Genomic DNA, 72,089 nt, shown 5'->3' on the forward strand with positions numbered 1-72,089 from the left:
ACAATGATGTTTTATTGACAAACAATTTTTGCTGTGAAAATGAGTTAATTGAGTTTATGACTTACACAAATGACAATTTTAATATTGACACAAGTGATGATTTATTGTGTTTAACTAGTGTAACTGTTTTGAGCAATTTAATGACCCAGTTGTGATACTGAACCGACATGGTGACTATAAAGTGTATAACTATTCAAAGAAAGTTTTTGGTGTGGAACATGCTGATTTATTGTCTAAAGGGTTTACCTTTATACCTAGGAGGGGGGGGGGTTTGTTGACAGAAACGTTAATAGATTTGAAATTGTTGGCCCGAAAACTGCATCTTCGAATGTGGTTCACTGATAATAGTTCTACCCATGCGACTAGTGGTTTGACTAAGCCTAGCAGATTTAACCCACATGCTAACAGTATGGTGTCTGTATTTGAAAGGCTATGTGAAATTGATATTAGAGCATTAATGAAAAATAGAAACAGAAATAATTGTAGTAATATGACAAAGGATGAGACGAGGACACTAAATGAATTAGTGCATGATAAAGAGATGCCTGATGAAACCAAATAAGGGTAATGGTGTTGTAGTCATGTATTTAAACAATTACATTAGTCACATGCTGAATATGTTAGCAGGGGATGGATATGAAGAAAGTAGCCTAAATAAAATACATATTGTATATGCTAAAATAGATTTGATTATTGATGATTTATTATATCAGGAGCAAATCAATGAGATTGATTACAAGTACATCAAAAATGAATATCCTAGGGTTAGTTGTATTTTCGGTATTCCCAAAATACATAAAGGTCTAAAACAATATTCAGTTTAGGCCAATTGCAGATGGGAAGCTTAGCAAAACATGTTTTAGAAGTAAATATTTAAATCAGCACTTACAGAAAGAACTTAGTTTGAGTACATCACCAAAGATTCTTGGCATTTCTTGCACAAGCTAAATGATTAGCATTACTACAGATATTATTTTGTTAAATATAGATGTATGTAAATTGTTTTCTGTTATCCCTAATAAGATTGGCCTGGAATGGTTAGAACATCAATTACTGAAAACTGGCTTGTACGATCAGGATGACATTAACGTCTATATTACCTTAATGGAGGTGGTTCTATGTAACAATTTTATTTATTTTGAGGGACAATTTTATAAACAGGTGACAGGAGTGGCTATGGGGGCAGCTTGTGCCCCCATTTATGCCAACTACGTTATGTCATTAATACATTTTTTAGAGTGAATATCAAGTCCATATTACGCATTATACACATTTTTTGGACGACATATTCATTGTTTGGGAAGGTAGCATGGATAGGATGAATGCCTTTATTGAATATATAAATCATACAGTAGATTTTCTTAAATTTACATATCAGTTTAGTAAAATGGAACTTTCCTATTTAGATGTAAGTTTGAAAATAGATCAAAATGGGGGTTGCTTAAAATCAGGTATTTATAGGAAAGCTACCTTCTCTAATTCGTATCTTGACTATCAGAGCTGGCATCCCTACCATCAGAAAAAAATCTATTGTTAAGGGTCAAATGGATAGGGCTGCCAGAATGGTCAATGATTATCAGGAGTTTCTTAACGAATTAGAATTTATAATGGATATGTTTAAAAGAAGGGGTTACTCAGCCACCTTATGTATTGCTATTAGGGATGAAATCATTTTAAAGCAAAATGGTGGTATTATTGAAGCCATCTTAAGATGGGGTCTCACCACAACACCAGAAGATGGATTGTGTTTGGGTGAGCAAGAGAAGTCCAGTGAAGGGTGTTGTCAACAAATATATTTTATAACTACATACAACCACAATGTGGATGGTGTTATTAAAATTATTCGTAAAAATTGGGGTTTATTAAGGTTGGACCATAATGTTGATGCCAAAATGGGGGATGTCTCCAAATGTATATTTAGGAAAGATAGGTCCTTTAAAGATATATTGGAAAAAGCAGGTGGTGTAAAAAGTATTAGTACAACTAGACAGGTAATTTTAAATGTGGTAGATTCGGGATATGTAAGTATATACTAAATACAGGGCCAGGAATTTATATTGCTGGAAACCATATAGTGATTAGAGGGCATTTCAACTGCTACAGTAAGAATGTGGTTTATATGGTGAAATGTGATCTATGTCTGGCCTTTTATATTGGGAAAACTTGTAGAACCTTTAAAGAAAGGGTTAGAGAGCATAACCTGGACATCAAGCATATTAGAACAACCAACGCCCTTTTTAGGCATACTAAGGAATTTAGGGGGCACAAATTCAAGTTTTGTGTACTGCAACAAATTCACAAGGATCTGTAAGGTAGCATATTGGATGTGCACTTGGATCTTTGTGAAATGAAATGGCAGTTAAGTTTAGATGCAACCAACTTCCCAGGGATTAATGAAAATTAGTATAGCACCATTGTTGAAGTTTAAACACATTGCAGGTTAATAGTAATGAAATGTTAAGTGTGTGTTTATAAAGTTTTGTTTATTAAGAATTTTAAATTGTTGGATTTGTTAGGTATAATTCTTTTTGAATTTTTTAATGAAAATTTTTTTTAATGAATTTTAATAATGGTTGTCTTATAGCCTCTGCTTTAACATTATTCATTAATTGTTTATTGTTAATTGTTTAACAGAGTGTGGGTTGTAATAAAAGGGAGTGGGTTATGTGTGTAAGTGTTCTGATGAAGTATTTTATTTTGGAGATGAAACCTAGGTAATTTATTGTTCTAATAAACTATTCACTTTCTGGCAAGCAACTCCAGTTTGTTTTGGTTGCTCATTTTTCTCCTGGTCATTGGATTTAGTGGACACTCAAACATCTACATTTATGGTAAGTGTACATAACTGTACTATGTTCTTTGTGTTTTACTGTTGCAGTCATCACATTTGGGTTGATTCCTAAAGCTAAGGAAAAGGGTGGAGGCAAAGAAACTAGGGTCTGACTAGGATGCCCTGCAAGACTGCAGAGGCAAAATCTGCCCTGGATCCGGGGAAGACAGGTAGGTAGTAATGTTTGGTGAAGGTGTGAACAGATGTCCAGGTGGCAGCCTCCAGGATGCCCCTAGTGGGGACTCCTCTGAGGAAAGCTGCAGAGGTGGAGGCTGCTCTGGTGGAGAAAGTCCTGACCCCCTTGGGGGGAGGCTTTCCGTGTTGTTTGTAGCAGAAATTGATGCAGTGTACTATCCATTTGGAGATGGTTTGTTTGGAGATGGCTTTGCTCTCTGTCCCTGCAGTAAAGCTAACCAGAAATTTATCAGACTTTCTGAAGAATTTAGTCCTGTCTAGATAGAATCTGCGCTGTCTGTGCACATCTAGAGAGTGCAGGATCCTTTCCCCCTTTTTCTGTGGGTTAGGAAAAAAGGGTGGGCAAATGAATGGATTGGTTGAGAGTCACACTGGACACCACCTTGGGCATGAAGGATGGGTTAATCCTGAGGAATACCATGTCAGCATGGAAGTTGATGAAGAGTTCCACAGCCATAATTGCTTGCAGCTCGGAGACACTTCTGGCTGAAGTGATGGCCAGAAGGAAAGCTGTCTTCCAGGAGAGAAATTTTAGCTCTGCTGAAGAGGCAGGTTCAGGGGGAGGGGTGAGCTTTTCCAACACAATGTTAAGGTCCCAAGCTGGCGTTGGTGCTCCTCTGGGTTGCCTCAAGTTGCTAGCCCCTCTTAGGAACTGTTTGATCAGAGGGTGTGAGAAAAGGGGATGCTCAGTGGGAAAATGAGCAGAGATAGCAGAGACATAAATTTTAATAGAGGAAAAAGAGAGTCCACTGTGTAGCAGGTCAGCTAAGTAATCCAGGATGAGAGAAATGGAGGGCTGTGCCATATTGGCTACCTTAGTCTGAATCCAGGTGCAGACCCTTTTCCATTTGTCAGCATAAGACTTCCAAGTGCTAGGGCATCTGACCTCATGTTTAACATCTAGAACCTGTTTGCTGAGGTTGGCAGATTGATCGGGGGTTAGGGAATAAGCCAAGTTGCCAAACTGTCTGCAACTGGGGATGCATGAATTCCCCTTCCCTCTGGGTCAGGAGGTTTGGAATCTGAGGGAGATGCCAAGGTGGCAGAGAAGACAGGCTGCACAGCAAGGGGTACCAGTGCTGGTGAGGCCAGTCTGGAGCTATAAGAATTGTCCTTGTTTTTTCTGCCTTTATTTTGAGCAGTACTCTGGCGATGAAAGGTAGTGGAGGAAATGCATAGACCGATAGATTGACCCAGGGGAAGGACAGGGCATCCACTTTCCAACCCATGCAGTGATGCTCCCTGGTGCAGAACTTGCTGAGCTGATGGTTAGTGTGGGAGGCAAAGATGTCGACCTTCGGGGTGCCCCATTTCTGAGTTATTAGGGCGAAGGTTCTTCTGTTGAGCTGCCACTTATGTGGGTCCAGAGGATTTCTGCTAAAGTGGTCTGCCAGAGAGTCGAGAGAACCCAGTAGGAATTGTGCTAACAAGTGGAGTTGCATGGCAGAGGCTGTATGCCAAAGGGTCATGGCCATCCTGCATAGAGGGTAGGACTGAGGTCCACCCTGCTTGTTGATATATCACACACAGTTGTGTTGTCTGTTTTGATCAGGAAAGCCCCTGGGGAGAGAAGGGGCTTGAATGCTATCAAGGCATGCTGGACAGCTATCATCTCTTTTTGGTTGATGTGCAGATGGATTTGCTGTGGGCTTCATTGACCCTGTATGCACTGCCAATCCAGGTGTGCACCCCAGGCATAATCTGTGTCTGTGGTGAGTGTCTGGGTGGCGTGGGGTGGTGAGAAAGGTAGTCCTTTGTTGAGGGAGCATGCTGCTGCCCACCAAAGAAAATCTTTTCTGAGGCAAGGTATTATAAGTATAAGAGTCTCCAGGTCTTGAGAGTGTTGAAACCAAAGACTTTTTAGGTACCATTGAGGTTTCCTCATATGCAGTCTGGCATATGGAATGAGTAGAATGCAAGATGCCATGAACTCCAGAGTTTGCAGGATTTTCCTTGCAGATAGTTGGGGTCTGGTGGCTAGCTGACAAAAGTATACTGTCAGGAAGGTTTGCTTGTCTGGTGTAAGGAATGTCATCTGGGATGCTGTGCCCAGGCTTGCTCCCAGGAATATAATCCTTTGGGTGGGTACCTGTTTGGATTTCTTTTTGTTGATTGTAAAGTCCCTACTAACCTCCCTAGGGTACACAAAGGCCAGGTGCTTGAGCAACTTTTCCTGGCTGTCTGCCTGAATTAGGCAGTCTAAGTATGGGTAAATCTGGATATTCCTTTATCTGCAAAAGGCAATGACCGGAGCCAGACATTTTGTGAAAACTCTGGGAACAGTAGATAAGCCAAAGGGAAGTGCAGAGAACTGAAAGTGCTGAAATCCTGCCCTGAAATGGAGATATTTCCTGCATGATTCCCTGATAGGAATGTGGAGGTAGGCTTCCTTTAGGTCTAGGTTGGCTAGCCAAGCAACCTTGGAAAGCATGGGTAGCAGCTGCTGGAGGGTGAGCATTTTGAATTTTGGGATCACCAGGAAGGTGTTTGGAATAGATAGATCGAGGATGGGGTGGGCAGGTGCCCTCTTTCCAGGGTACCAGAAAAAATCTGTAGTAGAAACCTTGGCCTTTCTGGTCTGCAGGAACATGCTCTACTGCCCTCATGGAGAGCAGGGAAAGGACTTGCTTTTGCACCTCTGCCCACTGGTTTGGAAGTAACTCTGGGAACCCTTTTGGAGTTGGAAGGGTGTGGAAAGAAAATTTGTATCCCTGGGACACTATGTTGAGAACCCAGTGGTCGTTGGTAATGGTGGCCCAGGTGTTTGCATGAAAGGAGAGTTTTCCTCCTAGTGGTAAGTGGAGGTGGGTTAGAGGGAGGGGGTGGAGGAGGGGAGTCATTGTGAGTTCTTACCATAAGGGGTTGGCTTAGATCTTCCTGGTTTTGAAGTGGAGGTAGTCCACTGCTTAGATCTCTGCATTCCCTGTGGCTGCTGTCTGTGGGGTCTGGGTTGAACTGACCTGGTGGGAGCAGAAAAGGACCAGTGTTTGGAGGGACAATGCCTGCTGAACCTGGGTGGCTGGACCTGTAAGAAATCCTTAACTGTCTGCATAGATTTTGTTTTTTCTTACATCTTTTTTAAGACCACTTCTGCCTTAGTGCCAAATAAGTTGTTTTTCTGCAATGGGGCATTCAACAATTTAGATTTAGGATGATCTGGCAAGGGCTGTTCCTTAAGCCAGGCATGCCTTCTAAGGACAGAACTGGTGAATGTTGCCCTGCAAGAAGCTTCTAGGGCATCAAACCCACAGTGCAAGGTGTGTTTAGTTACTTGACTTGCAGAATGCATTAACTCTTGTAACTCTTTAGATTCTGCACAAGCAGGAAAGGAAGACATTTTTTGTTTGAGGAGTTCCAGGGTATGTTGTTGAATTTATAGCATATGGAACTGACAATTTAGTGCTCTGATAGCAAGAGTAGCTGAGGTGTGTACTTTTTTTACCCCATCTATCTAGTGCTCGGGAATCCCTATCTGAGGGGGTGGGATTCTTAGCACAGGTTGCTTTAATTCCTTTAGGCCCTTGAGAAATTACCTCAGGGTCAGCAGTAGGATTTTTAAAAAGAAATTTGTGAGAGTCAGGGACTCTGCAATGCCTGTTTGGTTTTCTGAGTGCAGGAGGGAGGGTGTCAGGATTCAAGTTGGATTCCAGGAAAACATCCTCCACAACATCCAGGACTGGGGAGATGGCCAGGGGTCTGTGCTGTGGATGATCTAAGAATTCCATGAGTCTCCTTTTAGACTGAGGGTAGTCCTGACTTTCCCATTTGAAATGTTCCCTTAAAGTGTGAAGGGCTTCCCCAAATGAAAAATCTTCTGGTGGAGAGGCTGAAGGAATGGAATCCTCATAAGCAGAGAGGGGTTGCATGTCTTCATACTCAGATGCATCGGAGTCATCGGACTCCTGTTCAAACAAAATTACAGGGGACAGATCTTGTTTTCTTTTGGAAGGGGTAGCTTGGCTTCCCCTGATCAGCATGATAAGGTCTTCTGCCATTTTAAGCATTTGAGACTGAGGCAAGGAAGCAGGTGCCTGAGAATGGGTCATCGGTTTCTTGGGTGTGGTTTGTAACCTGGGCCTAAGAAACTTGGTAGTTTTCAAAAGAATGATAGTTGCAAAAGTCGGTTTGTGTCGAGAATTCGTAGTGCGAAGGACTTCCTCAGAAGCTGGTGCCTGCTAAGCAGCTCCGGACCCATCCAAGGTAGAGATGACCGCAGGATCCTTAGACGAAGAAGAGTTTTGCGGCATACCGGACTCCGAAAGGGTCTCAGTAGCGGCCTGCGAATCCACAGAAGTGGGCATCAAGGGCTGCAAAAGTGCCTCACTGAGGACTGAAGAACTGATGACTTAGCTTAACGGGAGCGTCGTCGGTAGGGTGGACCTGTGCGTTCTGTCTGTCTTTATCTTTACGCTTTTTCAAAAGATCTGCTGTCGGATGGCTTACCAAAGCCATATCGGAATTCAAGGACTGTAAGTGAAAATATCTAGCTACAATAAGGGCCTAAAGACATATAGTTCTGGCATTGAACAAAGCACAGAAGCGACAGTGGGGGACGTCGTGGTCTGGGCCTAAATAAGTGACACAGTAAGAATGAAAGTCTCGGTGTGGTATTTCCTTTCCACAGGCGAGACAATTGTTAACTTTTTCTGACATCAGTTAGTGCAAGAAAAAAGGATCCCCAGTGTTAAATAAATTTGTTAAAGTCAGACTGTAAAAATCATCTGGCATTAAAAATAATGACAGTCAATAACAACAATAATGCAGGAGAACTCAAGTATCTAATTTACTCTAATGTACATTAGGAGGCAAAAAACCATACACAAACTTGTACAGAATTTTGACTAGTTTATTGGTGTCACACATGGTTTTTTTATACACTTCACTATCAGTTTTTGCCCACCTCACTGACGTGGTCAGTGACAGGGTCTTTACATCATAGTAACTTATGAAAAAGTGCTGAGATAGTGCTTTTCAAAAATCTTTTTCCCATGAGAATATTACAGCCTTGCAAAGCACCTGGTCGGTCACAATGTCCTTCCGAGGATGTAGCCAATTCAAGGCTCTTAGATTAGTTTGAATACAATGGATGCATGTCTTCTTTAATGCCTCTCTTTGTCTTTCTTGTTTACCAGCTGGGCACTATCTCTGATAGTGCTGACAAGGCTATTCTCCTGGTGGAAGCAGGAAAAGATACACATGCAGACAGATTTATTATTTTCTAACTTTGCAAAATAATCTTTACTGACAGACATGAGCCAGGCTGTGCTTGAACACTGCCAAGGCCAAATTTCTAATTACACTGCAGCTTATGCTTCAAGCAATAATATAGTTTATTTCTACTATTGTTCTAGTAAAACAGAATTAAATGCATTACATTTCATACTATTTTCAACCTTTGCTCTCCATATAGATTTGAGCACATTTATACCTGTCTAAAGCACACATTTCTCTATATATCTGACCACACAACTTATATATGTTTGAATGTTTGAATACACATTTTCCTAAGCAGCATATATGTAAACATATTTTTCTAGGCAGCATGTATGTAAATATATATTTTCTAGGCAGCACATATGTGAATATATATATTTTTCTAACATTCTCCCTCCTGTTAATGCATTTCATTCTATTTGAAACATGAACAATATTATTTCATTTCTTAGCTTTTTCCCTTTGAGGACTTTTAGCTAAGCTAGTCATTGGTTTTATATTTCAGAAAAAGCATCATCTGAAATTAATCTTTCAATTTTAACACTTTGGTAAAAAGTTTCAGTAACAGATATATTAACAAATTTTTGATTAATCTTTTTATGCAGGGAATTTCACAGTAAACACATGCTCCTATTAGGAGTATACCCACACAAATAGCAATTAAATCTTTAATAGGATGGACCCCCCCCCCCCAGACAGATTCTGGAAAAAGTTCGTCAGTGGGTTTGGGTCTGGTTTAGTCATTGCTGATACTTGCTGAATTACCTCTAGGTGGTCATTGATTTCATGTTGGTTGTCTGGAATGTACGCACAGCATTTTTCTTCGTGGACCACCTCTTGCCGCTAGGGTGAAGTAAAGAGCCATTCGATTTTGTAGCACAACAGTTTTTATTGCATTCAGTTCATTAGTCACCAATTCTAGGGTGGAAAAAGTTGCATTGCTCATGACTTTTTGACAGCTTCCTCAGCTCCCAGATCGATTTGACTGCTCCATAGGCTGGTGGTATTCCTGCCCTGGATATAACACTGTTGCCCAAGTTCATATGAGTCAATTTACTTTTGTCTTTCACTGAATTATGGCCTTTCAACCAGCTTCGATTTTACCAACTGGATTCACAGGTTTTTTTTTTACTGGACCTTCAGATTCTCGAGCTGTTTCTTCTTCGTTTATTATCTTACCCAAAGGTAATTCTGCAGTATGTCTTATTGCTGAAACCAGATAACCCAAAACAACTGCCGGACCAATTCTCAGGTAACCATTTATATGCCTTTTCCCACAAATAAAATCATTACTTTGGTACTAATACGTGTTATCCCTGCATGAAACATTTTTCTATTCTTAATAGACAATTGCTTAGTTAAGACTGGATTGTCACATACTGCATTTAATGTAGTTTTCATTGAACTCAGATATGAATCATGGTTAGTATCACAAACAGTACCCCCACTTTTGACTTTAATGTAACATTTATAAGACATTGTTATATTACCATTACTCCAGCCCACCTGGAGGGTATTACTTTCGTAGAAACATACAACTCCTTTTTGTGTGACAGGTAAAAATAAAGCAATTTTGTCCTGTGATCTCACAGTTTCTGTATAAAAAAACTTTCAAAGTCTCATTTTATCCCCAGAGGGACAGTGGACATTACAGTCTTTTATATGCTGTTGGTATAGCTGTACAAACCCAGCAATTTGAAATGTGCATAGTTTTTGTATGCACAAGCTTCATGGTCAGGTATGTGTTAAAGTTTGGATGCCAGTCTATAAACAGTTCATCACGTCTTCTCACTTTCACTTGTGTGGTTGAGTGCAGGGAAAAACCACAATAAGAGAAAAATTGTCACACTTATAGTCAACAAATGCACAGTTAACAAAATAATTATGCAATAGTTCTTGGGTTGCTCTGCTTTTTGTTTGCTTTACTTTTGGCCATTTTGCCCTTGTGTATCAGTCACAAAGTTCTCATTCAGCTGAAAGTTCTTTTGTCTGAAAAAGAGTTAAACTGCAAAACAGATTTATTTATTAACAGTTTCTTTATATAATTAGCTAGTGAACTGTTAGCCTCCAGCTCTGCAGGCATGAGAGCTTTTTACTGAGGCACATAATATGCCCTTCCAAATACTACTTTAAAGGGGATCAAACCCTTTACATTTGTTACTGTTTTCATGCTTGGCAATGCTAGAGGTAAACAGCAAATCCAATTCTTCTGAGTCTCACTCATTAACTTTTTTAACTTGTTTTTTTTAAAATCCCATTGTACCTCTCCACCAGTCCTGCTGACTGTGGTGGTAAGCACAGTGATTCCTTAAGGAAATCCCAAAAATCTCCCAAGTTGTTGAATTGTCTGGTTGACAAAATGTGTCCCATTGCCACTATAGATTCTTTCCGTATGCCAAATCTAGGAATTATTTCTTTACTAGGCCTTTGCCACTGTTGCTGCATGGATTCCTGGTTGGAAAAGCTTCTACCCATTTTGAAAACATATCTATGATCACTAAACGGTATTTTTTTCCTTCACATTTATTCAACTCTATGAAGTCCATACAAATAGTATGGAATGGATATGGTGGTGTAGGAAACTTCCTTGCTTGTTTTAAATGCTCCTTGTGCATGGTGCTTGTTACAAGTATGACAAGCTGCACAAAATTTTATTGTATAATTTATGTATCCATATGTTTGGAATATTTTATTTACTAACTGTACCATCCCCCCTGTTGAGACATGGCTCTGCCCATGGCTCAACAATATTTAAATAAATTAGACGGCAATATTGTTTTTTTTCCCTTTGGAAATGTACAGTCCATTTTCAAAAATTGCACCTTGTTTTACCCAGTTTTGTTTTTCTGCTTTTGTAGTAAGCATTTGCATTGTTTTTAACATGTCTAAATCTAAAATTTCAAAGGGTTGTAATTTTTCATTTAAAAATAAAGTTTCTGAGGCTGCTTGCTTTGCAGCTGCATCTTTTGAAATTTTATCCTGTTGTTTTGTATGAGTTACACATTTACAAATAGCTACTTTGGTAGGCAACTGAATAGATTCTAATAGCTTCAAAATAAATTGCGCATGATTAATAGGTTTTTCACTGGATGTAATCATCCCTCTATTTTCTTTATTGTTGTGCAAACACATGCACTGTAGAAAAAGCATACTGATTATCAGTATATATGTTTACTTTTTTTGCCTTTTACTAAAATACATGCTCCTGTTAAAACTACCAGTTTTGCTGCTTGAGCATACAAGTTGTGTGGCAAAGTTTGTGCTTCTAAATTTTTAGTGTCTGTAACTACTGCATACCCCACCAGATTTTTCCCTGTAGGACCCCTTCTGCATGAGCCATCCACATAATATGTCACCTCAGCATTATTTAAGGGCATATTTGTAAGATCTTGTCTAGGTAAAGCTAACTGTTTATATGAGGTTGACTCAGCAGTATGGTCATACATGAAAGATGTCTAGCAGGAGAAAGGTATGCAACTTTTTCTTGTAGCAGAATTATTGCAACTGCATGAGGCATTCTTAATGTGAGAGGGTGGAATAACACCACTGAGGCTGAAGCCTGTACTGCCATTGCTGCTGCAACTACTGCTTGTACACAGTGAGGCAAAGATTGCACCACTGGGTCTAACTGTGATGAATAGTAAGCTATGGGGCATTGCTTATCCCCATGTTGTTGCTTTAATACTGATGTCATGTACCATTGCTTACAATTTATGGTCTAAAAAAAAAACGTTTGTGATAACTTGGAAGTCTTAAAACTAATGAAGAAGCTATTAACTGCTTCAACCTGCAGAAAGCCATTTCTGCTTTTGTTTTCCATTGTAAAATAATTTGGTACCCAGTTCCAACAAAATTAGTTGTACCTAAGAAAAGACATTATTTCTTTTTTAGTTGTTGGTTTGGGTGCTTGCAAAATTGCTGTTTTTTTTTTTTTTTTTTCCTTATTTAGTATTTTACCTTTATTGAATATCACATATCCCAGGTATTTAACCTGTGTTTTTTCCCAAAGTTGTAACTTACTTTTGTTTACTTTGTGTCCTTGTATTAATAAAAATTTTAACAATGCTACTGTATTTACCCTGCACTGCTGCTGGGTGCTGCTAGCAAGATGTCATTTACATAAAGTAAAATTTGACTACTTTTGGTGGGGTAGACCCTGCCAGGTTGCTAGCCATTTTTGTGCAAATATTATTGGGCTCTCACAATATCCCTGTGGTAGTCAGTATATGTATACTTTTTACCCTGAAATGTAAATGCAAACCAATATTGACTATCAGGATGTATAGGTATTGAAAAGAAAGCATTGCTTATATTTACCACAGTAAAATACTTCTGTTGTGGCTTTAAATCATTTAACAAGGTATGTGGGTCTGGCACCGTGGGTGCTCTAGGTATTACTGCATTATTTACAGCTTATAAATCTTGTACCATCTGCCATTCCCGTTTGCTTTTTTTTAACAGGAAATAGGGGTGTATTACATGGTGAATCAGGAGATTCTACCAGTACTCCTTTTGAGTAATGCTGCTTATTATAGGCTTAATTTTTACTTTTGCATTCTTTTCCAAAATGTATTGTCTTTTCTGTGGTCTAAAAGCTGACTTTGGGGTAATTGTAATTGGTCCTGCTGCTTGAATAAGCCCTACATTTAACTTGCCTGTTGACCACAGAGTTGTTGGAATTTTACACAAGGCCTCTTCTTTTTCTTTTAATAAAAATGCTAATCAGCTGTCCTTACTAGATTGCAAGTGTACAGCTGTATGTGTTTGTGTCAACCAATTCAGTTTTGTTTTTATATTCCTTGTCCTGACATTTTTAAATCAGTCTGTTTTTTCATTTTGTTACCTTTTTTTTTTTTCTAAGTCTGCCCATTTAACACTTTTGTTTTTTTGTCAAGCTGACATGTGGCAGTCTATTGGACTTATACAATCTCATGAACTCCTGAGGTAATGAACAGCTTACTACACTGTTTCCCTCAGTATCCCAGCATAAAGTTTGTAATATTAATTTGTCAGCAGGATTTTTACTTATATTCCTTATTAGGTCCTGGTGTGCTACAGTAGTATGGAGTACAATGTAACAAGTGCTGCTGATCAGTGTCAAGGGAGGGTACCTTACTGATGGCTACGTTTATCAGTTCTTTGGTTACTGCCCTGGACCAATCATAACTAGGTCCTGGCTGTACCAATAACAGGCTTCACCCTCTGATCACACCACAAGAGCATCCATTTGTCTTTGTGCTTCCATACCCTGCATGGTAGGAACTACTGCTATGCCAAATATCTGCACAAGGTCTCTTCCCAGTGAGTTTACTGGATATTTTGCAGAAACTACAATTTTACTTTTCTGAGTCATACCTGAAACAGGGTCAGTTATTGCTATATTATGGGAAAGTGGTTCCTGTATAGCTGTCCATTTGCTGCTTTTACTAATATATAATCAGGTGATTCAGAATGTTTTGGTAACTTGGAGGGTGTATCAAAGTCCGGCGGCTCCTGAGTCACACAGGAATTTGACCTTTCTTTCCTCCACCAGAAGTGTTACTTCTGGTTTTGTATTTGCTAGGTAGAGCTCCAGGCTCAACAATACTAAATTTAAAATTTAATTTTCATTTTATCCTCTACATCTGTTTGTACTTCCTCTATTTCTACTACATTCACATTTTCTTTTTGTTTATTAACCTTTCCTGATGATTTTTGGTTATTATCACTATCATATAGTCAGTCCACATTTCCTTTATCTTCTGTCATTGCTTTCTTATTTTGTTTATAGTCCCTAGCTAGATGCCCTTTTACCTGACTGTAATACAAATACTTCAGCTCCGTCTTCAGCAGTGAAGACTTGTGCCTTTTCTTTTTACTATTAAGGTGTCTTTCAGTACGTCTAGCATACTCAAGTAAGGCTTGCAGCCTGCTTGTTCAGTGATTTATCATATGCCTTGTAATAAAACTACTAACAGAGGCAATGCAACCTTTTAAAATGTATTTTTTAATTGTTGTTTTAAGCATTTTAATAATCTAGCATAATATCCATCTACTGTCTCATTTTCCTGTTGTATGCATTAATTAATGCAAGTCCAGTCTGCCCTAAGTTTTCATTTTTCAGAGATTCTGTCTGTTAGACCTTTTACTCTGTTGTCTAAAAATGTTTCAGAATTTTTAAGCTTCTGTTTTTACAATTTGCTTCCTCAATCCACCTATGTGCTTGAGGTATGCCTAGTTGGTGCTGTTTTTCTTTTGCCTGACGCCTGCATCAGATTAAAGCTTGTTTAAGGAGTTTAACTAGTGAAAGTTTATCTAGTTTACTATCAAATTTATAGTTGTTAACACATTTTGCAAAATATCTCACATTATCTGCTTACTGTAATTGCATATGCTTCACATTATCCGTGATTTCTTAGTGCACTGATTTCCCATGTCTTAAAAAGACTGTTACGTAACCCTTCTCTTGTACCACGTGGTATCTTATTTCCCCATATCCACAGTAGTGTCTAGAATGACTGTTTGCTTTGTTATTCCCTGATCTATGACTCAAGATACAATACTTTGACTCTCTCTCTCCCTGCTATCACAAACCTTAGCAATAGCACAGTGTAACCTGGTCCCTGATCTAAAACAAAGACAAAGAGGGAAATTCTTCTTACCTGAGCCTCCTGCTTTGACTGTTTTTTTCAGCCACAGATCAGAAAGTGGACAGCCTCTTTACACACAACAATTCAGTCGGAGGTCTTTTCACTTTAAGAAGAACCATTTTTCAGCTTCTAGATTTATCAGCACTCATGCACTCTGTGACGTCCAAGGACCAAAATGTTAAATAAATTTGTTAAAGTCAGACTGTAAAAATCATCTGGCATTAAAAATAATGACAGTCAATAACAACAATAATGCAGGAGAACGCAAGTATCTAATTTACTCTGATGTACATTAGGAGGCAAAAAACCATACACAAACTTGTACACAATTTTGACTAGTTTATTGGTGTCACACATGGTTTTTATACACTTCACTATCAGTTTTGCCCACCTCACTGGCGTGGTCAGTGACAACATCATAGTAACTTATAAAAAGTGCTGAGATAGTGCTTTTCAAAAATCTTTTCCCATGAGAATATTACAGCCTTGCAATCACAATGTCCTTCCGAGGATGTAGCCAATTCAAGGCTCTTAGATTAGTTCGAATACAATGGATGCATGTCTTCTTTAGTGCCTCTCTTTGTCTTTCTTGTTTACCAGCTGGGCACTATCTCTGATAGTCGCATAAGGCTATTCTCCTGGTGGAAGCAGGAAAAGATACACATGCAGACAGATTTATTATTTTCTAACTTTGCAAAATAATCTTTACTGACAGACATGAGCCAGGCTGTGCTTAAACACTGCCAAGGCCAAATTTCTAATTACACTGCAGCTTATGCTTCAAGCAATAATAGTTTATTTCTACTATTGTTCTAGTAAAACAGAATTAAATGCATTACATTTCGTACTATTTTCAACCTTTGCTCTCCATATAGATTTGAGCACATTTATACCTGTCTAAAGCACACATTTCTCTATATATCTGACCACACAACTTATATATGTTTGAATGTTTGAATACACATTTTCCTAAGCAGCATATATGTAAATATATTTTTCTAGGCAGCATGTATGTAAATATATATTTTCTAGGCAGCACATATGTGAATATATATATTTTTCTAACACCCAGCAGGGTACTTAGCTTTAGAGGACTTCAGCTTCAATTTGGAAGACAAAAGTCAGGTAGCGACCAACCGGGACTCATGCAAACTGCTTCTGCTTCAGGCTCCATGGCAAGAAAGACTGATGTAATGGCATCGGCTGCCTTACTTTATACTACTGACGACCTGATGTCAGTCCTGAAGTGACAGCAACCGACACAGATATACTAAGTATCTGTTATTCGGGCCGGCCAAGGGCTACCCTGGCAGGGATAACCCAAATGTGATGACTGCAACAGTGAAACATGATGAACATATGGATTTTTATGACAGATAAGGTCTTTCCATCCTGTTCACTATGGGAGAGTAGGGCCAAACATATAAGATCCATCAAAGGAAACAGCAATGAATGATGCCTTAAAGGGCTCAGCAAAGTCACACAAGCACATCCAGGCATGCCTCCTTATGGACATACCTGTACTTGCAGCCCTTGAGGCACCCTCATGAGAGATTAGCCTCATGGATGCATTAGACATTGACTATAGGGTGGCCAGCCACGAAGAATAAACTTTCATTTCCTTCTCTGACATGGACCCAGGGACAGAGTTAGAGAGTTACTTATTAAGTTCCTCTGTCACCTAATAAAATGATCCAGGTAATTCAGTGACTGACTAGCAAAGGTTACTGAAGCATGCACTCGCTTTTCATATCAGTCCAAAGCCCTAGACACTCTATTAGGGGGGGGACAGAGGAGCCCTGCTCTGCTAGCTCCATTTTCATGGCTGCCACAACAACCATGGCATATACAGGGATTCTTTTAGACCAATGCTGCCTGTCTGATGGTTTAGGATCCTATCAGGGTTTTTTGGAATAGGCTCTATAGTGTCCGGCTCCTTCCATGCCCGGTGGGAGACAAGGTTGATAAGCTCATCCACCAGAGTCACCCAAGACATAGATGGGCCAGACAAGGCGGCTTCCAGAAAAACCGATTCCTCCTGAGAAGGGTTTTTGGGAAGACCATCCACCTTTTTGGCATAGGGCTTCTAAAATGTCTCCAAATGAGACATCTTCTAGTGGAGATCTGGGGGACCCCCGTACTTCATCAAAATTGGTGTCTTCGGTCAGTGATTCCTGAGGGGAATCCAGCTGTCTCCTTTTACACAGTTTCTTCCAAGGAACCTCTTCAGTGGGGTGCTCTGAAGAAGTGTCAGAAGAATGGGGAAGTCCCTGCCCAGGGACCGTCTGAAAGCTTTGACAGGCTGACTGCTCCTGTGGAAGAATGTGATGAGACTTAGAACTCAGATCCTGAGGAGGAATGGGGGTTAGGATCCAAAGAGATGATAGCTAAAGAATCCCTCTGATGGCATAAAACCCTTTCCACAGCCTCAAAAGCAGAAGAGCCAGGGAAAGTAAAACTCAGCCATTCCCTCAGCCAATACTCCACTCCCCCCAGGTCCCACTCCCAAGGAGGGAATCCGACCTGAGCTGTCAAATGTTGAGGCTTGGAGGGGAAGCAATGGCTCTAAAACCCTTAGCGTCATCTCCCCGGACCCAGCATTAATGCTTTGGCTCCATGATCCATTCTGCTCCAAAGCACCGATCAGATCAGGGAGACGGTCAGAGTCAAGGAAGCTAATATCTTCAGAATCAACACCTTGTCGGTCTGGATCTTTGGATCCGACCACTCTGAAACCTAGGTTCAGATCAGAGGAGGAGTCACTATAGGGTGTGTTGAAGACTATAGACTCACAGATCCAATATGGGGGACAGAGCCTGAAGAAAGTACAGTAGATGTAGATGTTCGAGTGTATTCAATGTTGCAGTCATCACACTTAGGTTATCTGCCTGCAGGTAGCCCTCAGTTGGCCTGAATACCACAGTCTTGGGATTTCTGCATCAGATGCTGTCGCTTCTTCCATGACGTCAGGTCGTCAGGGGTATAAAACATGCAGCAGATGCCATTACATCAGTTTTTCTTGCCCCAGATGTCAGGAGCCCCCATAATAGGAAGCAATTACATGGTGTCGAACACCCCCAGTAAAAAGTAAATACCAATGTTATAAGATATGGCCAAACAAAAAGGATAGGTATAAGTATAAAGAAGTAAGGGGGATGGAGGGAGGGTAACCAGGACAGCAACAGTGAATACACTCTAACATCTACATTTATGGCAAGTGTACACAACTGTACTATGTTCTTCATGTTTCACTGTTGCAGTCATCACACTTGGGTTGATTCCCAAAGCTGAGGAAGGGTGGAGGCAGTCAAGAAGCATTAGGGCTGGCTAGCAGGCCCTGTAAGACTGCTGTGGCAAATCCAGCTCTAGATTTAGAAAAGATAGGTAAGTGGTAATGCTTGGTGAAGGTGTGTACAGAGCTCCAGGTTGCAGCTTCCAGGATGTCCCTGGTAGGGACTCCCCTGCGAAATGCTGTAGTGGTTGATGTAGCCCTAGTGGAATGTGTTCTGATCTCCTGTGGGGTAGGTTTCCCATGGTGTTTGTATCAGAAATGGATGCAGTGTGCTATCCATTTAGAAATTATTTGCTTTGAAATGGCCCTGCCCTCTGCCCCTGTAGCAAAGCTGACTAGCAGCTGGTCAGATTTTCTGAAAGGTTTAGTCCTGTCCAGATAGAATTTAAGCTGCCTGTGCACATCCAGGGAGTGTAGGATCCTTTCCCCTTTATTCTGAGGATTAGGGAAAAAGGTTGGCAAATGAATGGATTGGTTTAAAGCCACACTAGATACCACCTTGGGCATAAATGATGGGTTAGTCCTGAGGGAAACCCTGTCCACATGGAAGATAATGAAGGGTTCCACAACCATAAGGGCCTGCAATTCAGACACTCTTCTTGCTGAAGTGATGGCTAGAAGTAAAGCTGTTTTCCAGAGGAGGAATTTTAACTCTGCAGGTTCAAAAGGTGGAAGTGTGAGCTTCTCCAATACAAAGTTAAGTTCCCAGGCTGGAGAGGGAGCTCTCCTGGGTGGGTCTTAAATTTATGGCCCCTCTCAGGAACTGTTTGACCAGAGGATGAGAGAAGAGGGGTGGCTCACTATTATAATGAGCTGAAATGGCAGAGGCATGAATCTTAATTGAAGAGAAGGATAGGCCTTTGTGGAGCATTTCTGTTAAGTACTTTACTATATGAGGTAAACTGAGCACAGTTGTGTCCATTCCCTGTGACTGGCTCCAAGAACAGTATCTTTTCCACTTTTCTGAATAGGATTTTCTAGTACTAGGCCTCCTTGCCTCAAGGATGACATCCAGCAGCTGTTTACTGAGGATTGCTGGTGATGAGTTCAGGGGATGAGCCAGGCTGTTAGGTTCAGGGTTTGTAGCTGAGGATGCAAAATCTGGCCCTCCTGCTGGGACAGCAGGGAAGGGGTCTGAGGCAGGTTCCATGGTGTCACTACTGTCAGACTGTGCAAAAGTGGGTACCAGTGCTGGCATGGCCAATCTGGTGCAATCAGGACTGTCCTTGGCTTGTCCTGTTTGGTCTTTAGTAGAACCTTCGAGAGGAGGGGCAGAGGGGGAAAGGCAAAGATTGAGAGGTTTTCCCATGTAAAGGACAGGGCATCCACTTTCTATGCTTGGCTGTGGGGAGTTCTGGTGTAATACTTGCTCAATTAATAGTTCTGCGGGAAAGCAAAGAGGTCCACCTCTGGTGCCCCCACCTGTGGATCAGAAACTTGAATGATTTGGGTTCGTTTCCACTCGTGTGGGTCCATTAGATTTCTGCTTAAGTTGTCTACCAGTGAATTTAGTTTGCCTGGCAGGAACTGAGCTTGCAGGTGCACTTGATTGCTCAACGCTGTGTTCCACAGAGTCACGGCTAACCTGCAGAGTGGGTAGGAATGGGTTCCCCCCTGTTTGTTTATGTACCACATAACTGTGGTGTTGTCTGTCTTTATCAATAGTTGCCCTGGAAGAATAAGGCATTTGAAGGCTGTCAGAGCATTCTGTACAGCTAACATTTCTTTTTGATTGAGATGCAGGTGCATTTGCTTTGGGCTCCATTTGCCTTGAATGCATTGTCCTGCCATGTGAGCCCCCCATGCATAGTCTGATGTGTCTGTTGTTAGGGTTTGGGTGGCAGGGGGTTGAGTGAAAGGGAGTCCCTTGTTGTGGTAGCAGGCCTCTGTCCACCAAAAGAACTCTGTTCTTAGACAAGGAATGATAGGAATCATTATTTCCAGGTACTGAGAATGTTGACATCAGAGTATTTTTAAGTACCATAGAAGTTTCCTCATATGCAGTCTTGCATATGGAATTACTAGAATGCAAGAGACCATGAACCCTAGGGCTTGCAGTATTTTTCTTGCTGATAGCTGGGTTTGGATGGCCAGTAGATTGAAGTAGTTTGTCAAATAAATTTGTTTTTCTGGAGTGAGGAATGCCACCTGTGAAAATGTTTGGCTGGGTGCCAGATGTGATTTCTTTTTGTTGATAGTGTACCCCCAGTGAAGTTAGAAGTCTCTTTACAAATGTCAGGAGCTGGAGTAGCAACTCCTGACTGTCCTCCTGAATCAGGCAATCATCCATGTATGGGTAAATTTGAATTTTTCTCTGCCTGCAATATGCAAAGGCTGGAGCTAGACATTTTGTGAATACCCTTGGCGCAGTAGATAAGCCAAAGGGAAGTGCAGAGAACTGATAGTGCATAGAGCCTGCTCTGAAATGTAGATATTTCCCGCAAGATTCCCTTATAGGGATGTGCAGATAAGCTTCTTTTAAGTCTAGGGTGGCTAGCCAGGAGTTCTTGGCTAGCATAGGAAGCAGCTGTTGGAGAGTAAGCATTTTGAATCTTGGAACCACCAGGAAGGTGTTGAGAATAGACAGATCCAGGATAGGGCACCAAGAGTTTTCTTTTCTTTGTACCAGAAACAGTCTGGAGTAAAAACCTTGTCCCCTTTGCTCTGCTGGGACAGGTTGAATAGCCTTGATACTGAGAAGAGAAAGTACTTGCTTTTGGGCCTCTCCCCACTGGTTTGGGGGGAGGTCTGGCCATCCGCTTGGGGTTGGCAGTGAATGGAAGTAGAATCTGCATCCCTGGGATACAATGTTCAAGATCCATCTGTCCTGGGTAATGTACTCCCAGTTTTTTGCATGCAGGGCTAGCTTTCCTCCTAAGGGTGCAAATACTTGGGCAAGGCTTGGAAGAATTAAGGATGTCATTGTGAAATTTTACCATAGGATGGTGGCTTACTACTCCCTGTTTTTGAGGTGGGAGCACTCCATTGTTTAGATCTGGGCATACCCTGAGACTGTAGTATTGGTGGTCTGCTGCCCCTGGGTTTGGACTGAGAAGGTCTGGGAGGGATTGGAAATAAAAAGTTTATTAAGATGAATAGGACATGCTATTAGTATGTGTATTTTTTACTTTTATTTTTATATATATTATTAGGTTGTTCTTATACATACATACTAGATAGATTTTGTATATAAATTCTTATAAATATCTGTTATATTTTTGTAGTAGATTTTATATTTTACTTAGTATTATAAATTATCAACAAGTGTATGTATTACATTTCTTGGCAGTACATTCTGGTTATTTAGTACATTGTTTGGTCATATACTTTTTTATTTCAAACAATTTTATAAGTCTTGAATATTGTGAGTGAGTGTTATCGTTTAGGTGCCTGTCCATTCTTTGATTATGCTATTTAGAATAAGCTTTTTTTGACAAGGCGTTTCTGAAAATGTTTCTTTAAAAGCTTATATAAAAAAGATGTATTTTTGATTGCTTTATTGATTGCACTTAACTTATTATGTTTAAATGATGTGGTAATTACCCAATTACTTTGTCTTTATATATAGTTGAGTTTTTGTGTTTAACTTGTCTGATGAAGTTTGTTTTAGAGTACAAACGAAAAGCGCTTAACAATAAATTTTGTATTTTACTTGATCTACGTGTGCCTTCTGTGGTCTCCCTCCATCTGTTTGTTTCCAATTTCAGTTTGTGGTTTTGCCGTTTTGAGTTACAGGGATTGGAAAAGACCAGTTTTTAGAAGGCCGATGCCTACTGAATCTAGGTGGCTGTACCTGTAGGAAATATTTAACAGTTTGCATAGATTTTGCTTTTTCCTCCATCTTTTTGAGGGCTTTTTCTGCTTTAGTGCCAAACAGGCACTCTTGGTTTAATGGAGCATCTAGCAATTTTGCTTTGACATGGTCTGGCAAGATTTGTTCCTTAAGCCAAGCATGCCTTCTAAGAACAGACCCAGTGGACAGCAGCCCTGCAAGATGCTTCTAATGCATCAAAACCACATACAAAGTATGTTTTCCAACTTGGTTAGTAGAATGCATTAACTCTTGTAAATCTTTATGTTCTGCACAATCAGGAATCAACATTTTCTGTTTAACTAGCTCCATAATATGTTGCTGATATTTTAACATATGAACTGGCAATTTAAAGCCCTGATGGCAAGAGTAGCAGAGGTGTATACCTTCTTACCCCATCTGTCTAAAGCTCTATAATCCTTGTCTGAAGGGGTAGGGGTTTTGGCTGTAGTAGCCTTAATGCCTTTATGTCCCTGGGAAATGGTCTCTGGATCCGTAGCAGGATTCTTAAAGAGGAATTTGTGGGAGTCAGGTACTCTGTAGTACCTGTCAGGTTTTCAGGGAGCTGGAGGCAAAGTATCAGGGGTAAGGCTGGATTCCATGAAGACATCTACAATTTCCAGAACAGGAGGGATAGCTAGAGGCCTGAGTCTCTTTTTGGACTGTGAGTAGTCCCAGCACTCCCAGTGGAAATGCTCTCTAAGGGTATGCAGGGTTTCACCAAAAGAAAAATCCTCTGGTGGGGAAGCAGAGGGAATGGAATCCTCTGCATCAGAATCCTCATATGTAGATAAAGGTATGTCCTGGTAATCAGAAGGGTCAGAGTCATCAGACTCATGATCTGAAGAATCAGAAGGAAAATCAGTTCTAGGTGTTTAAGAGGGGGGAAGGCTGGCTTCCCATAATTAAAGTAATAAGATCTTCAGCCATTCTAAGCATTTGTTTCTGTGGCATGGGGCCTGAGAGTGCACTTTGGTTGTCAGTTTCCTAGGCGTAGTGTGAACTCGGGCCTGAGAAATTCGTTATTTTTGGTTTGAAATGAATTCGGTTTAATATGACCATCAGAAGGCCTGAAGACACCCTCAGAAGCCGGTGCCTGCACAGCAGCTCTGGACCCATCCAAGATAGAGACATCCGCAGGTTCCATAGTCAAAGAAGCATCTCGCAGCATACCGGACTCCGAATGGGTCTCAGTAGAGGCCTGCAAATCTGTAGAAGCGGGTATCAGGGGCTGCAAAAGTGCTTCACTGAGTACCGGCATACTGGTGACTAGCTTAACAGAAGCAATGGCAGCAGTTTTGGACCTATGTGGTCTGTCTCTGTCTTTATCCTTAAGTTTTTTCAGAAGATCGGTAGTCGGATGGCTTATCGAAGCCATTTCAGAATATTGAGAATGAGAGCGAAAGAATTTAGCAACAAAAATATTCCGACAACGAATAGTTCGGGCATTGAACAAGGCACAAAACCGACAGAGAGTAACGTTGTGGCCTGGGCTTAAACATGTGAGACAGTAAGAATGAAAATCTCTCTGAGGTGTTTGCTTTCCACAGGCAAGACAATTATTAATTTTTTCTGACATCGGTTAGAGCAAGAAAAAGGGATCCCCAACAGGGTACTTATCTTTTAGAAGACTTCAAGTCTGAAACTCGAAAAACGAACATTTCAGGAGGCAGCTGACCGGTACTTGTGAACTGCTTCTGCTTCGGACTCTGCTCGGCAAGAAAAGCTGATGTAATGGCGCCAGCTGCATGTTTTATACCCCTGGCAACATCATGGAAAAAGCGACAGCATCCGACGCAGAAATCCCAAAACTCTGGTATTCGGGCTGACTGAGGGATACCTGCAGGCAGATAACCTAAGTGTGATGACTGCAACAGTGCAACACGAAGAACATGTCCCATACAATTTTGAGTAATAAAGAACTTTCCCGTCATTCTATCTGCATCCTGCTCCAATAACCTCTGGGAAGACCTGATGGAAGAAGATACTGAGGGAGGTTGAGAAGTCTTCCTAAGGGTCTCCATTTAAAAGAGAGGTCTTAAAGTGGGAGAAATCGGCTCCAGAGAGAAGTGGGGAGACCAGATCAGAGGAGATCAAGGAAGTGTAGTTGGATCCAATGACATCAGATCCAAAGTCTTTTTAGGTTTAGGGGCCAAAGGATCCAAGGCAGTTGGATCAGAGGCGTTTTTCACCTTAGGTGGTGGTTCCAAACTTAAAGCTGATGGAAGAGAATGTACAGGGGAGCACTTTCTTGACTCCCTGGTCTCAGGATGTTTTTGGTTTGAGCCCCTGACATAGAAGGAACAGCAGAGGAAGATGCAGGTAACATTCCCTTAAAGATAAGTTTATTCTGCCTGTCACTAACAGCCCTGGCATTAAAACCCACACAGACTTAACATGAAGCCTGGTGGTGTTCTGTGTCTAAACTGTACATTATTAATGTATTTATTTATTGGCATTTGTTTACTGGGATAGTCCACTGGGCTCAAAGAACCCATTTTCAGTGGAGGCCCGGGTAGAAAAGCTCCACAATATGACAGTAAAATAAAATTTAGAATAAAACAATTTGGATATACAAACAATATTACAAAACAGACAAATATACAAAGCTCCAAAACATGACAGCACATAACATGTAAAATAAAACAATATGGATATACAAGCAATATTATAAAAACAGACAGTAGTATACCAAGGGTGAATGTGTGCAAATACATGATATATACACATTTTTAGTGGTTGAGTCTCTCAAACTAGTAAAGAGATTAAATTATGTACTCTAAGGGTAGTATAATGGAGTAGATATCTTGGCAATATACTGAAGGTGTTTTGGGTTTATAGGTAGCAGAGTGGAGAGAAAGGTGTGATTAGATGAAAAGGGTGAGGGTGGATAGAGAAAACAGAGATAAATTAGAAGTATTAACTACAGAAAAATATAGTTTGCAGGGGTAAGAGCAGGAACAAATTTAGAATGCACATAGTTAGGTTACGGATGGATGAGAGTTCAGACATTACATTGCCATAGGGTGGAGAGGTGATGCCATGGAGATTTTTTAAGAAAGAAATGCTACTGGAGGTTCTGGTAGCAAATGGGAGGGAGTTCAAATGCTTGGCAACAGAGAAGGAATAAAGCAATTTGCCAGTAGGAAGTTTAGGTATGTCCACTTGTAAAAGAAATTGGTCATCAGATCTAAGTGGTCTATTTGGGTGATAGTGATATAGGATAGGATAGGAGAGAGGGCAGGACAGTCTAAGGGTTTGCAAATGATTTTGTGAGCTGTGATGAGCTGTAGGTAGGTTAGCTGATGTGGGAGTTCTAGCCAGTTAAGTGATTTTAAGGCAATGCAATAATGGGAAGAGTGTTTAGCATTGGTGACAAACTTGGCTACCTTGTTGTAACAAGACTCAATCTTGGTTTTTAGGGTGGAGTGGATGTTGGTGAGAAGAGGAGTGCCATAGAGGAGTGAAGGTAAGAGAAAGGTTAAGGCAAGTGTTTGCTTAGTAGAGCTGTTAAGATTGTATTTTTGCCTGTAGAGGGCCTTGCTTATGTTTTTTTTTATGTTATTATGGATGTGGAGGTCAAAAGTCAGGTTTTCATGGAGGATGACTCCTATCAACTTGGTGTGGAAGACTACCTCTATGGCAGGATTGGTTTGTGAGTGAATGGTGAACTGTGTCTTGTTGACAAAGGTTTTTCTTGGGGGTGAATAGTAGCAATTTAGTTTTGTTTGGGTTTCAAGCTAGGTGATTATTAGCCATCCAGCTTTCGGTGATGGTGGTGAAGGTATTCTGGCTCATCTGCAGGAGTTCTGCTGTTGACTCAGCAGACCAAACAATGGTTTAATTGTCTGCATATTGCACAACAGTTCCATGTTTAATATTGGTATGGAAATTATTTATAAAAATACTGAATAGTAGTGGCCCTAAAATGAAGCCTTGGGGACACCTACAGGGGAGTGAAGAAATGGGGGGAGAGATGACAATCTACTAGATGGCTCAACTCGATCTTCTAGATAGCTTGTGAACCAGTTCAGAGTTAAAGGGGAGATACAGAGGGTGTTGAGTTTGCTGAGGAGTAGGGGGTGGGAAACCGTATCAAATGCTTTTGAAAAATCAAGGAAGATAGAGGAAACAAATTTACCATTATTTCTGGCTTGATTGAGTGTCCATAAAAGAATAAGGGATGTAGGACTGCTGTGACCAGGTCTAAACCCATGCTGGGTTGGGGAGTGGAGTTTGTTTGGTAGTAGATATTCTAGTAGTTGGTGATGAATACATTTCTGAATTATCTTAGAGATAGGAGAAAGAATAGCAATGGGTGTGAAGTTAGATATATATTGTTACTGTCTTTATAGAGTGGGAGAATGAATGCTTTTTTCCATATTGTAGGGACATAAGCCTCTTGGAGACCTATTGAGAAGTATGCTGATGGAATAGGCGATGGATCTTGCTGACATTTGGAGATATTCTGGAGGCAAGTTATCAGGGGCACATGAGCCAGGTTTCAGTTTGAGGGGAAGTTTAGTTATGGTGGTGATGGGAATGGGAGAGAGAGAAAAAAGGAGCTGGGTGTAGTTTTCAGACAGGGATGTGATAGTGAAGAGGGGATAGTGTTGGTGTTACTGCTGGGAAAAGTGGTGGTGAGTTTGGCTATGGTATCAATGAATTGCGAGTTGAAAAGGGTAGATATTTCACTGACAGTTTTCTCGGGGAATGGGCATGGGTTATTGTTGGTATCAGGGTTAATTAGAGATGAAATAGAGTTCCAGAATGTCTTAGGATTTTGCTTAAGATATTTTGAAGGTTTAGATTGTATTCCTTTCTGTCATTAATAATTAGGCACTTTGCTTGGTCACAGAGCTGTCTGAATTGTAAGATATTGGTGGGGTTTTTATACTTTCACGATTTTTCCATATTTTGTCCCCTGGCATTTATTTGTTTGGTAGCTTTAATAAGCCATATGGCATGCTTGATTTTGACTCTTTAGTCTAAGTGGGGCTAGTTTGTTGAGAATACTTAGGAATGTAGAGTTAAAGAACTCAACTGGCTCATCGAGTGGCAGGAGTTTTAGAGTATTCCAGTTGATGGGTCTAAGGGTTTTGTTGGGTTAAAGTTATTTAGATTTTGTTGGGAGGGTGGCCTAATGGTTAAGGTGTTTGCCTTACAAACACAAGGTGCACGGTTTGATTCTCACAAGGGATAATTGACTAGGCTTAAAATGGCTAGCAAGGGCAGTTAGCTTAGTACTAACCTATGAATCTATATAGGCTGGAAGGTGGTCACTAATACTGCAAGACAGAGCTCCTACTGCTAAGATTTTGTTAGGGGTGGTGACGAGTATCCAGTCTAGAACTGGGACACAGCCTTTATTTTTGTTAGGTCTAGTTATATCTGTTGTCAACAGTGTAAAATTGAAGAGGTTGATATTGGGTGAGGGAGTGGTCTAAGAAATCTAGCTAGTTTATGTTTACATCACCTAGGATTATTGTCTAATTGTTAATGTTGTTTGATAGCCAGGTGAGAATATCTTCAAGAAGAGATATATTGTTGCCTGGGGGAATGCATATGGTTATGATGCAGAGATACTTGGAGTTGCTGAGTTTGAGGAATGATATAAGTAATTCGGCAGTAGTGAATTGAGGAATAGGCTTGGAGTATGGGACTATGGGGAAATTATGGCAATGCCTCCTCCTTTCTTATGGAGTCTATCAGCCTGTAGACAGGTATAACCTGGGGGGAGGAATGCTGAATCTTTTATGTAAAGTTTCAACCGGGTTTCGATTGCTGCTAGTATGTCAGGTTTGTTCTGGGACAGCCAGGCATGGAACTCTGGTATTTTGTTTCTGATACTCTGAAGATTGATTGTTGTAAGATTTAGTGACATAAGTAATCTGGGGGGGGGTGTTGATATCCCTAAGGAGAGAGCCCAGGTTGGGGTGGATATCTCCACAAAGAAATATGTTGGCTTGCTTTGACAGGTAGTTTAGGGGTAGGAGCTTTCTTTTTATGTGACTAGATATGGAAATATGGATGTGTGTATGTTTATAGAGAGGGAGTTTTACTTTGGTGTGTATAAGTATATTGAGTGCATATAAGCTGGGGGATATATCAGAATAGCTAGGGAGGGGTAATGAATGTATGGCAGTTACAGAAGTGTGTGTAAGGAGTGTTGATGTTTTGAGTGGGAACGTCTGATGAGATGGGGAAACAGTGAAAGGGCTAGTGGGCAGAGTAGAAAGTAGTGTGAGTAGGTGACATGGTGGTATGGCTAAGAAGTGTTGGAAGCTTTAGTTTGGATGTAATTAGTGGATAATGTAGATAAGACGTGATGGAGCTGAACTAGAAAAGAGGTACTTGATGGGTGTAGAGGTGAGTAGATTTGGTAATTGTGTTAAAATTGTGGAATACTGAGATGAGGGTGGTGGTTGTAATTGGCAGATATCCTGGGAGGGTCCCTTGCTATTGGATGTTGGAGAGGAGGGAGGGACTAAGGAAAGAATAAATGTAATTGAGCGGGCTGACCCTGGACGAACAGAAATCACTCTAGAAACAGTGATGCAAGTAAGTAATTTAACAGTATCAGTAAAGGAGATAGATTAGTGAAGAGGGAAGTGATATATGGATAGCAGAAACTATTGTGAGGGAGAGAAGTACAAGAGTATCCTACTAGAAAGGAGTGGGTTCAGCTGGAGAAAATGGAGGAAGAGCTGGGGAGTACAAGGGCATCAAGAACAGCTAGAATTAAGGGAGCTTCTGTGATACTTAGTTCCTTAGGTGGGGTGGTAGGAGGCACAAAGTACAAGAGAGTGATCTAGAGGGCAAGTGTGGGCAGGGAGGGAAGAAGCTAGAAGCAGAGTGGGGAAAAAAGGGATTACACAAGGGCTACTGAGATGCACGGGGAGTCTTAGGCAAGACACAGGTTCAGCGGCTAGTACTTCTTCTTTCAGCTTTTCCCAGTTAGGAGTTGCCACAATGGATCACCTTGTCCACTCATGACTGGCAGTGGAGTTTTACGGTGTCAAGTTGCCAGCCTGACACCCAACCTTCCACAGAAAGCGCACACATGCATGCACACCTAGGGCCAATTTAGAGTGTCCATTCCACCTACAGCATGTCTTTGGGATGTGGGAGGAAACCAGAGCACCTGCAGGAAACCCACGTGACAACAGAGGACATGCAGACTCTACACAGAAGGCACCCCAGCTGAGGATCAAACTGGAGAACCTCTTACTGTGAGGTGGCAACGCTAACTGCTGCACAACCGTGGCCGCCCTTCAGAGGCTAGTACAATATTTTGTATTAAGGTCAGTTAATACATACAGTGTAAGGGATTAAGCAGTCCCAGTGTGTAGCTTGTGGACATAGCTGTAATAGAGTATATGGTACCCTTAAAATACAGGTAGCAGTTTCCTTGCCCACATACACTCCTTGTGGGAATCAGAATTGAATACCTTATGCTCACAGGAAGTGCATTTCTTGAATCAGGTAGATTTATCATCCATACCAGAAAACACTAAAAACAGCAAAAATTACTATGAACAAAAGACAGCAAGAGATTTTTTTTTTTGGAAAAATACCAGCACTGGTAACAGAATTACCACAGAAGAAAGAAGAAAAGTTACAGAATACCAGAGATGGTACTGGAGCTACAAGTAGTAGTAGAAGTTACAGCAAATAATCTAGTTAAACACTAACCCACTAGAAAATGTAAAGAGAGGGGAAAGAAGTATTTCAGTAAGGAAACAGTTTTTTAAATCACTTACAATTTTGCAAGACTACCTAATAGCTCGAGAGCATGAAATCTCAACTGATCGCTAGAGTGGCAAATGAGATTTGAGGTAAAGCATTATTTGGGGGCATAACAACAATATCAGTAAAGGGAGGAGCTCGAGAGTTGGATCCTAGACCTGCTGAATCTAGCTTTGTTTGTATAACCTGAGCACTAATCCAGGCCATCTTTTTTTGGAGAAGGTTCCCCTGCACCCTAGTGGCAGGAGTATGCAGTTAGAACTTGTCTAATTGAAGACTGCTGAAACAGGGCTTAGTTTAGCTTTTTTTTTTGTTTGTTTAATTTGTTTAAACAAGTTTGCTCTTGTTTTCTACTGTTATATTTAAGTGTGTATCTGTCTGCCTGTGTTAAATTGACCTAAACAGAGCTTAAATATCTTTATCATAGTCTGGTTACAGATTTTGCTGTATTCATATCTGTTTTTGTGATTCCTGTGTTTCCTGCTACGCCATCTTGTGTTGGCCAGGGCCTGCTTGCACTTAGTGGGAGTAAGCGAACTGGTCTGGCATAGGGTGTTGAGCTAATAGCTCAGGAACAAAGGCTGATTGGTCAATTCCAGTGTTAGTTTTACTTTAGTTTTTGTGGTATTTAAACCCAGCATTTGCATGGATTTGTGCTTGTTTGCCTGTTGCGCACCGCCACTATGCTGTTTTAAACCTTTGCGAGGTATAGTTACAGTTTTTGCCTTACCAGCACTCTTGTGTGAGTGAGGCCCTCGCCTGCAGCTACTGTATTGATTTTATCAAGCCCTACTCACACCTATAGGTACTCTCCTCAGATAGTACCCATTCTACTATCCCTGACCTCTCTTCCACAGATTCTGATAACCATGGATGGACAATTTCCTATAGTTTATCCTGCTAGTCTGGTAGATATGGGCATCCTGGGACAGTGTAGCAACTGCCTTATGTACACAGACAACACTCTACTACTACCAACTAGGAACACAATATTTGAGAGATGCAATCACATTCAGAACATAGAATCTTTGCTGTCTCAGTCACAAGACATCTGGCATGGAGAAGGTTGTCTGCAGAAACACTATGAACACCACACCTCTACCACCACCCACATCTGTACAACACACTCCTACATATGTGGGGGTTCTCAACCAAAACATATCTAAACAAGAGAGACCCCCGAAGCAAAAACACACACGCACATCACAACCCAAAGCACCAAGCATCACACATTGTACATGTCTGTCTGACAGCCTCTAAAGCCCCACCAAAAACCCAACATACTAGTCATAGGAAACTATTGTGAGAGACACAGATGCGCCCCTCACCAGACTAGACAAGGAGAAAGTCACAGTAAGTTGCTTGTCAGGTGTTAGAATCCACCATATCATGCACACACTCAGGTCTATTAACAGGTACTGTTATGAATCTGTCATAATCCATGTCGGTGTGAATGACTTGAGATGTACCTCTCTGGACTATATGGAGAGAGACATGATTGAGCTCACTGAATATATGCCACAGGCAGGTATGTCCCTAGCCTTAAGCTGCATCCTACCATCTCCCAGAATAATACCTCAACACAAACAGAAAATGATTCACTACCAATTGGCTTAGTTTCTGGTATCATTCCAAGGGGATCCAGTACCTGACAGCATGGGACGACATGATTGACAGTCCATGATGCTTTGGCAGAGATGGTCTTCTTCTGTCTCCCCTGGGCTTTAGGCTTCTGGTAAAGGCTCTTACCTCCCCCATAGTGCCTTTTTTTAGGCAAAGTCATGAGCACAAAATTACCAACATGAAAAATTCTTAAACGAAATTTAAAGGTCATGCTGCTAAATGCTAGGAAGTCTTAGCATGAAACTGCACTCATTGCAAGCATTCCTTGCCTTGGAGGATGCAGACATTTGTGCAATCACTGAAACCTGGTTCAAAGCTGTGGCGAGCACTCCAACCTTACCAGGTTACTCATCCTACCATACTTTCAGACCCCAAATGGAGGGCTACAAAGCCAAAGGAGGTGGAGTTTCAATATTTGTCAAAAACATACACACCTCCAGTCTGGTCAAATGGTATGATGCACAGCAGACACTCCAAGTGCAGTTAACTGCTGACAAAACACCTATTCAAATCATACCTAGCTACAGACCCACAACCATGACTCAGGATGCCAACTCCACCTATCTGGACTTACTTGAATCCATCAAGATTCAACCCTCTACCCAGATCCTGGGTGACTAACTACCCAACCATAGAGTGGAAGACCTATTCTAGCCCAAACATGAATGCCCAGAGAGTCCTCAACTTTGTCAAAGCCAGTGCATTAGATCAGCTGGTCAACACCCCTACGAGAGGTGAAAATGTCCTAGACCTGGTCCTAACCAACATGAGTAGCCACTGTAGCACTCCTACAGTGTCATCCGCCTTGGTAAGATCCGACCATAAAGTGATCACTTTTGAAGTCACCATCTCCCCTGCTCCCCCTCCCCCACCTTGTCAGGGTCAAACGAAAAAACTTTTTCAAAGCTGACTACAATCTCATCAGAGCAGGTATAAACAGCTTCACAGCCACTGTCCCTTCAGTTAGAACTAGCACTAATGTCCAAGCCTACACCAAAAAACTATATGAGCACCTACATAACTGTATGGACTCCGCAATACCTGACAGGGCCAAATCATCTTCCTCAAGGAAGAGTAAACCTGTCTGGTGGACACCAACAATAAACAAACTCTTTAACAGAAGGAAACAATTGCTGTCCAGGGCCAAGAAGGAGCAGGTGCCAAGTTGGAAGCACTCTCTCCTTTGTCTGAACAAGCAAATAAGGTCACTGGTGAAATCCTCTAAGGCTGAGTCCAAATTGGCCACATCACCAAGGATAATCACAAGCCCTTCTTCACATATGTCTACAATCTCTGCTCTGAACTAGTGGTCAATAACACCACATACACAAATGCCATAAATATAGCCAACCTGATGGCAGACAGGTTCAGTGAAAACTTCACCCCCGTCCCCCCATCAGTAAACCAGGACATCCCCAGCACCTGCCCCCCTCCCCTCATCACCAGGGAGCAGGTCCTTAATGCCCTCTCAAAGGCAAAAAATACAGGCTCCATGGGACCAGATAACATCCCTGGCTGCAACCTACATGAACTCAGGCATGAGCTCTCAGCTCCGTTAGACACCCTAATTCAACCAAAGCCTAAGCACTGGCTTCATTGCAGCTGAATGGAGGACAGCCACTGTCATCCCTTTACACAAAGGTGAAGTGTCCACTGACCCAGGCAATTATAGAGCCATCAGCCTAAATAGCCTGATCTGCAAGGCCATGGAACGCATTATCATGGACCATATAAACAAGGACATTGGCAACCTCCAAATGCTTGACCAGACACAGTTTGGTTTTGAAAAGGGAGATCATACCTGTTAAACCTGGTCAACTTCTTTGAAACAGTCACCAAAGCTATGGACTAGGGGAAGACGGTGCACACCACCTACCTTAACCTGGCCAAAGCCTTTGACACTATTCCCCACTCGGGCATAACAGATAAACTCTCCCAACTAGGCATCAATCTGTATGTTACTAAATGGGTAGCTAACTGGCACACTGATAGAACCCACTCAAAGTAGGGGAAGCCACCTCTAGTAGTAGACCCATAACGAGCTGTGTACCCTGAGGAGCGGTCTTGGGGCCTCTACTGTTTGGGACATACTTTTCTGAGGTGCAAGCCAAAACCAGTGGTCTGTGGCTGACCATGTTTGCAGATGACTGCAAGCTGGGCACGGTCTTAAATTCCTAAGTGATGTGAACATCCTCCAAGAGGGCCTTACCCAAACTAATGACTGGTGCCAGAAGCATGGCTTCAAACTTAATGCCAGGAAATGCATCATTATCACCTTTGGAGAAAATGTCATCCCCACTAATTATCACATTAATAACAAGGTACTAAGCATGCAATAAATAAGGGTATTTCATCCAGGAACAAGGAGGTCATAACATCCCTTTACTCCACCCTTAGAGTACAATACCCCCTTTGGCATGTACCTTGCCAAGCACATGCAGCAGTTAGAGAGACCACAGAGGTTCCTGACCAGGAAAATACAGGGTCTCAAACACCTATCCTATACAAATAGGCCCTAAAAGGTCCCTCTACTCTGTCTCATACAGACCAACATACAAGGCCATTTCAGACCCAGCCTTGATGGAGTTGCTGCATATCTGTAAGACAAACTCCACTCACGCAATCTGCATGCAAGGCCTTAACCTGGTCTATGACATTAATAGAACTTGTTGGTGGATAGATTTGTGTCCCAAAGACTCCCTCTCCATATCAGAATACCTCTCTAGCCCTCTTTAAAAGGAACTTGGATGACTGGATGAGAAATAGAAAATATACAGCTGGGATCCCACCTGTGTCCCTGCTGGACAGGGGAAACAGGTGCTGACTTTGAGAGAACATGGGCGAAATTCTTGGCTAGGCTTATAAGGGTCTCTGGGCCAATATCCTATCATCATCCTATTAACCTGTGAGAAAAGTAGCAGCGTCAGATCCAAGGATCGGATCTGAACCCATTCACTGAGGAATGAATGAATGAAAATGACAACAGATCACATCATCATCAATGGGATGTAAAATTAGAAGATAGGTAACTTAGCAAGAATCTAGTAGTAGTGTTAGCTTTGCATATACATCCCCAATTTTAATTCTTCTTCTCTTTTTTGTTTAACACACAACACTAAATATGTTTTAAGATGTGCAATTGATGGAACAAATGCCAGTGATAGTTTTCCTCATCTAAGGTTTCACCTGAGGCCATACAATAGATTCTAAGTAAATTAGTTTTGGAAATATTAATGTAAAATATTAGAATAACGTACTTTACATGAACATTTCACACCATGCCTCTTTATAACACGCAGCTCTTTTGACTACAAGAATTCTAAATGCAAATATCAATAAAAAGTGACAAACAGGGATTAATACCTCCAATGTAGGATATTCTAGATTAACATTTTTGGTGTCACTTTGTTACCTACACTTATGGCCATTTCTTATGTTGCTTGTTATTAACTGTTAAATCACTTATTTAAGGAAGGCAGCCTCAGCAAATGTCAGGACATCATACAGCATACAAAAAGGCATAGGCACGAAGACTGAGCTCATATTATAACAGGCATTACAGTATTATTATAGCACTCTAATCCACTTAAAAAGTTAATAGTCAAAACATGTTCTGCATCACCACACATTTTCAAAACAATAAGTGAGAAACACTGATGCCTGACCTGACTGATTTTCAGGTAAATCAGTGAGAGTTACAATCATTTTATAAGGGCCAAGGAAAAATATGAGGAAACATCTCAGTTATTCAGGATGTAAAGCCACTATTCCAGGAAGTGCCAACATCTTACAGCCTTACAGGAGATGTTTGCAAATACGGAAGCATAAAACAAGAACAAATAAATACATAACAAGTGAGGAAATCCTAGGTGCTATGCTTCCCACTGAATACACATACGGTGGGCATCTTTCAAAAGCTGTCAGTTCCTTAATGCCAGGTTCATAGAGTAGCCCCATTTGTTAAGATGATGTTACCATAACCATAATCACAACTTTAGACAGATGGAGAAAGTCAAATTAACAAATCTGGCTATCTGGTTTTGTGTTTCTGCTTCATTAAGAAGCACAATTTAAACTTTTTTCCACTCTCATTTTTGCTGTAATTTGCAGCCTCATGAACTACAAAGTGCTAAGACACTATCTTAACTGAAAAAATGAGATCCTAAAAATTGGACCCCTGCATGGTATTAATTATGTCCTCTGTGGTGCATGGAAACTACATATGCTAATCTACACAATGTAGCATAGCAACAGGAAACGTGTATAGTATCCTTGAGTCAGATGCCTATGATACGGGCCTATATTAGAAAGTCGATTGTTGAAAAGAGTGAACGCTCTTACATAAACACCTAAAGACCAAAACCACACAACACTGAACATATGGAACAGCGATTTTTTCCCGGGGGGGGGGAGAAATTGCTCCACATTCTGTGATTTCGGTTATTAGGAGTCGATGTAAGAGCATTTGCTCTTTTCAACATTCGACTTCTAATATAGACCCTATGATACACCCACTGTGTGCCTATTTGTTACTGGAAGATCCCTGCAGCAAGTATTCTGAAAGATACATATACATTGTTGTCCACAAGGATAGGTATTCCATGCATCCCATAAGCCTGCATATGACATCAACACATCTTTACCAGCTCTAACATGATGCCTCTATCCCACATGGTAGTCATCCACTATGTCTGTGTCCAGGAGGAGATAAAATGTTAGGTGCTGTTGAATGACTCTTGGGCACCAACTACTAGCTGTGAGGATGGTCTTGTACATATACATGTATGTTAAACCTGCAACTAAAGCTAATGTGATTTTGTGGTCTCTCTCCGTGCGCACCAGGATTTTTTTCTGCAAACAGATACTCTGGTGGTCTTAACTCTTTGCCCTACTTTATATGTTTCTGAATCACTCTGCCATACTGATTTGCATTTGCCGTGATCCTCATCATAATAGTGTTGCTCATTTTCATTTTATTACATCCCTCATAGGCATAGTATTCTGGCAGCTGTATTTCACAGCTTGGTGCAGTTGCTTTGATTCAGTCTCTGAATCTCACACACACACCTTTGTGCAGTCACCTCTCATACTATTTTGTTTACCCTGTTGCACCACTTTTTTTTTAATCCCAGGGATAATCTACAAGTGCAGTGCAGAAATACATACATATATAGGGACAATGAAACTCATAAGGTGAACCATTGCAGGCAGAAGAATGATAAAAGCATGCCCTGCAGCAATGATCCTATTAGTCAAGCACCTATTGTTATGGTCACTTTTCTCATGACTATCTTAGGTTCATGATGAAGACCTCTGCTAGAGGAATTATAATTCAAAAAATACAGTTGTGTATACTTACCATAAATATAGATGTTGGAATGTATTCACTGTTGCAGTCCTAACTTGTGGAATTTACCACCATGGGAGCCCTTGGCCAACCTGACTATGAGATAAAAAATCCCCCTCTTCCTGCAGTGACTGGACACCCTAACTGACATCAGTACACTTGGGTATACTGTAATTGGAGTTGGCCGCCACCATGATCTCAGTTATTTCTTGCCTCGTAGAGCTAGGGAGCCCCCCAGATGGGCCTTGATCTCCATGGATTGAAACCTAAAGAAGAGAAGGGTAAGAAGAGGGCTCCTGATTGAGAATAATCTTGTCTAAGGCTACCCAGTAGGCTAGAAGGGAAGGAGGAAGGGAAAGAATACTGGAACAGTGAATACACTTGAACATCTACATTTATGGTAAGTATACACAACTGTAATATGTTCTTTGTGTTTCACTGTTGCAGTCTTGACTTGTGGGATAACTCCCAAAACTGAGAAGGGAGGATGGCAGATTGAGGAGAAGATGCTCTGAAGGAAGGCAGTGGCAAATCCTGCCCTGGACTTGGAGAAGGCTGATAGGTGGTAATGTTTGGTAAAGGTATGCATGAAGACCAGGTGGCAGCTTCCAGGATGTCTTTGGTAGGAACCCCTTTAAGGAAGGTAGTAGAGGCATGAGTTACCCTAATGGAGTGCATTCTGACACCATCAGGCAGCTTTTTACCATGATGAATGTAACAAAAGGAGATACAGTGAGAGGTCCCTTTAGAGAAGGTTTACTTCAGAAACAGTGGCAAAAGATACAAACGGTCGGTCTGAATTCCTCCTTTGTTCTGTCTAGAAAGTAGCGAAGCTGCCTATGCACATCGAAGGAATGGAGAATTATTTTTGCTTTCTTTTGTGGCTTGGGGAAGAAAGCAGGCAAATGTATGGCTTGATTTAAGGAGGTCTCAATGAGGGGTTAATCCTGAGTGAGACTCTGTTTGGGTTGTAGATATGGAACAGTTCCCACTGACATAAGTGCTTGTAGCAGAGGTGATGGCCACATAAGTGCTTGTAGCAGAGGTGATGGCCAACAAGACAACAGTCTTCCATGTTGAGAATTTTAAAACAGCTGAAGCAGCTGGTTCAGATGGAGGAAGAGCTAGTTTCTCCAGAACAAACTTAAGGTCCCAGGGTGGGCCCGGAGGCCTTCTGGGTAATCTAATGTGGATCGCCCCTTCAAGAAACTGTTTGATTAGGGAGTGAGAGAAAATTGAAGGTTGGGCAGGGATGTTGGCTGAAATAGCCAAGGCATGAATTTTTATGGAGGAGTAGGACAGGCCTTTGTCTAAGAGGCTGGCCAGTTAGACCAGCATGACCAGGATCTTGGCTAAATGAGGCTTTTGTGCATTTTGTCCATACCAAAGGGAGAATCTCTTCCATTTAGCAGAGTAGGATTTCTTAGTGCTAAGCCTTCTGGCCTCTTTTGAATATCCTGAACCCATTTGTCTAGGATGGGGTTCCTCCAAGGTGTTAAGGTATCCTCCATGCTGACAGTCTGAGTCTGCAGATTGGTGTGTACAATCCTTTCCTTGTCCTGTGTCAATTGGTCCAATCGCTGTGGAAGTTGCTATGGTTTCCTGCTGGTCAAGCTGAGTAGCAGAGGGTACCAGTGCTGTCTGGGGATATTAGAATTGCTCTTGGTCTCTCTTCCCTTACTTTTAGGAGTACCCTGGGAAGAAGTTGAAGATGTAGAGGTCTGTCCAAGGGAGAGAGAAGGCATATATCTTACAGGCTGACTCCATTTTGTCTCTGGAACAAAACTTCTCCAATTGAGTATTTTCCTTGGTGGCAAAAAGGTCTATTCAAGGCTCTCCCCACTTTTTGGCTATACTGAGAAATATTTCCCAATGCAAATGCCACTGTTGTGGGTCTGACAGGTTTCTGCTGAGTTTTTCTGCTAGCTGGTTGTGTACACCCGGCAGGTACTGTGCCAAGAGGTGTAATACCAGGGAGTGCGCTGTGTCCCAAACCTACACTGCCAAACAGCAGATAGGGTAGGAATGAGTCCCCCTCCCCCCACTCATTTATGTACCACATGACTGAGGTGTTATCCATTTTCACTGCTAGCACTCCTGATTTCTATTTTTTTCCTGAAGGATATCAAGGCCTTTTTGGACTGCTACAAGCTCTTTTAAGTTTATATGTTCGTCTCTGAGCTTGTGGTCCCACTTCCCCTGGGTATGGAATTGGTTGAAGTGGGCTCCCCAAACTACTTCTAATGCAACTGTAGTCAGTGTTTGCCCCTGGAGGGGTGAACCTGAAGGTGAGACATGGGTTGAGGGAACAAGTCCAGGCCCACCATTCAAATTCCTCTCTGAGGCAAGGGATCAGTTTTACCTTGGCTGAGAGGGGATGTGAGTGTTGGCACCACACATTTTTGAGGTACCACTGGAGTTTCCTCACATGTAGCCTGGTCAGAGGGGATCATGAGGATGTGAGAGGCCATGTAACCTAATGCCCTGAGTTAAAATAAAACTGAAGAAACCAAATCACCAATGACCAGAGTGGAGAAAACACCACAAGGAACAAACAATCCAGTCTGTGCTGTTGCCTCAAAAAAATCCACAGCCACGAAATGATCCAAAATATTGGTAAAAACACAGGTTTATTACTCCAACCAGTCAAAGCAGTAAAATAGCTTAAAAACCATGCAGGATAAATAGACCACAACTGTAGTGTATCCAACACAGTCAAACGCTTTCATCCTGCTCTAGGACTTCTTCAGAACTGTATTTGCTAAAACCCACTCCCTCTTTTATACTGACAACTAACTAAATTAAGATTTGAATCATGTTAACCCTATAGAATCCATTAAAAAGTGTGTAGTAAATTTTAATGTTTCTGTAAATGAAAGCAGTGTTGTTTACTGAACTAGGTTCTTTTCTGCTACAAAATAGTGGCCCTATGTTTCAATTCAGGTTTAATAGATACACTGTCATTGATGCCTGGGGTTACCATGGCATTAAGTCTCAATTGCCACCTCATTTCTGCCCTCTCCAAGTTGTTTTTCCAATTACCCCCTCTCGGATTACTACCAGTAACCTCCAGAATACCAAATAAGAAATACTGATTGGGATTATTTTTAATATACCTGTATATAGCATTATTTTCATCATGTTTTATCACAGCATACAAATGCTTATAGATCCTCCTCCTAAAAGTTCTTTATGTTTTACCTATGTAGAAATGCTGACATTCCTGACAAATAGCTATATATACCAGTCCTTTCGTAATACAGGACCCTGTTGCTAATTTTATCTCCCTATCCCTTACTTCCAACCATACTGAGGTTCCCACTAAGATGTACCTACAATGTTCACAAGTTCCACATCTGGTTGTCCCTCTCACATTGTTCTTAGCATTAATGGGATGTTCCAGTATAAAAATTTTTACACAGTTCTGAAGAAGTCCTAGAGCAGGACGAAAGCGCTTGACTGTGTTAGATACACTACAGTTGTGTTCTATTTATCCTGTATGGTTTTAAGCTATTTTACTGCTTTGACTGGTTGGACTAATAAACTCTTAGTTATGTACTTACCATAACGATAGATGTATGTGATCCATCTCGCCTACATTCAATACTGTTGGGCTCAGAGCCGAGAATCAGCTCTGACTCGGCTGTTCTGACTAGCACAAAGTCTCTCATTGGCTGAGCCAACCCTATATCCCAGGATGCACCACGCCCAAAACCCCAGATCTAGTTTGCCCCCAACACATTCTTCCACCCACAGAACACACAAGAGACAAGTGTAAGAGGAGAGAAAAAAATAATATCCTCATGGGAATCAAACAATACTTGTCTCCTCCAAATCCAACAGGAATGGGAAAGGAGGGCAGGTATGTAAGAATGTAGGCGAGATGGATCACATACATCTATCATTATGGTAAGTACATAACTAAGAGATGTAATGCGATCCTATCTCGCCTACATTCAATACTGATGGGACAGCGTCCCTAGCACCTAAATCCTGGGAGACTCACTGGAAAACACTCCTGAGCACTGGTGAACCAAAGGAAGCATGACCTCTAGATGCCATGTCCAATTTATAATGAGAAATAAAGGTATGTGGAGAAGTCCAAGTAGCAGTTGCACAAATCTCATCCACGGACAGCCTAGTGTGAAAAGCCACTGAAGTTGCCATAGCCCTGGTAGCATGCGCCTTCACTGGAAAGGGAAGATTAGATTCCTACCCTTCAATGCATAAATGAATGAGATGCAATCTCTAATCCACCTAGCGATAGTTGTCTTGGTTACAGATCTGCCAATTCTGTTGTCCGAAAAGAACACAAACAACTGGTCTGATTTTCTCTCCTGTTGTGTCCTATTCAAATAAAACCTCAATTGTCTATGTACATCCAACTGGTGAAATATGTATTCTGCTTTGTTAGAGAATTGTGGAAAAAAGACTAGTCGGTCAATAGCCTGTTGGAGACAAAAAGCAGAAGATACCTTAGGGAGAAAGGAAGGATTTAGTCTTAGAGATACTCTGTCATTGTGAAAAATCAAATAAGGAGGTTTGACAGAAAGGGCTTGAAGCTCCGATACCCTTCTAGCTGAAGTAATGGCTACCAAAAAGGCAGTCTTCCATGATAAGAATTTTAATTTGCAAGTGGCTGCAGATTCGAAGGGAGGAGACGTCAAAGTTCCGAGCACCATATTTAAGTCCCATGGTAGAACGGGTTGTGAAATCGGGGGGCAAATTAACCAGGCTCCTTTTAGAAAGGCTTTACACAGCTTATGACCCATGAGGGAAGGCTCATGAGCTACATGATAATTAGAGATCGCTGCCAATTGAACTTTTATAGTGGAGACAGCTGAACCCTGTCTAAAAAGTGTCTCCAAAAAATCCAACACCGCTGACACAGGGGATTAAGGTCACGCTGCTCAGCCCAAATAGCAAACCTCTTCCATTTACTAGAGTAAATCTTTCTAGTAGAAGACTTATGAGAGGAGGACAGAATCTGTAGTACCTCCGGGGTAAGGTTATGCTGTCTGACTAACGAAGGAAGTGGAGTAGCCAAGCAGCGAGTCTGAGAGTTCGGAGGGATGGATGAGGATGGCCCGACTGATGAGTCAATAGGTCTGGAGCTGGGTCCAGGATCCATGGCCCATCCACCGCATATTTCCAAAGGAAGGGGAACCAAACTTGATGGGGCCAGAGTGGTGCTATCAAAATCATGCTGCTTCCCATGTAGATTGCCTTCTGAATCACTCTTGGCAAGAGAGGGACCGGAGGGAAGGTGTAGAGCAGACCGGAGGGCCGATTGTGGACTACAGCCTCCCTGGCGGCTCCCCTTGAGGAGGGATTAGAGTGAAATAATTTCTGCAATTCGCATTGAGGGAACTGGCAAAGAGGTCGCAGCAGGGAAGACCCCACCTGGAGAATATCTGAGCTGCCACTCGATCGTTCAGGGACCACTCGTGAGGCATCAGAATAGCTCTGCTCAGCCTGTCTGCAATCACGTTGGACTTCCCCGGAATGTGCATTGCCACTAGAAAGCGCTGGGAAGCGATAGCCCAGTTCCACACTCTCATGGCTTCCCTGCAAAGGGGATAGGACTTGGTTCCCCCCTGTTTGTTCAGATACCAGACAACCGACATATTGTCGGAAAGAATTGCAATAGTTCCCTGGGGAAGAAAGCCGTGGAGTGCCTGCAACTCTAGAAGCACTGCTCTCATCTCCAGAACACTGATATGCAAGTGAGTCTCGTGATCTTGCCACATACCTTCAACCGTCCTGCCCAGGTAATGCCCCCCCACCCCATGTGGGAGGCGTCCGTGGTTACCGTGGCAACGGGGGATGAATGATCTTCCTTAATTCAGATTGGAGGGGAGAAGCCACCAATGAACATCTTGTCTGCATCTCTCCGTAATGAAAACCAGATGGGACAAGGGCAGATTCTGATATGACTACTGGGTCGAAAGGAGCCATTGAAGTATTCGCATGTGCAACCTGGCAAGAGGGACTAGAAGGATGGTAGCCACCATTGTTCCCAGCAACTGCAGAACTGTTCTGACTTGAGCTTTTCTGTGGGGCAATAAGGCCATAACTTGAGTCTGTAACACCTTTATTCTGTCTAAGGGTAGGAATGCTCGCATCTCTACAGAGTCTAGCTCTGCGCCGATAAAGACAACACACTGTGATGGCAGCAATACAGATTTTGCCCAATTGAAGGCAATTCCTAACAGACGTCCCCATTTGAAGGTGGTTCTCATGGTTTGAAGAAGTAGATGCCTGGTGGGGGCGGTGAGGAGCCAGTCGTCTAGATAAGGAAACACCTGGAATCCTAGACGTCTCAGGTGAGCCGTCACCACTGCCAAACACTTGGCAAACACCCTGGGGGGCTGTGGTGAGACCAAAGGGCAGGGCCCGGAATTGGAAATGACTGGCTCCCAACCAGAAGCGTAAATGATGCCTGGAGGCCTTGTTTATCTTGATGTGATAATAGGCGTCCTTGAAATCTATGGAGCACATCCATACTCCTTTCTCCAGCAAGGGGAGAATGGATTGTAACGTGACCATTCGGAACTTGGACTTTTTCACAAAGCGGTTTAAACGGCTTTGATCCAGAATGGGTCTCAAGTCCCCTGTTCTTTTTGGCACCAAAAATAATCTTGAGTAAGTTCCTGATCCGATCTGGTCTGCAGGGACCGATTGGATGGCTCCTTTTCTTATCAGCTTTGAGATTTCTAGTGCTGCTTGATCCCGTTGACTGGGTGGAACGTCCGGGATTCTTTTTGACGGTGGGGGAGATCGGATGAAGGGAATGGTATAACCTCCGGCAATGATTCGAAGCACCCATCGATCCTGAGTGATGGACTCCCAGGCCTGAAGGTGCTCCAAAAAACGACCCAAGACTGGCTCCGGAGATGCACAGTCGGGTAATCCCTCAGGGATGCTGGAAGGAGGAGCCACGAAAGGATTCAGTTTCCTGTATTGCGGGGGCCTCCGCCACCTCTGGGGCGACGTCTTCCGGAGTAATTTCCCCCTCCTCTGCCTCTGGAGGGGGTTCACTCTGATGGGCAGGGGAAGACTTTTGAGACTTTCTGAACCACATTTTTCCTCCCCTCTGAGCCTTGAGATAAGGTCTAGTGGGGAGAGACAAATGGGCCCCAATGGCAGACAAAGTCTTACCCTCCTGCTCACATCTCGTGAGGGTGTCTTTCACTTTGGTTCCAAAAAGGGAGGACCCGTCGAAAGGGGCGTCCATGAAAGAGGACTTGAAAGCCTCCACAAAATGACACAAGCGCATTCAAGCTTGCCTCCTGAGGGCTACGCCTAAACTCGCTGCTCTACCCGCCCCCTCGGCTGCATAAGATATGAGCCTCATGGACGAGTTGACGATGGAAGAAAGGGTAGACAGCTGGGTGTCAACACACTGGGTCAACGCCTCAGGCATGTTACCCACCAGGGTATCTCCCAACTCTTTAATGAGATCCCTTTGGAGCCGCGTAAAATGACACAAGTAATTCAGCGACCGCAAAGTAAAGGTCCCTGAAGACAGAGTACACTTCCCATACCTATCCATGCTCCTAGACTCCTTATTAGAAGGATGGATGGAAGTGGAAGCCTCTGCCACATCCTGTTGAGTGGCAGACACCAACACCATGGCATCCACAGGAATTCCCTTAGTCAAAAACTCTTTCCCAGGAGGTGCCGATAGGAATTTATTGGGATGGCTAGGAACTGGCTCCACAGAGTCAGGGTGTTTCCACACCCTTTGACAAATAAGATCCAACAATTCATCAAAGGGTGGAGACACCCAAGAGGTGGAAGGCTGGGCTCCGAAGGCCTTGAGGAAGATCGACTCCTCCTCAGAAGGGTTTCTGGATGGCCAGTCACCCCACTGTCTCAAGATCTCCAGGATGTCGGAGAACAAGACATCATTCGAGGACGACTTCAGGGACCCTTCTGCATCATAGAGGTCGGTGTCTGAGGTGACTCATCTGGGAGTCTAGGTGCTTCCTCTTACACAGCTTCTTTCTGGGAGGCTCTTCAGGCATGGACTCTGAAGGGCCTTCAGAAAGCAAGGGACCACACATGCAGGTATCCTCAGGCCTTGGAGCCCCGCTGTCCAGAGATAGAGGGTCACCAGAAACTCTAGTCGTAGTGTCCAGGGAGGGAGAAGCCGATTCGGGTGAAGTCACCAAGGACTTGGCCAGCGTGCTCCTCATAGCCTCGAAGGCGGGTCCCCCCAAATCTGAGGAAGGGCCCATCTCCGAAACCATGACCGGAGTTGGGGTTCCCCTAGCCAAAGCACCAAGGGGGGGAGTCAGTGGTCCCGATGTATCACCCTCTGGCCCGACTGAGGACCCCCGAGTACTGAAACCTGCAGAAGGAATAGAGAAGGTTGGAGCTGAGGCTGGAACCGAAAGACTGGCGGGGGATCTCGGAACCGACCCAAGGACTTCACTCGACTCAGCACTCTCAGACTCCGACAACACCAAGGTTGTCGGAGGAGGAAGGAAGGAATGAAATCGATACTATGGTGGGCTCCGGAGCCGACTGGGCTGGAGCAGAGAATAATTTAGATAACACTGGTGACTGTAGGAGTCTCTGGACCACCCTATCTACGTCCAAATCAGATAACCTAGAGGACCTGGAGGAGACAGAAGGGGGTCGAGAAACCTTTCCCATCGGATCCGAGACACGACTAGGAGAACGGCTCCAAAATGATCAGAGCCGAAGCAGGCTCGAGAAGCACCGAAACCTCCTTCGGTGCCAAAATCCGTGGAACCGAAGAAGCTGGCTCTGAAATGGAAAGTCTTAGCTGCGGCTCCGAAACCAGTGGAACAGAGACAGTGGACCCTGCTGTCTACCCTGAATCCTGCGGCTCCGAGACCAATGGAGCCAAGGAAGGAGACACAGATTTAGACCCCATAGCCAATGACTGAGACACCAGTGGAGCTGAGGAAGGGGACATCAACCTGGATCTTTTCTCCGGCGGCTCCTAAGAAGAAGACAGAGCCAGGGACTTCTTTTTTGACTTAGCCCTGGACTTTTCAGAGGGAGGAGAAACAGCTTCTTCAAAGGAGGGTTTGATTAAACCCTTCAGGATAAGTTTATTTTTTCTCTCCTGCAAAACTCTCGAAGAGAAAGCATGACAGACACTGCAAGATTCTTGCAAGTGTTTGGCGCCAAGACAGTATACGCAAATCGCGTGACCGTCTGTCAAAGATATTTTATAGCTACACTTTGCACATTTTTTAAAGCCCGATGGCTTATGTTCTTTTTCTTTGGTAGACATGATGTACAAACACAAGTCAAAAACAAGTTAAACATTGGGGGGGGGGGAACGGCTCTTAAGTTAAACACCGAGACACAAGATAGGGCAAAGGCCCTCTAACTAAAATGGGCCAAGCCCGCCAAACAGAAGGATCACTCACACAACAGGAATAAACAATCCCACTCAAACAACAAGTCAGTTACTAATTACTACAATGTAGCCATGAAAATAGCTTTTGAATATACATTTTCCTACAGAAAACGCTATGAGATATGAAAAAAATCACAAAAGGGTATTTAGCCACAGCCAAGTTGAGACCGTGTCGATACTCCAAGAGCGGCAAACGAGATCTGGGGTTTTGGGCGTGGTACATCCTGGGATATAGGGTTGGCCCAGCCAATGAGAGACTTTGTGCTAGTCAGAACGGCAGAGTTGAAGCCGATTCTCGGCTCCAAGCCCATCAGTATTGAATGTAGGCGAGATAGAATCACATTACATCCTGTGTTTTTACCAATATTTTGGATCATTTCATGCCTGTGGATTTTTTTGAGGCAACAGCACAGAGTGGGTGGTTTGTTCCTTGTGGTGTTTTCTCCACTCCAGTTTTATTTTATCAGTGGTGCATGTTGCCAGACTCAACGGATTTTTCAAAAAGTTGAAACACCAAGAATTTTCCTTTTTGGCTGGGCAGGAAAATGAGTGGTATTGGTATGCCTTCTGTGTTTGAAGAGAACAACGCTTTTGATGGCTCAAATAACTTAACCAACGCTGAGAACGGAGTTCCTGGGGACAACAATATTTTTCAGCTTGTCCTCACATTGACAAACAAAGTAACTCAACTGCAGGAAGCTGTTGAGAAACTACAACACCCGAAGGCACAGGACTCTGAGGTCAAAGGGAGCTGACAAGACAGTGTTGTGGGTGAATCGTCATCAGGAGCGACAAATCGAGGCTCTAGGGGAAACATGGCGATGTTAACAATGGCCACGACCAGCTCTATTCCTTGTGGACAGAAACCAACTTCAGAGACTGTGGGGCATAATGTAAATAGATTCCACGACTGGTTCAATAGTGACTTTAGGTTGTTCGACATTCGCACAGAAGACATGGAGAATAACATGGACAAAAAACTCAATGATTTAGAACAATCGCTTTGTAAGATACGTAACTTACAATGCGATAATGCATATTTAGCAGAATGCATTAAAAACCGCTAAGCACCTAAGGGATTAAGGGTTTATAAATTCCCTAATGGACTTAAAAGGGGACAGAAAGAATGTGATGAATTATGTGAAATGTTTGACCGTCATGGGTTCGAACTCATGGAATTTAATAAGTTAAACAACAATAAGGTCAAAGAGATGCTTGTTGATATTGAGAAATGTAATGAAGCTATTTTAAATGATGTTCATTTTAACAATGTTTCTGTGAAATATAATATGTTTTTTGACAAAGTTGAGGAACAAACAGAAATTAATATTGAAAGGAAAAAAAGAAAGTTAGCTAGGAATGAGAATGAGTATAGAAATCAAACAGCTTACCCCTTCCCAAAATCTTACTTTGGTGAAAGTTATGAAGGAGACAATGTTTCAAGGGCTAAAATGTTTGATAACAGGCAGGGCAATCCTCAGAGAGAAAGTGTAATGGAAAGTGTGCATGATCAAGAATACCCACCCTTAAGAAGATCCAAGAGGTTACAAAATAAAAGAAAACTATAGGAACCATGAAGGTTTTTTACTTCAGGGTCCTACCAGGGGGAAAGGTTTCCTGCCGCAGAACAAGTGGAGGAAGAACAGCTACAAGTAACACTTAATGAAGTGGGGCAGGAAGTAGACATTATAAGCTCTTTTGATGGGTTGCTGCTGCTTTACCAGGGTTTTAATATTTTTAATTATGCTGGTATTAATATTGATAAGAATATTTTCACCTTACTAAAGAAAGGTAGTAAATTTGTTCCCTCTAAAAAATAAGATGTAAGCTCTGTGTTAACTGAATTAAAACTTTTTACAAGGAAATGAACCTAAAATACATGTTAAGGACAACAACATGGCTAGGGAGAATGAATGTCTCCGAAGAAAAAGTTAACCCGCCACTCCACCCCTTAATAGGAACTTTTGATAAAGTTTGTTCACAGGAGATTTTTGAGTATTTCAATGAATTTAAGCCTAGTAAATTTAATTTACATAGGGAAGAGAGATGTTTACTGAGGGAATTAAGAAGTAATGATCAACTGAGGTTCATGAAACCAGACAAGGGGGGAGGGATGGCTATAACCAATAAGGAAGATTATAACAAGATTTTTTCCATGTTACAGCAGGAAGAGAAATACCAAAGTGTTTCTAAAAATGAAATAAATATTTCCCATAGGAGAATCCAGATAATGTTAGAAGATGCACTATTGCAAGGTGTCATAAACGAAGATGTATACGGTTTTCTGGTGAATCAAAACCCTACTATTCCAGTTGTGTTTGGGATACCGAAAGTCCACAAGGACATCAGGGATCCCCCACACAGGTTGATTATAACTTGTCAGAACAGTTCTACCTACTCTTTAGGGGTTTTTGTGGACAGAATAGTAAGGGAGTCCCTGGTCCCTATAGAACATGTGTTAAGGGACTCTTGGGACTTTTTGGGCAGAATCAACAGGATACATTTTCAGTGAGTTTGAGTTTCTCTACTGTGGACGTGGTTGACTTGTTCACCTCAATACCTCACGAAACTGGTTTAGAGCTTTTTTATGAAGTATTAGTGGAAAAAACATCATTAATTAATACTATGGTGAACTTTATTATGACAATAATGGAAATCTTAAAAAATAATTATTTCACTTTTGAAGGAAAATATTATCGTCAGGTCAATGGTATAGCCATGGGCATTAGTTGCACACCCTTGTTTGCGAATCTTGTAATGTATGGGTGGGAGAGGTTATACATTTTTAACACTTCTTTTTCTATGTTTTGGATTCACTACTTGCGTTACCTGGACGATATTTTTATTTTATGGAAGATGGGAGATAAACATGAAGAATTTATGGAATATATAAATAATTTAAGCGAATATTTTAAATTTACTGGTACTTCTAATAATGACAGTATCAATTATCTTGATGTTTTACTTAAGAATTATGAAAATAAGAAATTCAAATCTCAAATTTATAGAAAACCCACTTTTTCAAATGATTATTTAGAATTTAAAAGTAGTCACCCGCTATATACAAAAAGAAACATAGTAAAGGGTCAAATGGTCCGGGTAGCAAGAATGTGTTCTAACATTGATATAGTAAAGAGAGAAATGGGCACACTAACATTTTTTTCTGAAAGAGGTTACCTGTTAGAATTTGTACTACCCATTTGTGAGCAAGTTATTAGCGAGTGGGGTAGTAGGTATAAACCCCTGCTGGGATCCTATTTAGTGAAGGAGAATGAAACTAATACAAGGAAAGATTATACCCGATCCATGGTGGTGACTTATGGAGAAACAAGTAGTAAGATTAGGGATATTGTCAAGAACAATTGGGTGTTGTTTAAAGGGAACGAGGAAATATTAGACAGTAGGAAAAGAGCCAACATTTGTTTTCAAAACTAATTACAGTTTAAAATTTTTTACTGGAACATCCCATTAATGCTAAGAACAATGTGAGAGGGACAACTAGATGTGGAACTTGTGAACATTGTAGGTACATCTTAGTGGGAACCTCAGTATGGTTGGAAGTAAGGGATAGGGAGATAAAATTAGCAACAGGGTCCTGTATTACGAAAGGACTGGTATATATAGCTATTTGTCAGGAATGTCAGCATTTCTACATAGGTAAAACCGAAAGAACTTTAGGAGGAGGATCTATGAGCATTTGTATGCTGTGAGAAAACATGATGAAAATAATGCTATATACAGGCATATTAAAAATAATCCCAATCACTCTTTCTTATTTGGTATTCTGGAGGTTACTGGTAGTAATCCGAGAGGGGGTAATTGGAAAAAAACAACTTGGAGAGGGCAGAAATGAGGTGGCAATTGAGACTTAATGCCACGGTAACCCCAAGCATCAACAACAATGCATCTATAAAACCTGAATTGAAACATAGGGCCACTATTTTGTAACAGAAAAGAACCTAGTTCAGTAAACAACACTGCTTTCATTTACAGAAACATTAAAATTTACTACACACTTTTTAGCAGATTCTATATGGTTAACATGATTCGAATCTTAGTTAATTGTCAGTATAAAAGAGGGAGTGGGTTTTAGCAGACACAGTTCTGAAGAAGTCCTAGAGCAGGACGAAAGCACTTGACTGTGTTGGATACACTACAGTTGTGTTCTATTTATCCTGTATGGTTTTTTAAGATATTTTACTGCTTTGACTGGTTGTTGTAATAAACCTGTGTTTACCGGTATTTTGGATCATTTCATGCCTGTGGATTTTTTTGTGGCAACAGCAAAGAGTGGGTTGTTTGTTCCAATGCCCTGAGGTACTACCTGGCTGTGAGGAAATCTCTGACCTTGATTTTTTGAAAGTACACAGTCAGGAAAGGGACCTTGTCTGGAGGTAGGAAAGCCTTCTGGAGGGTGGAATACAGCAGAGTCTACAGGAATACAATCTTGGTTGAGGGGCCTATATGGGATTTCTGTTCATTTATGGTGAACCCTAGGGAGGTCAGGAAGTTCTGGGTGAGCAGCAAGTCTGAGTTGAGCTTTGTCAGGCTTGTAGCCTGGACAAGAGAGTCATCTAAGTAGGGGTAAATTTGTATCCCTTTTGTTCCGCAGAAGACAATCAGGCAGTTAAACAGTTTGTGAAGACCCTGGCAGCAGTAGACAAGCCAAAGAGCAGAGCACAAAATTGATAGTGTCTGGTACCTGCTCTGAAGTGCAAGTAGCTTCTGTGCAACCCCTGTATGGGGATACACAGATATGCATCTTTTAAATCTAGGGTAACCATGAAGGCATTTTGAGAGATCATGGGCAGGAGTTTTTAAAGGGTCAGCATCTTGAATTTTGGAATCTGTAGGAACTGGTTGAGTGTAGATCGGTTGAGCACAGGCCACCATATGCATTCCTTCCTTGGAACCAACAGGAGTCTGGAGTAAAACCCATTTTTAGGTGTACTGGAACCAGTTCCACTGAGCTCTTGAGTGCATACCATCTCTATTTGGTCAAAGCCTCTGTTTTTTGTTTTTGTGGGATGTCTGGAACACCTGAGGGTTTCAAGGGCTGCTTGAATTTGAGTTTGTAGCCCCTTGATATAATGTTTAGTATCCATTAGTCAGTAGTAATAAGGACCCAATTCCTTTGGAATAGTGACAGCCTTCCTCCTAGGCCTGGAGAGGGAGAGTTGAGGATGTGAAGGTAGAGAGGGGGGATAACCATGGATGAGTCATTGTTGCTCCCTGCCAGGGGCTTGTGATCTAGAACTCCCTGGCCTCGAGGCTTCTGAATGCCATTGTCTGGGCTTTTGGTGCTGTCTCTGGCTCCTTTCCCTATGCAGCTTCCTTTGCCTAGCTTTAGATTGGGAAGGAAAGGACCAATGCTTAGAAGGATAGTTATGATTGAAACATGGGAGGTTGTACTTGCAAAAAGTCCTTAACACTGCATGGATTTAGCCTTGTCCTCCATTGTTTTGTGTATTGACTCCACTTGAGGGCCAAATAGAAAGTCTTTGTGTCCTAGGGGACATCCAGGAGGCTAGATTTACATGCTCTGGGAGGGCATGTTCCCTCAGCCATATTCTGATGAAAGAGACTGTAGCTGCAAGCCCTGCTGGAGGCTTCCATGACATCATACCCACAGTGCAGACAGTGTCTAGCTATGTGAGAACATTAATTGCAAATGTCCAGAAATTCTTTAGAGAGACCAGAAACATGCTCAACTCAGCAAAATTAGCTCTTTCGTTCTTTATTCATACACTAAGAACCTCATCAGATAAATGTAATGCAACACATATCAGGTTTAAAAATGGTGCCCAACAGGAAAGCTGACAAGAGGGGTATGGCTGTGGTCAAGGCAGCGACAAGTACCACTCGGCTATTCTCAATATGTTACAAGATGACACAGTTTACAAAGAAACCAGAGTGAGCAATATCAAGAAATGCTTTTCCACTATAGACCGGTATCTCAGCAATTTATTTACCCAGGGCAATAATGATTATGAGAATTTCACATTTCTGCAAGTTGAGCTACCTAAAATGAAGAGTATTTTTGGAATACGGAAAGTACAAAAAGATCATTTAAATCCTCTGTTTCGACTGGTAGTGGCAATGGACAATTATAAAACCGAACCGGTTTCCATTTACCTCAACCATATTCTCAACCCTATTGTGCAAAAATCAGAATTTTATATCAGAGACTCAGGGCATCTACTAGAGCTACTCTAGGAGATCCAGATGCCTACAAGTGGATTTAAGTTTGGATCAATAGATGTTGTCTCCCTTTACATCAGCACTGAGCAGAAGACAGGCACTGAGTTAATTCAGAAGCATTAAACAAGGTTCACTGATTTTGATAACACCTTGATTAACACCGTTTCTTGCTGGATATTGTCCTGGACAATAACTTTTTTACTTTTCAGGAAAACACTACAAACAAGACTAGCCCCTGTTTTTGTTAACATAGTCATGTCATGGTGGCAACAAGAATATTTTAAGTCTCACCAATTGTATCAGAAAGTGGCTTTCTATAACAGGTTTATTGATGACCTCTTTATTGTGCAGAAAGTCTGAAGATGAATTCAATGAACTACTTGAATGGTTTAATTCAAGCACCCCTTTTTTGAAATTCACTAGTAGTGGTTTTGGGATGTCCATTAATGTTTTGGACATCAATTTTACTTTCTACGTAAGTGATAGTCAAATCAAGAGTGATCTACAGGAAGGAAACCTTTGTGAACTATTTACATAGACACAGTCAGCATCCACATCACATGAAGAAAGGAGTTGTGAAGGGACAATTCATATGGCTCAGTAGATTAACAAGCAATGATAACATTTTCACAGAAGAAATGGAAACAAAGCATTTCTTCATAGCCAGAGGGTGTGATTCTGATTGGCTAGCTACCATCATTGTTGAAACTCATTTGTTATGGACTGAGAAAGCTAAACCAACAATTGGAAAAGACCAGAACAGTTGTTTGTTGGCCACCAAGGAGATACTCACTTCCCACACTAGTCTTCGTACTGGCTACAGGGGTGCCTTTCTGCTCCCCATCACTATTGACAAGACTATCAGAGATATCCTCCTGAATAATTGGAAAATATTAGGCGATGGGGATGTGGCAAGAATTTAAGGAGAACACCTGATTTTTCACCTACAAAAAGGTGAATTCTATCAGATCCATCCTACAAAAACAGAATGGACTGAAAAGAATCAGAGAGGGTACCTTCTAGGCTTTGAAATGCAGCAAATGCAAGCAATGCTGCTTTATCTTGAATATGAAGAGTATTTTCATTAATCATTTAAATATGAATATTTTAACATACCAAAGGTACATTTGTGGTTTTAATTGGGTTGTTTACTTAGCTCACTGTAATTCATGTGCCTGCTTTAACTTTGGAAAGACTATTAGGAAGCTGTCTCATACAATTTAGGAACATTCATTAGCAATTAGAAATGTGGACACTAGTAATGCCCTAGTGAGACATGCTTTGCAGTGTGAGAATTATATATATATATATATATATATATATATATATATATATATATATATATATATAAATTCCAGTCCTTTGTGCTAGATTTTGTTGACACGAGTGACTTCTCTGGCACCTACAATGTGCTTTTAGAATGTTGAGAGTCGGAAAGGCAAATCAGACAATTCGGGTAAATATCCATTTTTAAATGAAACTGCCAACATAAAATGCTTTTTACTAGCACAACTAATTTAAATGTGATTGTGAAAAACTACAAGCTTATGTTTTACATTCACTAGTTTTATTTGTTACTTTGATTTGTATTGACTTGTCACTTTAAAAGCTGGGAAAGAGGGAATTGGATGTTTCCGTCATGTGACCTGTTGGGCACCATTTTTAAACCTATGTGTCGCATTACATAGCACTACACAATGCCAAGCATACCTTGCTGTTTAGATTGCAGTTCTGCCATTATGGATTTGTCTGAGACAATTACCTGTGAATGGAAGACAGGTTATTTAGATATAAGCAGTTCCACAGAGGGGAAAAAAATAATGCTTCAAATTGTCTAAGGGACTCTATCACACATATACTGCTGTTACTGTGGTTGTTTTATCATTAATTGCAACTGGAAAGATGGTGCAAAGAAAAAAAGAATTACAGTGCTTGAGTCCACTGTAGCAGTCAGGCACTTGTCAATGCTTGAGAGCTCTGTGTCTACAAAGGCACACATTTTAATAGGAATTTGCATCATCAGTGAATGGGAAAAGGTTTTGGGTTGATGTTGAGAATTTCAGAGGGGAACAACATTAAGAGCATTGTACCAAAGGAGATATTTGATAGGAATACAGAGCAAGAAAAATGCTCTTCCTGATGCAAAAATCCTCCCCTCCTCATACAAAAACAATCCATATTTGAACAGGAGAAGCTAAGGAACTAAAATGTCTCAAAGAAATATTGCAACCACTGTTCTGAAGAGGATTCTTTTGAAGCTGCATCTAGTAAGCAACAGAGTGCATCATACATTATTTACTTACATTATGAACAGCACATGCAAGGGAGGTCTTAGATCCCTTTACATAGTAGAGAGAACATCTGTACAACACAGTAAAAGTCCCCTTATATACAGGTGCATAGGCAAGAGGCGAAGGAGATAGATGATTTCCAAGTGCGGACACTTTCACTAGTTTCTGTGGTCAAGGTTCTCTCATCACAAGCCAAGAAACAAATTACCCAGTAAATTATGTTTTGATAGTCTTGACAACCTGGCAGAGAACTTTCAGTTCACATGTAACTTTGGCTTTAATGCTGAGCTGTCATACTTCCACTACCACTAAAACGTTTGCAGTTTTTGATCATTCTGACCTCTAGTACAGTCAAGGGCCTATGTCAATAATCTGTTAATGAGCAGATGGTGAACACTGTAAATGTATCTCAGTTATCGACACCTTTAGAACTGTATGTATTCCTGGATACATTTATTTATTTTACATTTAGAAAAGCTCAACTTATAACTAAGAACAGTTACAAACTTATCAAGACAAACTTTCTTTGAAACGCATATACATAGTGAAAATCATTGCTATAGATAATACGAGTGTTACTTCCTTCAAACTGGAAAAAAACAGTATGGAGTTGAATAAAAGACCTATGGCATGATTATATTGCATGTGTTAGGATTAGCACAATGGCAAATTCATTCTAAATAAGGTAGTTACAAAATGACAGCTTCTTATACCTCTCAACTGTTAAGAGCAAAAATCTGGGCAAAGTCAAAAATAATGAAAGAATAAAAGCACCAAAAATAGAGATAGAGTTTAAATATTGCTCTAATAAACTTCAAAGGTTAATACAGTAATGGCTGGATGGTGCAGTTAACAATTTTGCCTCAAAGCAAGAGGTTCTCAGATTAGATTCTCAGCTGGAGTGCCTTCTGTGTGGAGTCTGCATGTCCTCCCTGCATTCACGTGGGTTACTTCTGGGTGCTCCGGTTTCCTCCCATTCCAAAGACAAGAATCTGGAGCATTTCTCCCCAGGCCTCCACTGAAAATGGTCTCCGTCTCAGTTGGACTTTCCGGGAAAAAAAATATTAAATAAATAAAAATAAAACAGAATAATAGTTTTTATATGATAGCATGCATTTTGAGAAGGACATGAAGTCAAACTCAAAAGTTTATCAATATTTAGTGACTTCAATCCTCAGTGATTAGCCAGAAAACCACAAATTTTATGAGGAACAGACCAATAATGAGGCAAAAAATCTAGACATTTAAGATGTATGCAGCTTCTAGACTTTGGTCTATTAATCTCAACACGAAGCTTCCTCTTCTCAAGAGTAGTAATTACTCTTGCATGTAATGACATTTCTCCATTTTAGCAACATTTTTTTTCCAGATTCATTCTAAAACAAGAACAAATAGTCATGCATTTTTCTCCCAAAAACTTCTCCATAGGATATACACCAAGAATACACATGTATAGAAGAGTCTCTCCTCCTCTCAAAAAGTAGAGCCGGTTTCAAGTAGTATGCCATTAAAATGTCTTAATTTAGTAAGAATTATGAGTTGTATAAAAGCTAACATAAGGGACTAGCAGTGGCAGAATGCACTGAAATTTACATAAGCAAGAAACACTACTTCCACAGTGAAGCAAAACACACCTGTACCATTGCCTCAGTGGTCCCAGCAGTGAAGCAGATAATATGAACAGTCCAATCAATGCAGTCTATAAAATGATGTGCCAGCGACGAAAAATATATATACTTAGGCCATACACAGGAGACAAATAACGTGACATATGGCACAATGGCAGTCTGAATTAAGATATTTTCACTAAACTGTGAAACGCTGGGGGAATATATCACTGAGACCACCACCACCACCAGCAGCTAATAGCACGGTGCTAATGAAGGCAGTCCCACAAAGCACAGACCAGCAGAAACAGAGTATTGATCAAAATAAAACAAAAAATGGACTGACAAATAATCTTTACAATGTACACCATTTTATTGACAATACCAACAAACAAGAATTAAGATATTTTCAGACAATACAACAGTAAAAGTGAGGTAGCAGCTGTCACTGACCAAATATTTAGAAACTATGACAGCATCTAAGGGATAAAGACATGCTATAAAAAGTTACTTTTCATCTATTGGGGACATCAGTGTTCATCTATATTATAATCTGTAAAATAAAAAAAAAATGGTGGCACATACAGCCATTGCTATTATACAGTGAAACTCGTACTGCAGATGCAGCAGGAGTCATTTCTGGGCACACTGTGGGTGCTGTAAAGAGCATGTTTGGCTAACATCAAAGACTGAAACAATTTCCCAAACTTTAGTCATACTTTGACTTAGGAATGGGGTCCATTCACATTCACGTCATGGTATTAGAAACCCAAAAGATTTGGGGAAATTAAACCCAGATTCAGAAAAGTTCTCATCTAAGTTCTGATAACCAACTTTGGTTGAAGCAGAGAATTCCAAGCTAATTTAACAAAACCCCTAAGAAAAAGAACCCAACAAAACAATTACCTCTGCCACAGCCTGTGTGAATGTTAGCAGGGTACAGAGGAAAATAAATATATGTAGGGGGAGCATCAGAAACATGTTTCCAGAGTCCAGATGGCAGTATTGCCTTTGTGCTGGCATGTGTTTCAATGAGTACCACAAAAAAGTCTGAAAAATCAAACTTGTTAAAGTCCTCTTCCCCTACTGAGTAAACAAATGAAAAAATACCATCAGACATTCATAAATGTGTAGATTTTATTTTCATAAAATTAATTTATGTAGTCTATATTTCTATTTACTGCTGCAAAAAAGGCACCCATCAGTATCCATGAAATGGCAATTTGGTCCTGCCCAGTCAGAATAATATAGCAATCTTAGATTCAACACTCACAGTCATTGAAATCTGTAAAGGTACAACGGCAATCTTAAATGCATTTTATATCTGAATTTCCATTCCTAATTCACCCAAGGTTACTGGCATACAACCTCCTTTTATACAACAGTAAGTTTCATGAGCACTCCAAACCATATCTCTCAATTGTCCCTGGCTTTCACTCAAACATTTGATCTGTCTGCTAGTATCTGGACAATGTGCAAGCGTTTAGAAAGACAGCTTGTTGAGCAACTATTTTTTGATAACTCCAGAGCACAAAAAGCTTTAGCACAATGACTTAAGCAATAGAAAGTAGAAACGGTTGGTGCCAAATTTAAGGAGCTTATGACAGAAAAAAAGCAACCATGGATCGTAGAGAAGTACTAAATTATTTTTGGAAATTTTATGAAAATTTGTATAAAATAGAGGACTCTGGAAACAAAGAAATTAAAACTTAATTATGCCAATGTTAGAAGAAGAGCCACAACAAATAGTTAAGATAGGAGGAGATGAGATAAAAATTGTGATATGTAACCGATCAGAAGGGAAGACTCCAGGAACATATAGTAACCCTGTGGTAGTTTGGAAGCTAGAAGGAAAAATAATACAGATCTGGGAGATTTGGTTTAATAGTATTTTAAAAGGAGGGAAGCACCAGTTTTTTGGAAGAAACTTGTGGTAGCTGAACTGCCCAAGAAAGTAAAGATCCATCAGACCTAGTCTCACATAGACCCATTTCAATTTTTCACCATAATTATAAAGTGCTTACTTCATCTAAAGAATGTCAAAGTGTTCACAATGTAGACATTTGTATTGCATTACTTTACATTGTAGACAGTACTGCATCTTGTATTACTATAGAATGCAAGTAAACATGGTAATAAGCTGTTTATAAAAATGCTATGTCCAGAAAGAAAAAAGTAAAACAAATGGAAAATGCATTTATTCACATTTGCAATCAAGTTTGTAGTTACAATGTGGAGTTAAAATGAGAAAACTATTTTCAGAGAGGAAAGGAAAATGGATTGTTTGTAGCGTGAAAAAAAAGTGAAATTGTACTAAGCTCATCACCATGATGGGTTCCATATGTGATGGGTTAGGAAGGGTAAGGCATTGTTTTGTTGGAGGTACAGTAGCTTAATAACTTACTTTGGTTGGTATTAACCAGATGAAGAGCAAGAACAAAGCCAGGGGTGTTGTAGATGCTGTTTTAATAGGCTTTTAAAGCATTTGTCATTTTCTGTAAGGTTTAGCTGAAGTGAAATGGAGTTCCATAGTTTTGTAACATTTTTTTTTTTTTTTTTTTTTTTTTTACTTACAGCTAATAGGGATCTGTTACTGGAGCATGGTGTTCTGCTACTACTGTATGGCAGCAGTATGTTTTTTTTTTTTTTTTTTTAAAGAGGGGCAGCTATCTGGTTTATGGATAGGTTTGTCAGCTGTAGTGAGTTGAAAATAAGTTACTTGGTTTGGGAATTCTAGCTAGTTTAGTTCCTTCAAGGGTGTGCAGTGATGAGTTTTGGTGGATGAGTATGTGTCAAATTTTGCTACTATATTATAGCAAGTTTCAAGCTTGGACATAAGGGTACTGTTATGATTTGTGAAAATGCATACAAAAGAGTTTGAAGAAGATAAGTATATGCTACGGGCATTCTTGTGGATATGCAAGATATTGCTTTGCACTACATGGGGACCCTAGTATTGTATGTGTGTTTTTATGACAGCTTGATGAATATGTTGGTCATATTTGACTTTGACACCTATGATTACTCCAAGTAGTTTGGCTTCTGTCACAGTTTCTATTATTGTACTGTCAGATGAGGCAATATGAAACTTAATTTTCCAATTATACTGTTTTTGGTATAAAGAGCATGAGTTTGGTCTTTTTAGCATTTAGGAGTAGATCTGCAGTGCTTAGCCAGGATTCTACAGAGAAGGATTCTTGGGTGGTTTCTTGTAGGATTTTTAGTGTTGGAGCAGAGCAGATTATGGTTGCATTATCTGTGTACTGAACTATGTTTCCCTCTCTGGTGGCAGCATGAAAGTTGTGAATATGTTAAATAGTAGTGATGGAAACAAAAACAGCTCATAGCTAGTCCATTAAAAAGTTTTAATCCTTAGGCAAAAGACTCTAAATAAATCCAGTAAGCATATAAGCGCTTTCATTTTAGAACTCTTAAAACTTCACCAGATACCTGGAAGTGTATATCTGTATGACTGTGAGAGACAGATCAATTAAGCTGCTATTTTACACTGGCTAAGCAGCACTTCTGCTGTTCAGCGAGTCTAAAATAAAAAGCGTGTGTGTGACAGCAGCAGCGGTAAAGAGGTTTACAAACTTCTGCATCTTTCAGCTGAAGAAATCGGGTCTGTATCATGACAACTTCAAACGTGATATGGTCGAAACCATAAGTTCGAAGTTGTCGTACTTCGATTGTAAAAAAATAAATAAATAATAAAAACAAAAAGAACATCCCCTGAGGGTTGTAATCAGGGGTCAAGCCCCCTGGCACTGCCCCACACCCCCTGCTCTTTAAATATACCAACACCGAGGTCACGCTACAGTGCAGTAAAGGAAATTTTCCCTTTAATGCACTGTAGTGCGACCGCGGAATTGGTATAATTACAGAGTACGGGGTGTGAGGGGTGCAGAGGGGCTTGCCCCCCCTGCATACAACCTTTTATTTTGTTTTCCCTTTTTTTTTTTTCATTTGTTTTACACATGGTTGAAGTTCTGTAACTTCAGACATATGTGTTCGTACATATGGTAGTCGAAGTTACAGAACTTCAACTATGTGATACAGACTCGAAGAAATCTGGATAAAGCCTAAAATAAAGGGAAACAAAGGCTCTAACACAAACTTAATTGTTGCTCTCAAAAAAGTACAGAGCTGCTAAAGTCAAGGATTTAAGTTGGCATGAATTTTCTGAAGGAAAAAAAAAGTCTGAAGCTCAGATATATGTCATTTAGTCATTTCAATCTCCAGTGACTGCTAACGAAATGATTTAGGAATAAGGGACCCAACAAAGTAAATAGCCTTGTTATTTTTTAAATGTAATATTTTGGCTGTAAAATGCTTCCTCCAACAACATTAACATACACTACAGCAAGTTTAAAACATTAGCCGAAGGAACTATTTTCATCAAAAACATACTAAAAATATATAGTAATAAAAAATATATATGCAAGTAAAACAGCTTTGCGGACAGCCCATCCTCTAAGCACAATAATGGCCTATAACACCCCTGGGCAGACAATTACACACTAACACACACCCTGTCGGGCATTACTGCTTGCTTAATCCTGTAACTCAGAAGTCCTTATCAGAGTGCAAGCTCAGTAAAGAAATTACAGAGGAAAGTTTGTCAGAAGATCGACACTGACAGACCAAGCTACCACTCACAGTGATTCCCAAGCATAAAGTTAGTCCTCTGTACCTCTCTTCAAGGAATTTTCCTTTTCACAAACTATTTACAGGATGAATGAGGTATTTTTGTGGGCACAAGTGTATAATCCCCTGAATTGAGGAGATATGATACATTGCAAGAGGATGCACAACATTCTGCAATACAGCTCTCCAATTTTGACAACATTGGAGGATGTGTTTAATGCTGCCTGTAAGAACCCCAACTCTAAATCTTCTGTCTGCAGAAATGCAGACAGACTTTTTATAAGTACATCAAGCTAACAAATTCTTGTTTTCTTATATTATATCAGACTTAGCTTCCATTTTGACCAATTTGCCAAACAGAAACAGACTCTTAGTCAATACTAACCCTTAACTCGCGGATAAAGAAGGTAAGGTGTTGGACAGATTTTGTAAGAAAATTTCTCTTCCACTTTACTATACTGATTTCTCAACTACCAAGCATGTACATGGAAGTTTATTCTTGGCTGTGTAGACAGTCTGAAGGAATACTCTTCCACACTTCCCTCACAGAAGGCCCTGCAGTCTGAATCCTATTATTTTTAATCTGTCTCAAGTTCATGGTTTGAAGAGTGTACAGTTGTACATATACTGTGCCAAGGTCCACTACTACTGCTACAGATTTGATGAGGTGTGCCTGGATTTGTAACCAAAAGTTTGCTGATGAATTTAAGTCTGAAATTTTTAATTCTGCTTTAGATAAGGAGCAATTTAACGAAAGAGGGAAATTCATTCAGGGAATTTCTACGATTTTAAGTTCCCCATTACAAAAGTCTAAAAAGGACACAAACAATTCAGAAAAACTGTAAGAAACACCCAGCCAAGCTAGAATTTTCACTGTGATTCCTTAAACCTTCTCTTATGGAGGCCCATGGGATATATGCAAATGACCCCTTAAGGACAAAGTGTTTCAGCTACATGGCTTCTGAATGTCGTTTTTATCCTTTGATTTGGATGTTAGTTGGGATATTTTACAGGCATCTTAATATTTATGGACATCAGCTGGGTCTAAAGATCCTGTGTTTTTCAAGTATTGCCAAACTATCTACTTACGCTGTGCTGTTGAGGTCAATGAAAAGGACACAACATGCATGTCCACAGCTAGTGGAGTATGGCTTTATTGGCCTGAATGCAGCCATAAAGAGTTAAAAAGCGAAAAAAAAAGTTATGGACATCCAGAAGCTATGTAGCTGAAACACCTGATGTCCTTAATGGGTCATTTGCAAACAAACATTGCTTTGACTCGTACAATAAGTGTATGGTTTTTACCTCTGAATCAGTGACAAATTCAGTACAGATGTATTCTGAAAAGGTGCTACATACCTGGACCTGAGCAGAAGTTATCTGTGCAGCCACAATGGAAACCAAATATAATGCAACTCTGACAGACTATGATTAGGATGTGCATGTATGCATTCTGCATGATTAAAAGCTAGTAGTTCAAACTTATTTGACAGTCCTTCATACAAGTTCCACAGAATTATCCTCTGACATTTGGGCAGACAATCCATCTCTGACTGACATTTTGCCCTACTAGTGCTAGAGCAGCTCAGTCCTGATTTTAACAGTCACACTCAACAAAGAAACAAAAATACATAAGTATGGTGAAAAATGGTCAAAATACCTAAACGTCAATGTCACTAGGCATGTGATGAGGAATATCCAAGGAGCATCCAAACAAAATAAAGTTTTTTTTTTTTTTTACAGGGAGCAAGCCCCCTCTCACACACCCTGCTAATTTACATAATGTGTGTGTGTACACAAAACTCGGAGATCACACAATCCCTGAGGAAAGGGCATATTCCTCAACCATGGGGATTGCCGATATTGCATACCTGTTGCTCTTGTTTTTTTGACCAAATGTATCAACAAAAAGACTGCGACATTTGGGAAATACATGTAGATATGTTGGTGTACTTGGTCTAAACATATTGACAGAAAAAGTTCTCAAAAAATATCCAAACACGAAATATCTGCAAAATTGAAATTATACTAGGGAAGGTTCTTTCCACACTATTGTGGGACCTCTGAGTTAGTATACATAAATTAGGGATGTGGAGGTGCAGGGGGCTTACATCACTGTAAATTAGTGGTGTGGAGCTGCAGTGGGGCTTACATCATTGCAAAAGCATTGGTTTGGATGTGGTTAGAGTTTGTCTATTTTATGTCGAAATATTTTTGAATATAATTTATCACACATGCTATAACTAAGTGTATGAAGCAATTAGCTCTTAACCTCTTACCCCAGAATCTGGGACAGATCCAGAAATCACCAATGACACTTTTTTAAAATATTAATACCATTATAGGTTCATAGGTTCATACTAGGCTATCTGCCCGAGGGCATTTACAAGCCTAGCCCATAGTTTTGTGGCTTACGCCACCCCTTTAGTATGGGGAACTATACCCATTATTTTGCTGTGCCTCTGTCGAGCAGTGACACTGAGGTAATCCCTGGGGTATATCTGCGATCTCCCATCCATTGGTCAAGATTTCTCTTGAACAAGGCCAGCGAGGTACTCTGCCTCACATATACCGGGATTTTGTTCCACAGCATAGGGAGTTAAAGTCCCACTGCCAGTCTCAAACCCAGGACCTTGGTAACATTAGTCTGTATGACCTACCACTAAGCCATGACTACCACATAGGTTCATAGATTAGTACTAGGCTAACTGCCCTTGTGAGCCATTTTAAGCCTAGCCAATTACCTCTTGTGAGACTCAAACCCTGTACCTTGTGTTTGTAAGGCAACCACCTTAACCATTAGGCCACCCTCCCAACATTTTAACTTAAGAAGTTGTTAGACTGAGTGTGAATTAATGTGTTTTTTCTAAGAAGTCTACAATTCTTAATTATTGTCTTAATTATTAAAGGTAACCACCACCTTTTCTTCTAAAATTGCCAATTTTAGGAGGGAGAGCGCATTTTTTTTTCTTTTAAACATATTTATTAAATTATTACTTAAGACATAGGCACACATTTTAAAAGAAAAGAAAACAAACCGTATTAACATTTTTCCATTTACACACATTATACATTATATATTTTCTAACAACTGTTTCAGACCAATATGACATCGTTAAATTCCTGCCTTCCCTTAAACCTTACTCCTCCTCCTGGACATTAACATGTAATGTCCCCAACATGTATTGTCCCCTCAAATTCCATTTCTATGTAATCTGCTTCTTCCATTTTCTAAAGATCCATCTGCCTATAGTTTTATCTCTTTTTTACAGTGGTCACTACTTCAAATATAGTTGGTTTATATTTTGATTTCCATTTTCTAGTAATTGGCTTTTTGGCAGCCAACAGAATTAAACTTTAAGGCCTTGCTATATTTAGGATGTTCAGATTCTGTATCCCAACTCAAAAGAATCATTTCCTTAGATACAGTCATTTTCTCCACCAATATTTCTGACAGAGTTCTCTGTCTGAATTTTTTAGAATTTGACAACTTATTGCAACCCCCTCCCCCCCCCACAAAAAAAGTTCCCATCACACTTTCAACATTTGCTATCTAACTGAGATACAATTCTTTGAAGTCTACTTGGGATATAAAAATACTTAAGCAAATATTTCCAAGCAAAAATCCTAGACCTTCTGGACTTGTTGCATACTTGGGAGATGTACATATGTCCTCCCATTGTTCTCTTGTCAATTGCTTTTCCAATCTGTCTTCCCAGTCTTTTTAAACTTCTTCCTCGGATTGATTCTTATAGTTATGCAACATTTTATATGTCCTGCTAATTATCCCATTTTAACAGCAGCTTCTGTTCTAGATTTGACTTATTCTCCTTAATGATCTTCATCCAAAATACTCGCCCCTTATTTATTGTACTTCGCCTGTTTTATCATAGTTTTAAATTTTGAATAACCTTCTGCTTGTGTTGTGTATATGAACCTTAATGGTGTAGCTCTAAAATATCCTTTCACATCAGGTAATTCTAAACCACCTTGTTCTTTTCTGGGTATTAATTCATCCCACTTAACTTTGGCCCTCTTTCCCTTCCAGATCAATTTCTTCAAATCTTTAATTATTGGAAGTCCCATTATTAATGTGTGGAGGGACGAAAGCTCTTGACAGCCTTTTTTGATGGATTTTTATGAATGTGAATAAATGACAACATATTAAATCTTGAAGCTTCTGTTGCTTGGATTTAAGCTAGGACACAAACGGGTCACTATAAGAGGTTTTTTTTCTGTTTTTTGGTTCAAGTTTGCCGCTTATTCTGCTGGTATTTGCTTATTTCTTTATTTTATTGGGTCTTTTACATATGTTTTAATAGCTGTCATAGTATTTATTCATCCCACTGAAGTCAACGGGTGAGTCTTTTTCCCTAATCTGGGTAATGGCCTTCAGTCTATACATAGACAATTTGATGGCATCCTCAACCAGTAGGAATTGTTTTACAGTGTATGGCATACAGTCTTTTAATGATTTTTTGCCACATCCCATAGCTGGGGTCCAGAGGGAGGATAAACAGAGATAAGATACTGCAAAGTTTGGAGTAGATAATAGTTGTACTAAAAGACTTATTTTGACATCAGAGGGCAAAACCTACTCCTCTGGTTCTAAATGTTTCTGCCTCTCTTAAAATGGATAGCACTTCATTAGAAAAAAGCTGGTTGTTGCTATCTTGCATAGTGAGGATGAGAACTTTGAGATTTCATGCAATACCTGGCACTTATGTGATGATGTTAGCTGGTGCTGAAGAAGTTGCGTCACTGGTAATTTTATTAGAAGCGATAATTATAGAAACCTTGATCAACATGAACTATTAAAATGAGATTTGGCTTTTTCTCTTTACTGTTACAGAAGTTAGTAGAAATACAAGACCCAAAGAGGGACTGAGAAAGACTCGCTGCTGCTGCACACAATGTGCAAGTCTGAAATGGAAAGTTTGTAGCTAGCAGTTTGGGAGATGCAAACAGATTTAATTTGTCACTGCTCCCAAGTCTTTTTTATACTCAAAATATTCTCCTGGTCAGTTTCCATTCACAACAGATCAACATTTCCTTGCTTAGAGATTCTGCTACAGTGTTCTACTGGTTTGTAATACAAATTACTGGAAGAGTTAATTTTAGATAGACTCTGGATATATTGGGAAAAGAGAGGGGAATAGTACGTAAATAGGGGTGTTACCCTGGCCAAAAAGAAATGGAAGAAAAGTGTGAAGGAGGGAAAGTGCATATAATGCAACAATGTTCTAGTCAAACATCTGCTGCTATGGTAACTTCTTATATAACTACAAAGAAGTTATGTACTCACCATAACGTTCCATCTGAGTAGGTACTTCATTTGTCTGCAACCTGTGGGTATCGGATCTGACTTCAGATACGAGCTGGCAGCTTTCCAAGCTACAAGATCAGAGCTCCTAGCTCCTCCCCCTACCCATAATCCCCTGCTAGCTGCTGTATTACCTCTGATCGACTTTTTTGCCGTACCACCCAACTAATCACCTCGAGAGAGGAATACACCAGATGTAAACTCTTGACAAGAACTTACAGGTAACCAGAATATCCCGAAAGAGGTTCGGGGAATGGCGGGGTGGGGGTCGGTTGCAGACAAATGAAGTACCTAATCAGATGGAACGTTATGGTGAGTACATAACTTCTTTATCTGAAGTAGTTACTTCATTTGCTCTGCAACCTGTGGGACAGAGTCCCCAGCTACTCAAGAAGGAACCTGGGTGGCCTTTACGGAAGGATATTCCGAAGCACCGCGGAGCCAAAAGAAGCCCTGCCTCTCTAAATCATATTTAGTTTATAATGAGAAACGAACGTATGAGAAGAGGACCAAGTAGCTGCTGAACATATATCGTCCAAGGGAACCCTAGAGCAAAAGGCTGCTGAGGTGGCTACAGACCTTGTAGAATGAGCGTGAATTCCAATAGGGGCTGGTTTGCCTGACGATATATACCCCTGACTTATGCACTGACAGATCCAATTTGCTAGAGTCACTTTGGAAATGGCTTTACCCATGGCTGATTTTGCAAAGGATACAAACAACTGGTCCGACTTGTGAAAATCTTTAGTTCTGTGCAAGTAGAAACGTAGTTGTCTGTGCACATCCAATTTGTGCAACTTGTATTCTCCTTTGTTCTGAAAGTTTGGGAAGAACACTGGTAAATTTATTGACTGATTAATATTTGACTCTGAAGCCACCTTAGGTAAGAAAGACGGGTTAGTCCTGAGGGACACTCTATCCTTGTGAAAGTTAAGGTAAGGGGGTTTCATGCACAGAGCTTGTAATTCTGAAACCCTCCTGGCCAAAGTAATAGCTACCAAGAAGGCCGTTTTCCACGACAAGAATTTTAATGGAACCGAGGCTGCCAGCTCAAGGGGTGGACTTGTCAGGGCTTGTAAGACTAAGGTCAAATCCCATGGGGGAACCACAGTTTTTACTGGCGGCCTCAAAAGAAAGATGCCTCGCAAGAAAGTTTTGCATAATTTTGCAGATGCCAAGGACCCTAAGCCATCACCTACATGAAAATGGGAGATGGCCGCCAACTGCACCTTTACCATAGAAGCACTTGCTCCCTGCCGAAAGATCAGTGACAGGAAGTCCAGAATAGTCGGAATAGGGACTGTAAATGGGTCCAAGCCCTTGTCTTTAGCCCAGATGGAGAAAAGTACAGTTTTGTACCTACCATAAATGTAGATGTCCGATAGGTATGCATCTGCAGTCATCACATATGGGTTGTCCTGCCTCAGGCAGCCCTTCGGTCGGCCGGATTCCAAAGTCTGGGTCTGGCCTCGGCTGATGTCGCACTTTCCCCGACGTCAGAGCGTCTGGGGTATAAAAGCATCAGCCGATGCCATCTTCCTCAGTTTTTCTTGCCCCAGATGCCAGGTGCCCTCTAGGAAGGCTAAATTTGGAGAAATGCAATAAAATTCCAAACATTTGCAGAAAAAAATATATATATACATATATACAAACAAATACACCATAATAGATCCCCCAGCTAGCTGATGAGGGGTAAGCACCCTAGGAATACCATAGAGGGGAAGGAGGGAGGGTAAACCTGACTGCAGATGCATACCTATCGGACATCTACATTTATGGTGGGTACAAAATTGTACTATGTCCTTCAAGGATGCATCTGCAGTCATCACATATGGGTAGAATACCATAGCCAATCTAGGGGTGGAGGAACTAAGTAAAGGATGGTGTAGCTAAGATACCCTGCAGGACTGCCATAGCAAAGCCTGCTCTGGATCTGGAGTATAAAAGTAAATTGTAATGCTTGGCAAATGTATGCACGGAGCTCCATGTAGCAGCTTCTAAAATGTCCTTGGTAGCCCCCCTCTTAGGAAGGCTGTGGTGGTGGCTGTGGCTCTCGTGGAATGAGGTCTAATGTTTGCTGGCACAGTTTTTCCATGAAAGGAGTAACAAAAACGAATGCAATTTCCTATCCATTTTGAAATTGTCTGTTTGGAAATTGCTTTTCGTTGTGTCCCAGCAGCATATGCTACAAACAACTGGTCAGTCTTTCTGTAACTTTTAGTTCTGTCCAAGTAGTAGCGCAATTGTCTGTGTATGTCCAGGGTGTGCAGAGTGTTCTCCCCTTTATTTTGTGGTTTTGGGAAGAATGTAGGCAAGTGAATTGCTTGGTTCAAGGATACCCTGGATACCACCTTTGGCATAAATGTAGGATTGGTTCTCAAAGAAACTCTGTCTTGATGAAAGATAAGAAATGGCTGCACTGCCATTAAAGCTTGTAACTCAGATACTCTTCTTGCTGAGGTTATGGCCAGAAGGAATGCAGTTTTCCAAGACAAACTGTGGATCCGCCGATGCTGCTGGTTCGAAGGGAGGAAGTGTTAGTTTTTCCAACACAAAGTTAAGGTCCCAAGTAGGTAGAGGTGGTTTCCTTGGAGGATTGATGTTTTTGATTCCTCTTAGAAACTGTCTTAGGAGAGGATGCGAGAAGACAGGTGGATTAACATTGTATTCTGCTGAAATTGCTGAGGCATGTATCTTAATGGAAGAGTAAGACAGGCCATTGTGGAACAATTCTGCCAAATATTCCAGTATATGTGCCATGTTCAACACTGTCACATCTAGGCCTTTTGTTGTGTTCCAAGTGTGAAATCTTTTCCATTTTGCTGAATATGCCTTCCTTGTGGAAGGCCGGCGAGCTTCCATAATAATATCCTTCACTCTCTGGGATAGGTTATCCTGAGGAGGAGTCATGGTATTCTCCAGGCAGTTAGCTGCAAGGTTTTCAGGTTGGAATGCAGAGTCTTGAAATTGTGCTGCGTCAGTAGAAGTGACCATAGGGGGAGAGGCCACGGTTTCATCTGTGACATGCTCTTTAACAGTGGGTACCAGTGCTGCCTTGGCCAGTTTGGAGCTATCAGAATCACTCTGGGCTGCTCTGCCCTGATCTTCAGTAAAACCTTGGTCATTAATGGGAGAGGTGGGAAAGCATAGACTGTTAGAGCTTTCCAGCTGAAAGAGAGAGCGTCCACTTTCCATGCTTGTGGGTGGTATGTCCTTGAGCAGAATGTCTTCAGTTGATGGTTGTGGGGGGAAGCGAACAGATCTATTTCCGGCCTTCCCCATGATTGTGTTATGAGTAAGATGATGTCTGGGTGCAGCATCCATTCGTGTGCATCCATGGTAGTTCTGCTTAAGCTGTCTGCCAGTATATTGTCTTTCCCTGGCACGAACTGGGACTGCAGCTGCATATTGAGTTTCAAGGAAAGTTCCCATAGATTCATTGCCAGTCTGCATAGAGGGTAGGAATGGGCGCCTCCTTGCTTGTTTATGTACCACATAACTGTGGTGTTGTCTGTCCTTATGAGCAGGTGGCCTTGATGAAGGAAAGGTTTGAAGGCCTCTATTGCGTGCATCACTGCCAGCATTTCCTTTTGGTTTATGTGCATGCGCAGCTCTCTTGGTGACCATAGCCCTTGGATACATCTGTCCTCCATGTGTGCTCCCCAACCTTGGTCTGAAGCGTCCGTGGTGATGGTTTGGTTGGCTCTTGGTTTGCTGAAGGGCAGCCCGCTGTTCGACTGGCAGGCTTGAGCCCACCACAGAAATTCCTTTTGAAGGCATGGAATGAGTGGGATCAAAGTTTCTAAGCTGTGACTGTGCTGAGTCCATACACTCCTTAGGTACCATTGCAATTTTCTCATATGCAGCCTTGCTTGCGGAATCAGAAGAATGCAAGATGCCATGTAACCCAGGGCCTGCAGGATTTTCCTTGCAGTCAGCTGAGTTTGTCTTGTCAGATTCTTGAAGTAATCCGGTAGTTGTTTTTGCTTTTCTTCTGTGAGAAAGGCCATTTGGGTGGTTGGGCCTAGATCCGCACCCAGAAAGGTTATTCTTTGGGATGGAACAAGTCTTGATTTTTGGATGTTGACTGTATATCCCAAGGCCTGTAATAGGTGGATGGCATAGTCCAAGTCCTTTAACAAAATTTGCTTGTTGTCCGCTTGTATGAGGCAGTCGTCCAGATATGGGTAGATTTGAATCCCCTGAAGTCTGCAGTGTGCAATTACTGATGCCAGGCATTTTGTGAATACTCTGGGCGCAGTAGATAAGCCAAAGGGCAATGCTGAGAATTGATAATGCTCTGACCCTGCAAGAAATCTGAGGTGTCTTCTGCAACTTTGTCGAATAGGGACATGCAGGTATGCCTCCTTGAGGTCTAGAGTCACCAGCCAAGACCCCTTGCCCAGCATGGGAAGGAGTTGCTGTAGAGTCAGCATTTTGAATTTTGGCACAATGAGGTAAGTATTCAGTGCGGACAAGTCGAGAATAGGCCTCCATTGATTTCCTTTTCTTGGAACAAGGAATAATCTTGAGTAAAATCCTTGGCCTTGTTCTGAAAGAGGTACCTTTTCTATGGTTTTCATTTGTATTAATTTGGTAAATTGCTTCAAAGCCTATGCCCTCTGATTTGGTGGCAGGTCTGGCATTCCTTTCCTTTTTGGCAATGTGTGGAAATGGAACCTGTATCCTTTGTCTATTATTTGCAGTGTCCATTGTAATGCTGTGCCAAGTTTTTGAGAATAAAGAAAGGTTTCTGCCCAAAGATGCTTCTAATTGAGCCCTGGTCGGCGGAGTCAAAATAGAGTCATTGAGTCTGTCCTGGTGTAACAGTTGTGGTTCCTGCACTACCTCTCTGGTTGGGAGGCTGCCATTGACTGCCTCTGTAGGAGCCTCTAGCTTGCCCTCTACCTCTGGCACGCCTATTCCTGCCTCTCTGAAATCTGTCTGAGTCCGGAAAGGACCAATTCTTTGTAGGCCAATTTCTGCTGAATCTCAGTAGTTGGACTTGCAAAAAGTCTTTGACTGTTTGCACAGATTTTGCCTTTTCTTCAAATTTCTTTAAGACCTCTTGAGCCGTGGAACCAAATAATTTTTGCTTTTCCATAGGAGCATCCAAAAGCTTAGCTTTAACATGGTCTGGTAAAGATTTTTCCTTCAGCCAGGCATGCCTACATATAACTGCACCTGTCATAGCTGACCTACATGAAGCTTCCAATGCATCATAACCACACTGCAAGAAATGGTTACTAACCTGCTGGGAGTTATGGACCAGATCCTGAAGTGATTTGCGATCAAGGGGTTCAGAAGAGGACAGTTTCTTATGCAATTCATCTAACAAATACTCTTGGTACTGTATCATATGAAATTGACAATTTAATGCCCTCATGGAAAGAGTTGCAGAAGTATACACTTTCTTACCCCATCTCTCTAAAGCTCTGGACTCCCTTTCAGAGGGTAGAGGATTTTTAGCAGTGGCAGCTGCAACCCCTTTGGGCCCTGGGAAATAGTTTCTGGATCAGCAGAGTGGGCCTTGTACAGGTGTAGATGTGAATCCGGGACCCTGTAGTACCTATCAGGTTTGGCAGGTGCCGGAGGGAGAGAGTCAGGGGCTGTACTAGCATCAGAGTACACATCATCAATAACATTCAAAACAGGAGGTATAGCTAAAGGCCTATGCCGAGGTAAATGTAAAAAGGTCCTTAATCTCTTTCTAGAATCAGAGAATTCCTGACCCTGCCATTGAAAATGTTCTCTCAGAGTGTAGTCTCTCTCCAAAGGAAAACTCTTCAGGAGGGGAGGCCGAGGGAATAGATTCTTCAGCATCAGAATCCTCGTAGGCCGAATAAGCCTCCTCCTGGGGGTCTGACAGAGCACAGCCATCAGTGGACTCATCTGAGGAATGGTGGTCAGAGGGCTCAACCCTGGGC

The sequence above is a fragment of the Protopterus annectens genome, chromosome 5.part1 (assembly GCF_019279795.1).
Source record: "Protopterus annectens isolate FY-2018-M chromosome 5.part1, PAN1.0, whole genome shotgun sequence".
Taxonomy (NCBI): Eukaryota; Metazoa; Chordata; order Ceratodontiformes; family Protopteridae; genus Protopterus; species Protopterus annectens.